The 72,089-nt window shown below is 45.8% G+C and overlaps 1 protein-coding gene across 1 annotated transcript; it reads right to left on the bottom strand.

The window, feature by feature from the left end:
• Positions 1 to 21,331: 21,331 nt before the first annotated feature.
• Positions 21,332 to 55,219, bottom strand: EMB (embigin). The gene is made up of 10 exons (XM_077347085.1): positions 54,999 to 55,219; positions 43,265 to 43,357; positions 39,437 to 39,517; positions 35,573 to 35,762; positions 33,898 to 33,986; positions 31,770 to 31,897; positions 29,774 to 30,056; positions 28,034 to 28,067; positions 27,106 to 27,181; positions 21,332 to 24,910 (listed from the first exon to the last, which is right to left on the bottom strand). Exons 1-9 carry the CDS (start codon positions 55,087 to 55,089, stop codon positions 27,124 to 27,126), a joined length of 1,047 nt encoding a protein of 348 aa, XP_077203200.1. The 5' UTR covers positions 55,090 to 55,219; the 3' UTR covers positions 21,332 to 24,910; positions 27,106 to 27,123.
• Between the last annotated feature and the right edge of the window lie 16,870 nt (positions 55,220 to 72,089).

Raw genomic sequence — 72,089 nt, forward strand, 5'->3', positions numbered from 1 at the left:
ATGGTCTTTCCCTAACACCAGCTAAGGGCATAACTTCTGGATTCCACTGACCTAACTTTGACTCCAGCAATCTCACTTCAGGTGAAAGGGAATTCATTTCCCAAGTGTGTGTGGACCTAATTTAGGTCAGGACAATCTTGCAGGGGACCTTAAGAATGCAAAGAATGAACCTTCTACCAGTGAGCTACAGCTAGGGTTGCCAGCCTCCGATAGCACCTGGAATTCAAGCTGATCTCCACATTTCCATTGCAGATTGGTGATATCTATCTGTACTATCCAGACCAAAGTTAGGTAATTCATATTTTATTTTAAAAATACAATGTATATGCATCATATTACACCGCACATCAGCAAATATATCAGTGGAACACACGGTGTTTTAAAACACGGATGCTCGGTTCAATGAGAGTGAACTCAAAGAATACTCTGCATACTGTCCAATCCAGGGGTATCCTGCATACTTACAGGGCAGTCCCAAACAGTACAATCCATTCTAAACCCATTTATTTCAAAGGACTTAGGTCCCTGTCACATGGGATCTTTAACCTGCTTTGGCTTCTGAAAGCAAACCTTTAATAAAATGGTTTCATGCACCTTAAGGATAAAACAGTTCAGCAGCCACTGCCAATGGGTAGGCATGAATGAACCATAACAGTTCTAACATGAAAGACAGAGCTTTTCTATAAACTGATGACATCTCAAGAGTAATGAGGGGTTCTTTTTGAAAGCAGAGCACAGTGCCTGCCATCAGGTGTTGACAAACCAAGTTATATTCATGCACGTGTGAGCATCAATCAGCCACGTTTCTAAATGTGGAGGGGGGCAGTCACTGTGTATTGAGCCCCATGCAACCCCCAAGATAGAAACAGAAGTAGGGCTAAGTGCATGGAATAAAAAAGAAGGCTCATACTAATACATTTTACCCCAATCGTATATGGACAAAAGACTTCACACATTATTATGTAAAATGGAATTAAAAAAGGGGGCTCATACTAGTAAATTTTACCCCAATCATGTATGGACAAAAGACTTCACACATTATTATGTAAAATATGAAAAATCCTTGGTTTTCATTATGTTGTTTCCTGCAGGGTCTCTCTCCTTCTCTCAGTCTCAACCAGGAACCCAACATTGGAAACTATCAGCAGTCAGCATGAAGGTATAATGAGGGCATTTCCATGTAAGTGGGGCTCATGAATAATTTCATTTCATTTCTGAGTGATTCAGGAGCAATGATTTTTCCAGTTCATAAGTGGGGAAATAAGGAACTTTTAGAAAACATAATGCTTTTATGATTCCTTCATAATCATAACTGCCCCTAGCTGCAGTTTCCAGCTGACAGACACTTCAAAATGAACTCCCCCAAAAGACAGGATGATTTTCAGTGTTGTGTTTGCATTACACAAACCATCTTGGTTGTTGCATATTTCATAATCAGGAGCATGATGGCATGCGCTGCAAACATCGAACATCCTGGAAATGGGTTCATCCGCATTCAGTTTGAAATTAACATGCTGTGGTTAGTGGTTTAGTATGGGGTTCGCCTCCACTGAAGCCTTACCTGTGTCATAAATTAAGACTATAAATAATGCCTGTTAAATTAGGCCACTGACCCATGTTAGCCCATCACAGTGATTAAGACAGCAGCCAACCAGTTGGCCTGGAAGGCTCAACAACAGGGCACAGAGACCAAGGCTCTCCCCTACTGCTGCCTCTCAGCGCTGGTCTTCAGAGGTTTGCTGCCTCTGTATATGGAGGCTCCTTTCAGTAATCATGGATCCCTCCTCCATGAACCTGCCTAACTCCCCTTTAAAGCTATTTACACTTGTAGCCATCCTTACCTCCATCCTTAAACCCACAGTTTAATTATTCACCAAGAAGCATTTCCTTTTATCTGACCTGAACCTGTTTCCCAGCAATTTCCCAGAGCTTTTGTATTATGGAATAAGAACAAGAAGCTCTGTTTGTTGTGTTGCAATGTATCGGGAAAGGTCACAACAAAGGCAGGTCCCACCTACACTGATACCATTTTCCCCACTTTTTTTTTGCAATCAGAAAGTGACATGTTGCCATATTGTTATAGCATTACAACAATGTTTCTGTCAGGTTCCCCGTATCCCCAGCTTTCATTTTCAAAAAGAAGAAGAGTTGGTTCTTATATGCCACTTTTCCCTACACAAAGGAGGCTCAAAGCAGCTTACAGTTGCCTTCCCTTCCTCTCCCCACAACAGACACCCTGTGGGGTGGGTGAGGCTGAGAGAGCCCTGATATTACTGCTTGGTCAGAACAGTTTTATCAGTGCTGTGGCGAGCCCAAGGTCACCCAGCTGGTTGTATCTGGGGGAGCGCAGAATCGAACCTGGCATGCCAGATTAGAAGTCCGCACTCCTAACCACTACACCAAACTGGCTCGTCCCTTTCATTGAGGTGATACAAAGGGAAAGATACCTCTCTGTAGGAAAAGGGACAAGAGAGTTGGTTTTAAACAACAAGAGTAGAGTTCAGGGAACTGCTGCTTTTTTTAAAAGGTCCTATGGTGGCAGGAAGGAGGGACAGAGGGGCGGGGAAAATGCAGGGAAACCTGCCAAATGTGGAATCTCCACTGCCATTATGCTGTGCATTGTTGTTTTTTCTTGACTGTGCAGAAAACATCCAGCTAGAGATGCCAAGGGCTCAAGTGATTTTCGGTTCCTAACAGTAAGCTTATTTTTTTTCTTCCCAAGGGGGAATTTTTTTTTCATATTACATTAGTAATTCTGGCATTTGGTTTCTCTATCAGTTTCTGTTTACTCACAGCACAAAGGCACAAATTGTCAAACAAATGATCTGCTGCTGGCTTCAAAATGCATTCCATTGGCTGTGATAGATTGGTAGCATTGTGTTGTTGACTCTTTATAAAAGACTGTATTTTCGCAATTCGACATTTGTTGAACAGATGGCTGATTTCTAGTGCTACCTTCTGACTGGCTCCTATTTTACCTGAGTCTCTTCAATTCCCTGAAACAGATGGCTGGACGGTTTAATTTATTCAACCTTTAAAAAAGAAGAACAGCTTATCTCCTGAGGTGGCAGTTTGGTGGGCTTTAAAAGAACTCAGAGTGTCGTGTTGCTTGGAGCATCTGCTCAAAGCCCAGTTGGTATCCTGCAGCACTGGGAACTTGTCTTGTCCCACCAACACGGAAAGCCACCTCAATGCCACAACCACTGTTAATATTGATGTGGCATCAGCTTTCCATTTGCCAGTGATCAGTAAATCAGTCAAGCTCCAAGGGCAACACTGGGGAGATGAAGGGGGGTGGGGAGACCCTCCCAAAGCATTCTAATGTTCCAGTCTAATAATTTCTTGTGGATGTAGAAGATCAACTATGTCCTCACAACATTCACTTCAACAGCAGAAGCATCACATGAATCTACTTAATCTATTAAACAGAATTTAAAGCTGGGAATTACAGAAGTGCCCAGATAAACTTTATTACATGTTCTGTTCATAGCAACGTTTGGCATGCAGCAAATATGGTAAGAACATGATACACCTCGGGTTAAAAATGGTTTACAAATGGCATCATCTTTGCAATGGTTAGCGATTGTGCAGGGCTGAAAACAGAGAGGCTCTTGTGGCGCAGAGTGGTAAGCGGCAGAAATGCTGTCTGAAGCTGTCTGTCCATGAGGTTGGGAGTTCTATCCCAGCAGCCGGCTCATGGTTGACTCAGCCTTCCATCCTTCCGAGGTCGGTAAAATGAGGACCCAGCTTGCTGGGGGGTAAAACGGTAATGACTGGGGAAGGCACTGGCAAACCACCCTGTATTGAGTCTGCCATGAAAACGCTGGAGGGCGTCACCCCAAGGGTTAGACATGACTCAGTGCTTGCACAGGGGATACCTTTACCTTTAGGGCTGAAAATTGGGTGACACTGAGGAATGAGCAAAACATTTCTGAAGCAGCAATGCAGCATTTCCCAGAATGAAATCCATTCCAAAACATTCCAACTTGGAAGCTTCAAATTAAACTTCTCACTCCTGTCAATGGCCTCTAAATGTCCCTCTTTGTGGCAGGTGCTGAGCATATGCAGATCCATTTGACTTGGACGGGAGTTGTAAGAGAAATCCCAGTTATTGTTATGTGATGTTTCAACATGAAATTAAGAACATCAGGTCAGTCACCTCAGTTAGCAAAGATAGAGCCTCAAAGCCTTCACAACTCGTATCTGTTATATAGTCTTAACATAGACCTAGCAATATCCCATTGCCTGTGTTTCAAGAGATGAAGATGTCAGGAAAATTATTTCAGCAGATAATGAAAGTGTAATTGTATTGAATCCTGACCTGGATGGCCCAGGCTAACCCATTGTAGTCAGATCCTTGAAGCTAAAGCAGGGTTGGCCCTCATTAGTACTTGGATGGGAAGCCAGGATCCCCACTACATAAAGGTAAAGGTAACCCCTGTGCAAGCACTGAGTCATGCCTGACCCTTGGGGTGACGCCCTCTAGTGTTTTCATGGCAGACTCAATATGGGGTGGTTTGCCAGTGCCTTCCCCAGTCATTACCATTTACCCCCCAGCAAGCTGGGTGCTCATTTTACCGACCTCGGAAGGATGGAAGGCTGAGTCAACCTTGAGCCAGCTGCTGGGATTGAACTCCCAGCCTCATGGGCAAAGCTTTCAGACAGCTGCCTTACCACTTTGCGCCACAAGAGGCTCTTCCCCACTACATAGAGGCACGCAATAGTCAAACCAACTACCTCTTGCCTTGGAAACCCTATGAGATAGCTATGTTGGTGTCAATCTGACAGCAGATCCCATGAACAATTGTATTGATTAGAGATGGCATGGTGCATAAAAACTGTTCAGAAGTATGTTTGTTTCTTGCCTTGATTACCTTGGGATGGAGACAAACCAGTTCTAGAATTAAGCTTCCTAAAATCTCAAGAGAAATAAAAAATATGGCAAAATCAGAAACCCGATTTCATTTATTATGTATATTTATTATGTATATTTTCCTATCCTTTTTGCCCATACTGAAAAACTACCATTCCGATTGTATTTTGAGCAATTGCTTCAAAATGGAGCTGAAAATATCCACCTGTTCAATGTCTTACCTGAATCTGACTTGGTCTTGTTTGCTCTGAATTTTATCACAGATGAAACAGAACTGATGATCTGCATAGGGATATGGTATTGCCCCATTTAGCATGTGATTCTCAATTGGCTGGGATTGCTCATGTGACCAGCTGAGGAAGATAAGCTGGGATTGCTCATGTGACCAGTTGAGGATTGCTCATGTGACCAGAAGAAGAGTTGGTCTTATATGGCTCTTTTCTCTCCCTGAAGGAGTCTCAAAGCAACTTACATTCACCTTCCCTTTCCTCTCCCCACAATAGACACTCTGTGAGGTAGGTGAGGCTGAGAGAGCCCTGATATTACTGCTTGGTCAGAACAGCTTTATCAGTGCTGTGGCGAGCCTAGCTGATTGCATGTGGGGGAGTGTGGAATCACACTCGACTTGCCAGATTAGATTTCTGTGCTCCTAACCACTACATCAAGCTGGCTACACACTTACAGAGCAGTAAGTGTATGTGAAGACAACAGCAAGTAGCTCCTTGGCTTCCTGTGGCTTCCAAGAGTCTACCTTGCAGAAGACATTCAACAATGCTACCTTCTAATGTCAGCCCATAGGTCAAGGGTGATTTCTGGAAATCCATCTTTTTTCTTAAATGTTATGTAATTTGAGGATTGTGTAGTGAAGTTCTGGGAAGAGCATTGCATGTTAAATGTTCTTCCCTCTATGATGGTGTAAAAATAGTATGCTTGATGAAAAGCTTGGTTTAAACTCCTCTCTACAACATTCTAGTTAGGCATGAGTTGATATACCAATTTTAACACTGTAGCACTCATTGGGTATCTTTCAGTACAATCTTATGCAGAATTACTGCAGACTAAAACTACAGAAATCACTGGTTTTCGAGTTCCTTGTGGCGTATAGATTGTATATTTCTTCGACGGGCACCTATTATGCAGAGCCTAAATGTTCTAAGTTCATATTTTCTAAAATGAACCTTTCTCCTCACGTAAGACAATTCATTATTATTTGTTCTTCTAGTCTGGAAACAATGGCCTTTAGGTGATTTCTAGACAGGCTTGTGGAGGGGTTGCTTGGCAACAGGACAGAAAAGGAGAGAGGGAACAAGGAGGTTTTCTTTCTTGAAAAAGTGGAGAATTTCTATGGAAGAAAGTCCTTCTATAGAAGACATCCCGTGGAGCAGTAAGAAGAGCAGTTGGCAAAAGAGCAGCCATCTTCTTGCATGGACTTTTTTTTTTGCTACAGTGTTTATGAATCTTCTGCTGTTTCTGTGAAGAAAAGTTGCTTAAGACCTGTGAAGAAGAGGGAACTAACTCACCAAGGATCCAGAAGTCGCTGGAGTTTTTGAAATATGGCTGAGACTTCACTTTCCCCCTCACTCTAAATTCCAAACTGCTCAATAATTTTTTTTTTGTTTGTACTGTTCTGTTCAAAATGCCCAGTCCTATCCTTTTTATTTCCTCCATCATTCAATTAAAACTGTGCTTGTATAAGCACCAGATCAGTGCTTGTATAAGCACCATTTTGAATGAGGCACCCACAGCTGTCGCCACTGACCAGGACCTTTTGAGGCTGAAAGCGTTGCACATGTATGTATGGGCTTCCTCACTGCCGGTCAGGATGACAGACTTGAAAACAAGCAGTTTCTTAATAAAGCTGACACCACCCCATCCCCCTTAAAGATAACAATACAAATTTTATTGATGCTGGTAGCGGCTGCTGATTATACATGCATATATAGGACAAGTTAGGCAATGAATTAAATATTGCAAAAGGCAGAGTATGTATTACCAGTTCTGTCCCCGATGAAGTTCAAGGTTTTGGTGTAAACCTTCAAGGCCATCTGCGGCTTGGGCCCTACCTATCTGGGGGACTGCTTGTTTCCTTATGCTCCCATGCAGGGATCTTTGCTCTGTGCACGCTAGCCTGCTGGAGGTCCTTAGCCCCAAGGTAATTTTCCTCACCTCGACCCGGGCCAGGGCCTTTTTAAAATCTGGCCCCTACCTGGTGGAATGAGCTCCCAGAAAAGCTCAGGGCCCTGTTGGAGTTTTTACAGTTCCTCAGGGCCTGCAAGTCGGAGCTCTTTCTCCAGGTTTTTAGGTGAGGCCCAGGTTTAAATTCAACCAGACCCCTCCATGGGATCAGGGCCTCTTCTGCATGATGGATGAGCTGATGAAAACTCACTAAATACATCGCTGTTTTCTGATCTCTGCACAGAAGAGTGAATTTACTCCGCAAAACTGATTTTGCTCTGCATGGTGAACTGCCTCTTCAGTGCTTTAAGCGTCTTTTAAGCATTGTTTCTGAAAGATGCTTTTCACCGATTCATTTCTCTCCTGCTGGACTATTAGTCATGCAGAGAAGCTCCTTAGTTATGCAGATTAGTGACTGCATTAGAGAACAAAGCGGAGTTGGCAAAACTGCAGGGGGCGGGGCTATGAATTGTTTCATGCAAAGAGCATTGCAGCATAGTTTTTCAACAGATTATAAACAATGCAGAACAACGATTGTAATATAATATAGCGGTCTAAACTGGTTGTTTTTTAAACTGTTTTATTTGGCTCCGTGCAGAATACATCCAGGTCTCCACCTTAACATCTGGGCACCCCTCCTAGGGTGTCTGTTTCGGATGGGGGAGAGAGTTTTCTGCCATTCTTGTTTTGCTGTTGCAGATATTGTTATTATGGGGTTTTATGGAGGAGGTATTGGTTTAAATCTGTAAGCCACCATGAGTCCTTGGAAAGGTGGCAGGATATAAATTTTAAAATAAATAAATAAATAATGTGTTGAGGCAAATTGGAAGATATAACTGTTAATGGTTACCCAAAGAGAGCCGTCCTAAAGGGAAAATACTGCAGATGTAAACTGTCAATGACAGGAAAAAAGTTTTATATTTAGCTTTTTCTGGAGAGAACTGTTCATCATTAACAGCAGCATTTGGTGCATACTGGTATAAACATTAATGAAAAATATTTAAGGCACAAACATCAGAAGTGTGGAGAAGCAGAAAACAAACAACATTTGCTCTTCAGTCATTTTGCAATATGATTTGCTGTGACAATGGAAACTGTGCAGAAACACAAACACAATATGTGTTAGCTGATGTTAGCAGGGAGATATGAATGTAAAAAGTCCTGCACTTGTGGTATATAAAATATTGTAATGACAAATTTCAGCATGTTGCTGAACTATTGAATCCGTTAGTTCTGATCAGAACCTATACAGTGTATGTTTTCTTTTCACTTGCCTCACAGGATGTCTGTTGGGGGAGAGGAAGGGAAAGTGATCGTAAACCACTTTGAGACTACTTTGGGCGGTGAAAAGTGGGGCATAAAAACTAACCATTTTGTTCTTTAATATTTCAAAAGCATGTGATAATATCACAGAACAAAATACAAGGATCTACAGAGAATACATAAAGGAAATTACCGATACCATACATCATGAACAGAGGCCACTGAAGCTAATTAAAAATTCCATAACATAGAAGCAACATAATTAGTAAAATGTTTCCTTTATTTGCTTTTCTGTCAACTTCATTTATACTCCCCTTTTTGCTTACACAGAAGGCTTATTGCATAATTCAAAACAATACAAGAACTGTACAAAAAACCAACAAGGATTCTCACCACTTACGTGGGACATCTACATAAGGGACAAGAATCCTTGTTCCCTGCCCACCCACTCCCTCCCCCCCCCACTTCCCACTCCCTTTCCCTCCTTACGTTTGGCCCTTGGAAGAAAATGCCTGAACAGCGAGCCCCAGAACTGAGCAGCCACTGAGGCCCACTAGTCTCTCAGGCACTGCTGCTTCTGCTGAGCATCTTCCAAGGCCACCCCTACTCTCCCAGGGGCAGGAGCAGCCTCAGAAGACAGGCGCCACCGCTAGAGCAATGAGTGCTGAGCATCGCTGCCGTGGCACCACCACCACAGCTGCGAGTCATCCACTGGCGCACTCCCTAAGGCAGGACAATGGACATCATGTCCGTTATCATTTCCATCATTGGGACCATGGCAGTAGATGTTCCTCATCAAAAACCCATAAGCAACAGTGAATAAAACTGGACTAGAAGATTAGACTATAATATCTTCTTTAAACCGCCCGTGGCGCCGCGGGCACCACGGACTAAATAAAAGGCTAAGGGGTTCTAGGGCGGGATGTGTCCGTGATGAGGAAGGGTCTGGATTCGACCCTTCCTCCGAACAGACAATTGGAGGGACCAATCGGCAGGCGCGCAGTACCTGCCGATTGGTCCCTCCGATTCCCAGCCCAAGCAACTGTGAGCCGCGCGCAGTGCGGCTCGCAGTTGCTCCCTTAGCCACTGGCCTGGTGCATTGGAGGCGCTTCGTGATACGTCAGGCCGCCCGCAAGGGAACCCTCGGCAGCCGCACGAAGCGCGGCTGCCGGGGGCTCCCTGCCCGGCCCGGTGGCCTGACGCAGCGAGAGGCGCAAAGCGCCTCTCGCCATGTCAGACCGCCGCCCGAGGGAGCCCCCGGCAGTCGCGCGCAGCACAGCTGCCGGGGACTCCCTGCCCGGCCCGGCGGCCTGACGCCCCAACGAGCCCCTGGCAGTCGCACGGAGCACGGCTGCCGGGGCCTCCCCGCTATAAGCCTGCCCGACTGCCCGACAGAGCGGGCTGCGCACCTGGCCAACGGCCCGCCGGACAAACAGGTAAGCTGCCGCGGCCCTCCTCTCTCCTTTTCCCTTCCTCCTTATCGCCTTTCAAGGCCCATTTTTAGAAATGGGCTTTGAAACTAGTATATAATATAATGGTATAATACATATAAACAGGGCAACAGCATTGTAAAATGGAGGGCAATGCAATAAAAACATTGTAGTGCAAGGAAGAAAGTATTGACAACCATCTAACACATTCAGGCCACCAGCAGGAGCTATAGCAAGAGGCCTTGTAGCCCAAGGTCACTATCCAAAGTGACTAAAAAGCCTGCCTTTGTAATTTGGTGTGTGGCTGCCTGAGCTTTAATGTCTAAACTCTCCTGAGTCATTAATCTTCACTTTCTAAATGCCAAGGATTTCTGGCTTTTACCAACACTTTAAATGGTAAAAGGGAGTCTTATACACATAAAGCTTAACTTATTTGCTATATATGCATTAAATACTTCAGTGTTCTGACCTTCAGTACACGACTGATACTTTGTTTTGCTTAAGCCCACTTAAGCCTGAAATCATATTTGTACTTTTTGCAAATATTATACTAGTTGCAGTGCCAAAATACGCACACGTCTTTCTGTCTCAAATAAGGATTTTGCAGTTCAAATATCCCTTTCAAGTGTCAACGGACCATATAAAATGTTGGCAAGAAAAGCCAATGGAATATAGGATTTAAATTCCTAACCTCAGTTTTATACCCATGCATTGCTCATGGTTTCTACCTTTAGTCTGAGTAGGCAATGTTTTGTAATGGGGCCATTTTTTTTCTGTCTGGCCTCTTTGACATTCAACAACTGGCTGATATTACAGAAATGTAGATAGCGGCATCTGTTCTGGCTTGGCTATGAAGTGATGAGAACCAGTTCAGTCACTTACAGTGCAATCCTAAACCGAGTCATACTTGCCTAATCTTTAGCTGTTTTCACTGTTGAGGATTGTGCTGTTTTAATCTCAACAGCTTCAGGGTCAGGAGCCCCACCAGAAAAAAAAGCTAGCAAGCCAAGGGTCATCGTGGCTAAGCTGTGATGCTGCATTGGCTCATCACATCGAGAAACCTGCCTGAGTTACAGCTGAGGACTTTTTCTGCACCCCTGAAGATAACGGAACCAGAGGCAGGTGATAATTTATATCCCAAACCTGTCCAAATTGAAGTTTCTTTCCATTTCAGTATTGCCAAGGGAACATCTGAAAGGGGGGGGGGGGGAGCTGTGTTGTGTTCTATATGAGAAATGAGTGATAATAACAACATGTCATCTTCCTTAAGCAAGGCCAACATATTTCTTCGAAAGGCATAAGGGACGTGCCGCAGCTGCAGTAAGGAAAAACTACAATCTCCTGCCCTTGGGTGGCTTCCAAAGGATTTATAGCAGGAGGAAAGGGGAGCTTTGTCAGCTGCTGGGGACGGCAACGCAACCTGTTGTCTGTTTTCATTTGGAAGCCATCAGTTGCTATCGGGCTTTTTGGAGTCCTGACGGATTAAACATTTTCTGATGGAGGTGGCAGGGAGGAGATGGAGGAGATGGATTCCCAGCTTTTGGAGGTGTCCTGCTGGAGATAAAAGAGCTACCCACATATTTCTAGTTAAGCTCTTCTGGACTTAGCAAAGAAGGACGCTGCTGGGCGAATGAGTTGGTAGTTGCAGGTGACCAGATAGAAAGGCAGGACCCCTGTGCTATGGCTGGCTGTGTAGAAGCTGAAACAGGAAAGTGCTCACCCGGAAAGACAGATAGCCCTGCAGGCCTAACAGGGTCCTTTGCCTGGCATGGCATAGCCCAAAGAAAATTGTTTTTATACTTTTATTTAGCTACAGCAAAATAACTAGCACAGGGGATGAGAGTCCAGGGGACTAGAGTCCAGAAGGGACCTGTGCCCAGAAAGGGTTGCATGGAGTTATATCCCATCAATCCCCTCCCTCTTAGTTCTCCAGGCCAATCTCCAAAGTCTCCAGGCTAGTCCTGGAGTCCTGATGTCATCCTCTGATGTGGCAAGGGTCACTCAGTCAGAAGCCAGCCTTCAGGCTTTCATTAAACTATGTTCACTGGCCATTTAGCTACTCAGTGACTAAAGGAGTCTCTTCCTCTGGACTCCATGTCTGGTTTTGTGTCTTTTTCTTCCCAACACACCCTCCTTGCTCTGTCAGTGCTGCCATCCATCAGCACTTGTCCTCTGTTGTCCTTCCAACGCTCCATTCTGTCTGTAGGCTTACCCCCCTTGCAGCCCTCTGCCCTTCCTTTCTCTTCTTTGGCTCTGCTGCTGTCCTTTCCTATCCCATGCTGCTGCAGCTGTTGCCTTCCTATCATCCATTATGCTTGAACTCCATGGCAATAGAATCACTTTACAGGGTTGCCAACCTCCAGGTGCGCCTTAAGTTCCTTGGGATTGATCACCAGGACACCAAAATCAGTCCCCCTGAAGAAAATTGCAACTTTGTGTGCCTTACATCTCTGCTGAGCTCCTTTCCATTCTCAGACTGCTCCCTACTCATGTACTCCCCCCAAATCTCCAGGAATTTCCCAATCCAGGACCGACAGCCCTACCAACTCCCATTCCCCTAGTTATTGACCTAATGGGTCATTTTAGATGCAGGTGAGACAAGCATGTAGTTATCTGCAACCAGTTGGAAAGTGCCCTGAGCCACAATGGGAAGACAGTAGATGGATGGATGGATGGATGGATGGATCCAAACTGAGCCTGGTCAGGGCCTTAATTCAGGGGGGAAAGGACCAACATTCTTCCATTGTTGGTTTTTGGGACAGACAGATGTTCTCTTGAAATGGATTGAATATTAAATATAATTAGGATTTCCAGGTTGTATGAGAAACTGGAGGGGACATGTTAATAGGGGGGAAGCACTGGCAACATCACACCTTTCTAGGAATCACTAGAAACTCTATGGTTAGACCACAGAGTTTCCATCATTTGCTAGACAGGACTAACAGCACTTCTGGGATTTCTTTGGAAGTGAAATCATGCTATTGGCCCAGTAGCCATTAAAAAATTCTGCTGCTGTCACTTGGAGCAATGGTGGGAAACTAAAACTGGGGAAGGTACCCAGAAACCCTGCAAATAATAGATATTTAGAAATTGATCCCAAGAAGCTACAGGCAAGGATTTCAAATTAATTTCAGTGTTTATCAAATTACTATTTTCAGTTCTAAATGTAGCTTCCTCTCTCAAAGCTGTTCTAGTACAAAGGAGCCCCATGCATAAATAAGAAACATTTATGTAAATACTAAAGACGAATGACAGATAACAGGGCAATTGGGTCTAATTTAGCAGTGATTGAAACCCTGCAGTGTTTTATCTGAAGCAGAAATATTTTTTTTCCCACTGTCCCTTGTGTTGCTGCGATGTCGCCTCTGCTTTCAGAGAGTCCACCACCAGGAATAAGAGTTGCAGAGAGAGATTTACTGCCCCCCAGTGTCCATGCACGAAGATATCAGATTAGAGGAGAGAGAACGTTCTTGTTGTCTGCCCAAGGCAAGAAGAAAAAAAATTCCCCTTAGAAAACCCTTGCTTTTTATTCATTCTGCCACTCAATTCAGCACTTGCTTCTGTTCAAATCATGCAAAGCTTTTTGCATTTGTTATTTTAAACACACAGTGGCACACAGACACAGGGGGAAAAACACATAATTAAGGATCACTGACATGTCCCTGAACACGGAAATGAATTTTCCCTTCAAATTGGATTAAAAGTGGCGGTGGTGGTAGGGCAATTAATGGTAGTCAGAGGGGACTTGCAAGAGAGCAGGCCAAATAACAATTTAAGAAGATCAGATGAGCCCAGAAATCCATCTAGTTCAGCATCTTGTTTCCTGAATAGTCAGATGCCCCCGATGACCAGCAAGCAAGGGCACAGAGGCCAAACCTTCTGACTGTGCTTCATCCTCCAGCAAAGTGCATTTCCTCTGCACTATCCCTCCTTCCATGAATCTGTCCAATCAACTACTAAAGCCTTCTAAGCTAGTAACCATCAAGGCCTCCTGGGGCTTGTTGCTTCCAATTTCTCAGCCTTAACATCAACATTCTAGTTGATCGCATTGTTTACTATGGTTGCAACCCTGGCTTGGAAAGGCCCTAGGGGTTGGGGGGCAATGACTATGGAAAGCCAAGTTTGAGAAGGGGAAGGAGCACAACAGGTCTGTGATGCCATAAAGTCCTCCACAGCTGTCATGTCTTCTCTAGTCTGGAAACGAGGTGTAATTCTGAGAGAATGGCAATCTTCACATGGTGGTTGGTAACCCAGTTTTCATTCCCAACTTCTACTGTTGTAATCCATTTACTGCATTGTGTGTGGTATATTAAGCCTTAGAATGCTTTTTGAATGTGTATAGAGGCTGCCGGGAAGAGCCTCTTGTGGCACAGAGTGGTAAGGCAGCAGACATGCAGTCTGAAAGCTCTGCCCATGAGGCTGGGAGTTCAATCCCAGCAGCCGGCTCAAGGTTGACTCAGCCTTCCATCCTTCTGAGGTCGGTAAAATGAGTACCTATCTTGCTGGGGGGGGGGTAAACGGTAATGACTGGGGAAGGCACTGGCAAACCACCCCGCATTGAGTCTGCCATGAAACCGCTGGAGGGCGTCACCCCAAGGGTCAGTCATGACCTGGTGCTTGCACAGGGGATACCTTTATCTTTACCTTTATAGAGGCCGCCATCCACATACTCATTCCTTCCATGGGAATGGATTTATGGAGTCTGGAAGGCAATTGTAATTCTGAGAGAACTCCAAGCTGACCACCATCACCAGGACTAACAGGTTGGTAAATGCTGAGAATGTTGCAATTTGAGTCCAGTCCTTTTGGGGAAATGCACAACATTTCAGCCTTGGTGGTGAATTTTCCACAATGGGGTTCAAAGTAAGAGACAAAGGAGAAATGGTGGTACGGAAAATGGCAGCAAATGACCACAAGTAAGACGAAGCCAGATGGCTCACCTCACAAATACATTGCTGTGCTGAGCTCATACTAGGAGCCTTTTTTCATCCAAAAAGGTTGTCACCCATGATTGCTATTATTCAAACAATGGCAGGCCAACAAGGAGAGCAATAGCTAGGAATAGAGAACTTACAGTTTCAGCACTTTGCATTTGACACGCCAGCTTATTCTGCTGCCCTGAGAGATGCATACAAAGTTTTAGCACAAGAGCGGAACTTGAGAGGGTCCTAAATGTTTCTTCATCTGGCAGGATCAAAGATCCGGGTTGCTCTGGCTGGCAAACCAAATGGGCCGAGCAATCTGGTGGGGCACCTGTGACATTTTGTCCATACGGCTTTTGTTGTATCTTTAGCTGCCTTGGTTTATCGAAGGTAAGGGAGTACCTCGTTTGGAATAAACACATTAAAATCTTTACAGGCAGCATGGAACTACCAGCTAGATATCAGGGAAGGGGAGGGGGGAATTTCACAGTCACTTCTGAATGTGTGAAAACAAGACGTGGTCACCATAAGTCGGCTGCAACTTAACAGCAAAAAAAAAAAAAAGCGTTGTACTATCTATGTACTTCTAGCTGCAGCTGGTAGAATTTCTTTTGGCTGAACAATGACCCTGGAACATCTGAAGACTTGAATCTCATTGTGTTGCATTAAGAAACCAACCTGCCAAGAACCATGGTTTGCAGAGATAGATCTGATCACTTTTGTGGGATCTGCTGATCTACTGTTGCCAGTTCACAACCAAGAATGGGTACCTCCGCCTTTAACAGATGATTCCTCCAGTACTGGCCTCTGCCAAGGTCCATTGCTTGGATGGGAGACCACCAAGGAAGTCCAGGGCCACTGTGGATCAAACAGTACCTCCATTTGGCAAGGGCACACCCCATTTGGCACTTACTACATCTTAATGGACTGATATTTGCATGCATTACACTGTTCTGAGAGATGGACAGACAAAAGACTTCATTTAAATGCTGCCCTGCCTGCCCTTTCAGGAATACAACCCGCAGAGAAAAGGGAAAACAATTTAAAAAGCAGATTTAGTTCTCCACAGTGGTATGAAGGCGACATCTTCTGGTCAAGTAAGAGGTTGCAAGACTCCCTGAGCTTTCTCCATAGCTGCAGCGATGAATACATAAACAGAAGGCCTCTTCCTTGTGCAATAGTCAGATCCCGCAGTTATCCCATTTCCTTTTATAAAGCTGACAAGAGTCTGTTCCTGATTCATTACTGTCACTCACTTGCAGTTCTTTGGCTCGCAGTTACAACAGGAATTAATTGTGGTGGTGGGAAATTCAAGTCGAGTCACAGCCGACGTATGGCGACCCCCAAGAGATGTTTGGGGTGGTTTGCCACTGTCTGCCACTGAGTTGTGACTCTGGACATTTTCAGTGGTCTTCCATACAAATATTGACCAGTGTTGACCCTGCTTGGCTGCTGAGATCACATGAGATTGAGCTAGCCTGGGTTAGCATTTCTTTGCCCTCTTATTATATCCATACACCTAGAATCATAGCATCATAGAATAATTGAGTTGGAAGGGACATCATGGGTCATCTAGTCCAACCCCCTGATGTATGCAAGACACTCACAACCCTATCGCTGATACTGTAACCTGCCACCCCCTTGGGCCTTCACAGAATCAGCCTTACCGTCAGAAGGCTATCCAGCCTCTGTTTTAAAATCTCCAAGTATGGAGAACCCACCACCTCCCGTGGAAGCCTGCTCCACTGAGAAACCGCTCTAACTGTCAGGATCTTCTTCCAGGTGTTTAGACAGAATTTCTTTTGAATTAATTTCATCCCATTTGTTCTGGTCTGTCCCTCTGGGGCAAGAGAGAACAATTCTGCTCTGTCCTACATATGGCACCCTTTTAAATACTTGAAGATGGCTATCTGATCCCCTCTCAGTCGTCTCCTCTCCAGGCTAAACAGACCATGTTCCCCCAGCCTTTCTTCATATGTCTTGGTCTCCAAACCCCTCACCATACAGTGCTTGCCCCCCCCCCCAAAAAAAAAGCAGGGAGGGGAAGCAGGTTGTCCTAACTTCCACTCAACCTCCTGACTTGTTGGGAAACAAAAACCCGGGAGAAGATCCCCATCAGGAAGACAGAAACCGTGCGATAAGTGGACACGGGTCTGTATCCAGGAGCTCTTCCACAAGGCATTTGGTTGAGGCCAGGGCATGGAAGATCTGGCCCCTCTCAGAAGATCAGGCTTCTCTTGAGATGGTCCCGCTGAGGTATTGGTATTTGTATCAGTAGTCTGTTGAGCCTGGGAAGGGGGAGACAGTTATTGCCAGCATGGGGTGACTTAAGTGTAGTTTTAATGACTGTTTTATGGAGTTTTATGGCAAGGAGACTTTTTGTAAACAGACATGAGCCATTTGGGAGTGGTGGTATATGTGTGTGTGTGTGTGTGTGTGTGTGTATGTATATGTATATAGATATATATAAAAGGTAAAGGTATCCCCTGTGCAAGCACCGGGTCATGTCTGACCCTTGGTGTGACGTCCTCCAGCGTTTTCATGGCATACTCAATACGGGGTGGTTTGCCAGTGCCTTCCCCAGTCATTACCATTTACCCCCCAGCAAGCTGGGTACTCATTTTACCAACCTCAGAAGGATGGGAGGCTGAGTCAACCTTGAGCTGGCTGCAGGGAGTGAACTCCCAGCCTCATGGGCAGAGATTTCAGACTGTATGTCTGCTGTCTTACCACTACTCTGCGCCACAAGAGGCTCATATATATAAAAACCATGCAATATATATATTGTATATATATATACAGAGAGAGAGAGAGAGAAAGAGAGCCATCTGGATCCAACCCATTCCCAACTGCTCATGAAGTTCAGCTCTTGTATCTAATCCCCATGTCACACTCTTTAATGACAAACACCCTCCCACTTGAGAAACCCTTCCAGGGCCATCAGGAAATCCCAGGGTTTTGCAATACCTGGTTGAGAAAGGCTGTCCTAGACCCACATTCTTAACCCCTACACCACACTAGCTCTCTAAGCTAGGAGGTCTTCCACCCACACAAGATAGGAGGTCTAATGAATCCCTCTGCGAAATCACTGGTTGCAAGTCAGTCAAGGAGTCCTAGCTGTTAAATGGCTGAGATGTTTGCCCTCCTCTCAGTGGCACAGCCCATTATCCTGAGCGCAGCAAGGTGCTTTTAAACATTCTTCCCACTCTCCAAGAACCAATTAACCCTGATCAGCCCCTGGGTAGCTGGGAACATTGCTCAGTGATTCAAAGGCATGGGAGGCAGGCAATCCTATGAACTTTTTGCATGAAATTAACACCATGCTGGGAGGGGGGAAGCCATTCAAAGGCAAAATCCCATCTAATTAGCCTGGCCACTGAAATGCTGTGGCATTGGTCAAGAGCTGATCCCTGATGGCTGGTAAACATCTCAGGGGCACCTGAAAGTGGCGATGATTAAAGACTGTCTGGTTGCATAAGCTGCTGCCAGCAGGAGACAAATTTGTGTTTCAGGTATTATTTTAAATCTGATTTCTGTATGCAATCAGCAGCTTCCCGGCTACTTTAGAAATGCAACTGTGTGAAAAGGATATACCATATGATAAAATGTATGAAGCGACCCTTATTATCTTGCATCAGACCAATGCAAACCTGGAGATCCTTTAATTGGCTTTCATATGTGAGATTTTCTATGGATATGTACAACTGCTGCCACATCATGGATCACGTCTGAACCAGGGTCAACCTTTATCTGGTATCGGAGTTGATGGCTGGGACTTCAGTATGGGTTGCCAGCTCTGGGTCTAGAAATCCCTGGAAACTGTTGAGAGTGGAGTCGGCAGGATTTGGGCCAGGAAGGGTCCACGGTGGCCTATCATGGTTCATATCCTGAAATCTACATTTACAAGAATTTATCTAGGCGAAGATATCCATGAGCTTTTAAAAAACATTTTTTTAAAAAATTCCTTGTATGCCAAGAATGCTCTGGGCTGCATCCTAGCAGCTTTCCGGCTTGATCTCACCCACGCCCATTTCTCACTGCAACCCAAGACCAGCTTGACTTTTATATACAAAGCTTTAGTGATCCCCAGCACAGCCTTGAGTGATTCAATTGGGACCCTCTTCCTCCTGTTGACAGTGAAATGCTGGCTGGATCCAACCTTTTTTTTTGGGGGGGGGGGAGTGTATTTAGAAACATGCTCATGATTCTCCACAATGTGGTTTCTATTTGGTTTTCTGTGAAAGAAATGGTATGTGTTTTTTTCCCCTCGAGCCTGTGGCCCTTGTACAGGGAGAATGCTGTCACAAGCATCCCTTCAGCCCAGAAAATGTGTATAAGTTAATATCTGGAGAGCTGCCCCAATATTTCATCCACCTTTCCAATATGGCTGTTTTCCTTCTACAAGCTCTAAACCTGGCCCTATTAACCGTAAATCATTAAACCCATTTCCTTCTGCATTATTAAAAACCGGAGACAGGTGTATTGATTTCCCCCCTGCCTACAACCCAATCAGCAGCTTGCCGGTCCAGAATGCAAATGGATTGCCAAGTTTTATGCCTTTCCTTTCGTTGGTCTTCATTTTCTTCTCCAAGGCCATCCTGGCAATTTTCACTTCATTAGAGGCTGCCCAGCTTGCAAAGATTGCTTTGGCTCCCCTTATGTCTTGTGCAGCTGGAATTCTAATGCACCGAGGGCAGAACTGTGCATAGCTTTGGAAGATTTTATGCTGAAATGCTCCTGTGGCCAAATGATTTTACATGCAAGTTCACTCGATATCAGAGTATTGATTTTATAAAGAAAAAAAACAACTGTTGCTTTGGGATTTTGTTCACCTGGAGCAGTATCTCAGACAACAATCCCTATATCTCAGACAAAAATCCCTATATGACTCTCATCCTAGGATACAGTCTTTATAAAGAACTGTCCTGCCAGTTGTGTGTCCTGTAGGAAAGTACGAGGAAACTAACCCTTGTCCTCCCCCCACCATCTTAAAGCAGCTGCTAATAATTGCCCAACAGGGCTATATTTTCAGCTGTCCCCAAAAGCTGTAAGAGAACATAACCTAAAGGCAAGTCTTGACTGCTGTTTCTCATCCTCCTCCTATCACTGTAGATTCCATCCTTTGGGATCAGTAGAGCAGGGGTAGTCAACCTGTGGTCCTCCAGATGTCCATGGACTACGTTTCCTATGAGGCTCATGGGAATTGTAGTCCATGGACATCTGGAGGACCACAGGTTGACTACCCCTGCAGTAGAGCAGTGAGACTTGGGAGGGAAGGGATCCCATATTCCGACCATGGCAGAGTCTGGCAGGTCTCCAGGTCCCACCACTAACTTCAGCTGTGCCCGCAAGAGCTGCCAGCCTCCACTGTCCCTACTGCTGTATCCTTCTCTGCTGTGTCTGCAGCAGGTACCAGCATTCTGCTCCATCTCACCCAGGCCCATAGCAACTAATGGCAGTCTCTACCTCCTGCCCTGGAGCAGCTCCAACTTAAAGCTGCAGCTGGCGGGAGCCACTGTTGAACTGCGCATTCCATTATCTGTGCATGCGATTCTAGCGAATGCAATTCTATTTGGTGGTGCTGCAAGCTCTTTTTTTTTTAAGTTCGATTTCACACTTTTCCGCAGACAGGGGTGACTCCAAAATCTAAATCTATATATTATTAGTGATCTGTGGTCCCCATCTGTGAGTAGCTAAATCCACTGATTGAGGCCACATGGATGCTAAACAGATCTTCATTAAAACTTGGGGGACTTCCAAAATTTGAAGAAAGATCAGTTCATCGTCCATGTGGCTGCGATCCATGGATTCACAGGTGGGGGCCCACAGCTACTACTACTCTATAGCTTTAAGTCAATCCCCAATCCAAGCCCTGCCCTCTTCAGGCTCCACCTTCACAATCTCCAGATATTTCCCAATCTGGAGATGGCAAGCCTAGAGCCCACCTGCCAAACTGCTATTTTTCCAGGGCAATAGATTTCTATACAGTCTTGGGACCTAGTTGCAATTCCCAGCTGCAATGTATTGCTGTGAAATTTGGACCATAAGGAAGGCCGAGCGTCAAAGAATTGAGGCTTTTGAACTCTGGTGCTGGAGAAGATTCTTGCGAGTCCCTTGGACTGCAAGGCGAACAAACCGGTCAGTCCTAGAGGAGATCAGCCCTGCCTGCTCCTTAGAAGGCCAGATCCTGAAGATGAAACTCAAATACTTTGGCCACCTCATGAGAAGGAAGGACTCCCTGGAGAAGAGCCTAATGCTGGGAGTGATCGAGGGCAAAAGAAGAAGGGGACGACACAGAATGAGGTGGCTGGATGGAGTCACTGAAGCAGTAGGTGCAAACTTAAATGGACTCCGGGGAATGGTAGAGGACAGGAAGGCCTGGAGGATCATTGTCCATGGATGGTTGGACACGACTTCGCACCTAACAACAACAACAGTCTGGAGACCTGTTGTAATTCTAAGAGATCTCCAGGTTCTACCTGGAGTTTGCAAACCCTACTAGGGGGGGTATCAAGAGACATTCCTGCCACCTTCTTCCAATGATTGTGCCAATGGCAAGGTCAGATCCATCATATTTTAATAAAAAGCTATGAGCCATTTCAAGAGCCCCAGGTTGGAGGTCGGTTATGAATACACGAATGTTTCATTTAAATAAACAAACTGAGTAGTGAATGTTTACAAATGGCTTTATTTTTCAGGTGATTACATCTTCTATCAAATCATCTACAGTACATTTCCTGTTTAACTCTTTCTCACACACACACACTTTGATGCACAGAAATCACAAACATTTTGCATAGCCTTCCTATCTTGAGTTTTAAGGCATCAAATATACTGAACTTTTCAGAGCTGAGCAATTATCTTTGGTCAGCAAATCCATTCTTTGTTGTGCACAAGGTCATAAGACGCCGTAACAGCTGGGATGATATTGCACGACTTAGTAAAAAGAATTGGCTTATTAGCATGGTATTTGTTCAGAAGATTTTGTTCTTCTGGCTTCATCTTTGCATGATCTAAGATTGCAATAGTATAAGGTTTTAGACAATGAATTCTTTGGCTCTCTGTTCACATAAATCTCCAGGCTTTTTCTACCTCTAAAAGGATATGGGAAAGGGTGAGTTTGAATGAAAAGTTGTGGATTAATTCCAGAATTGCCTCTGATTTAAAACGGGACATTCTAACCCAAATGAAATGTGTCTTTCATTTCACTGGAAGAGAATTATATTACAGTCTTTAGTTGTATTGTCTCATGGTGTGTTGGATCTCCAGTTAAATCCCTTACCTTGATATATCTTCAAAATCCATCACGGCAGTCGAATTATAGTGAGTGATGTAGCATTAATAATACAGTGGTCAAAAATTTCTGCTGTTGCTACCACATTGGGGTAAGGCCAAAAACTGGAAGGTGCTGGGGTCACTGGTAGTGGTGGGGATTTATTTGGGACTCTGAGGACCTCAGACCAGGGTTCCCCCTTGATATCAGCATGACTGACAAAACAGCTAACCTAAGAGGCAAAACTCCTATTGAGCTCAATGGAAAAATTCCCATTTCATCTCTGCAGCTGTCAGAAACCACAGAATTCTTAACTACCTCTACTGCCAATCCCAGCACATCTGCAGCACAAGAAGGATTTGAATTCTGTCCCTTATTCACTGGCCTGTTCATTGAACTAAGGATGCTGGACTAGGTGAACCGCTGGTCAGATCCATCAGGGCTCTTCTGATGTCCTTAAATAGCCTAGTCTGATAACAGTAAAGAGTGCATTGTGAAAATGTGTTATTTTTCAGATCCCTTGCATATGTCTTACCTCAAGGCAACAGCTGCAAAACCCTAACAGGAATGGCCACTGCATTCCTGCAGTTGGAGACAGAAGAACACTCCTTAGTGCACATGTGAGCAAGGGGAGGGAACATATCCCATATTGAAGGACCTCTATACATGTCTTCTATGGTCTTTTCCCCTTGCAGTACATGGCTTAGCGATCCTCCTCCCTAAGGTGCTCCAACAATACCGCATGCCTTTTGAAGAGTGTGGCGTGGAAGGCTGTTGGCTTTGAACAACTACATACAAGCAAGGTCTCACCAGAGTTAATGGAGGCAACACGCAGGATGTGTATGTTGGCAAATTCTAGTCACTTTCTCCCATCCTCTGCTACTGCTGGCCAAATATAAAAAAGGTAAAGGTATCCCCTGTGCAAGCACCGAGTCATGTCTGACCCTTGGGGTGACGCCCTCCAGCGTTTTCTTGGCAGACTCAATACGGGGTGGTTTGCCAGTGCCTTCCCCAGTCATTACCGTTTACCCCCCAGCAGCAAGCTGGGTACTCATTTTACCGACCTCGGAAGGATGGAAGGCTGAGTCAACCTTGAGCCGGCTGCTGGGATTGAACTCCCAGCCTCATGGGCAAAGCTTTCAGATGGCTGCCTTACCACTCTGCGCCACAAGAGACTCTGGCCAAATATACATGACCCCTAATTGCCTTGCAGGACCTCTGCCTGGTTGCCTGGATCAACACAAACTACTGACATGGTTCTATGGTAACTTGCTGTAGGGGAGAGGGATGTAATCTCAGGGGTTATATTTTCATTCTTAATCAGTGAATCTTGGACTGTGGATAGCACCAAGGAGGGAAGGGAATTAGCACTTTTGTGCTACATTCTCCGTTATTCACTAGTACTGCAAAATGAACTTGGCTATCTAAAGTGGATTTTTTAAAGATTCAATATCCAGACTGTACACAGAGAGGATATTTTCAGAACAAATTGGGGAAAAGTTGATGTCAGTGCTTGGGTATCTGTAATCTGTGGACCCAAGAAAAGGAGATAATGTTAACGTATGTAAGATTCTAAAAATTATTTAGCTTAAAATATAAACATTTGTTACACAGATCTTTTACATTCTCTAACATTTTACCTATCCAGAGAACACTAGAGGGGAAATCTATTTATATGAACGGTTTAAACATCTCTGTGATAAATAATGTATACATAATAAACATGGCTTGTTGTCTTTAAATGTCATGCTACCCATGATCCTTAGTATTGCTACATGTCAGAACTGATATGACTGGTTTATCAGATGTGATGATTCCAAAAAGATGGAACTCTTGTTTGTTTTCTGTTACAGCTACATATTAATGAAGGCTAGTGACTTAGGGAGCACCTGTTTAAGATGCAGGTCATTGGGTCTCCCAGTGTCTTCATTTCTATTTAAAAACAGCCATAGCTAGGGGCTGGGATCGCAACCATGATACAGGGTCAGTAAAGGGGAACAATCTTCCCTGCTATTCAACGGACAACCCACCAGGCTTAAAGTAATATTGGAGGGGATATTTATCGTGCAAAGTAGTACAGGGAGAATGGTTTATCCACTCTTCTGAACCAATATCAGAGCTTTAGGCTAAGTCTTCACCACCTGATCATAAATCTCCAATACCTTATCTAGCTGCACTCTATTCATATAAAAAGACAGAGGAGATTCTTGAGAGTCTAAGAGAAGTTCATGATCAATACAACAATGGATGAATACGGCCCACCAGCCATTTCTTGTACAGATTCGGCTTAGCTTGTTGGGAATGAAAAGCCAGAAATACAAATTCCCAACCAAGTAGCAGTGTTTCTTTTGCTTGTGAGTCATGGCTGGTATGGATTCACGTACTGTGAACCTTACATGACAGAAACTGGGATTTGAGTACTCTTCATTTATTGCCATTCGCATATAAAAAAATCACAAATATTACACATAGATTCAGGTGGGTAGCCAGGTTGGTCTGAAGTAGCAGAGCAAAATTTGAGTCTAATGGCACCTTTAAGACGCACCAAGTTTTATCCTAGGTGTGAGCTTTCATGTTCATGAGCCCTTCCGCAGACAATTGTGCATGCATAGGAAACCTCACACCTTGAATAAAACTCTGTTGCTCTTAGTGGTGCCATTGGACTCAAATTTTGTTCGGTTAATATGCATATCAGACTAATTTTGTCCAGTTGTTATACAAATGACTGAAGGTTGAGGCTGACAATAGCCCAGAAAGCTCAGTTTGGTGTCACTGAGAATGACAAAGAGAAGCAAACTGTACTTGTGTGCATGTTAGCATCATCTTAATACATTTATTACTGAAAAGGCATTTTCTAAACAATATTATTCTACCCAACACATCTAAAAGGCAATCACCAGATGCCAACTGTCAATGGCTTTGCTGGATATCGTTCCCCTTCATTTTCTTGCATGATGAATCTGTCTCCTTTGTCCTTCCAGAATTAAATGAACAGATAAATTGCATTTTAGAGGTACAAACAGATCTGTATTTTTTTTTACTTTGATTAACATATACACCTAACTTTTAAAACAAAAATACCGAGGACAAAAAATTCAGATTATTTTGTCAGACTATGGCTTCACATATTTGGCGGGTAGGGGGAGCTCTGATGCTTTAAGACAAGCCTGCCCAACTTTAGACTAGTCTGTTCATATTGTGAGGGCTGTCATATGGGACCGTAACAGGTGTCATGTACACTGACAATGTTGGATATTTAAATCAATCAATCAAGATGATGCCTTGTGAAGTAGAATGCAGTCCACTAGCTGGGTACTGTGACCCACGTGACATCCTCACAGTACACTTTATATATTTTTTAATATTTTATATATCTTTAACACCTGCATATATTTTTACCATCTTCATCCACCCTCTAGGCCAGCTCATCCAGAGATATGGGCTGGGATGTTACCAATATGTGGATGACACCCAGGTCTACCTGGGCGGTCAGGTTTCTGGGAGATGCGGCAGACTGGTTCCAGCAAAGCTGCCTAAAGCTCAACCCCCTGAATACAGAGATCCGGTGGCTGGGCAGAAATGGACCAGATGATAAAGGGCATCTCCTTACTCTTGATAGGGTGCAGCTTCAGGAATATTTATTGGTCTAAAGGCCAGATCTACCACCCACTGAATTCAACATAGTCTTCAGAAGCCTTGTCTACTACCCATTGAAAACTGTGGTAATGCTGGCATCCTATTTTCAGCAGGCAATTCTCTATCCCTGTCTATGCTAACTTCCATTGCATTCATGGGTATTCAAACGCTGGGTCTACTGCTTATTCAAAAAAGTGATCCAAATAATGTGAAAAAGCGCCCCAGAATTTCAGGAGATAACTTTCAGGAATTCCTTGCATCATTTCAGGTATTTCTGATCTGAAAAGTACAGGAAGTTTTGGACACAGTTTCTGATTGCTTCTATTCCCTGAAGTTCAGTCAAAATCCATACTGATCCCCTAACACCCAGTCTATGCATAGTCCTATCAATGCGGAATTTTCCCTCCCCAATACCACCATATTCCACTTCCAAAACAGGACATACTTTCCCTGTATGTTAGTTTTAAAAAGTAGTAGAATCTCTCCTGTTACACTAAAATTTGGGAAACATGGAGAGAAAGGTGGAGGAAACTATCATCTTCCTTCTGACCCTTCCTCCAATCAATTTTTTTTCTTAGTCTCTGTTTGTGATTGAATAATTTGGATATCACAGTGGTATCTCAAAGTCCATAACTGTATTCTAAGGCAGAATCCTGTTCCTGTTTCAATCCAGTTGCATAAACACTTACTGTGCTACAATTATTATATCAAACTAGCTTCAAAGCCAGTTCCTAAGAAGGGGGGTTGAAAGGGTTCCCTCCCCTGGCCAAGCAGCTTAAGGTGGCTTTGGGCCACAGCTCGCAGCCGGATCAAGTGGGGCGGGTGGGGGCTGGGCAGCTCGTTAGCAGGCCCAGGACAAAGCTCCTTAGCAGGCAGTCAGCAGGCCAGAAGGCCCTCGCTAGCAGGCCCAGCCTAGCAGGCCGGAAGGCCCTCCTTAGCAGGCCCAGCCTAGCAGGCCAAGAGGCCTCCGTTAGTAGGTCCTCCACCACAGCCCTTTGCCCAGGGCCCTCTCTCCTTACCTGCTGCTGGCTCCAGGTACTATGGTGCATCTGAGAGCAAAGGGGCTAGAATCCAGGGACAGAGGGTGGGAGCTGCAGGGGCAGGGCCAAAGCTGGCTGCACCCTGATTGACTCTATTCCAACTTGGACAGCTGGACACATTCCATGCCCAGGCTATTTCACAAATATAGAGAGCAGTGGTTCCCAAACTTATCTGGCCTACCACCCCCTTTCCAGAAAAAAATATTACTCAGCGCCCTGGAAATTAATTTTTTTAAAATAGTTATTCATCGCCCCCAAATGCACCTGTGGCCCATCGCCGCCCCCCTGGATCGCTGCAGCACCCACCAGGGGGCGGTAGCGCCCACTTTGGGAATCACTGATATAGAGGAACCATGGATAAGGATAAGCTAACTTTGTGCATGTTTTTTTAATATGTGTCTAGCCCTGGAGGTTTCGAAACTACAGTGAAAGCAAATGATCCTGATGCAGTACAAGACTTGTTTCCATGTTCTCAAACATACATTGGACTTACCAGCTTCTCACAAGGCACTTAAACTTTCCTGTGTCTAGTAGTACTGTTTTCCACACCATTACTGTCCTCTAGTTTTCTGTAAGGAGAAAGTGTTATAGTCAACACTTCATATCATGACTTAATACTATTCATTATGCATTTATATCACCTTATTTCTCTATACTTGACTGCTTCGTACCAACAGAAGCATGTGCAACCTAACTTCATGGGAAAGTATTGTATCTGATGTTATATGACCTATACATTCTCTCTATGTGATCTCATAGTTTATTCTGACATGCAGTTTGTCACTTAATCCCATTATCTTGTGTTAAACAAGCATGTCTCTTCAGATTACCAATATCTTCTATCTGAGAACCATGGTCATAAGAAAAAAAAACATTTTATTTAGTTATTTTTACACTTATACCCTGCCCTTCCCCCTAGTCTCAGGGCAGTTTACAGAGTTTAAATAATCTGGAAATCATACTTAGCAATGGCACATATGAAGAACAGAGCATCCCTCCTCCCATTAGCTAGAGTTAATAGCTGCAAACCAATGGCGGGTGAATGTAATAGCAAAAAAATGCATGAAGGAGGCCCTGAAATAATTTTGCAGGCTTTTGAGGAGCCCTGGAAGTGATGTCAGATGGCCATGTCTCCCTGCCACATCTCCCAGAAGTGACATGACACCATCCATGTTGAAGAGGACTGAGGGGAGGGAGAGACAGGTGGGAGAAAACTCATGCTTTGGGGGGAACAATGGAAGTGGCTGTTCCCTAGCTTGTGGCCAAGTCCATTAAGGCAGGAGTAGAAAGGCTGTGGACCACCTCCAGAGCTCCTGTGGACACCCAGGGGTCCATGGACCCCTGGTTAGGAATTCCTACCCTGTATCATTAAAGCATCACAACACTTTCTGCAACAAACACAAAACAAAATCAGGACTTACAGTTGTTCTATTTGTTCAAATTCTTTTTCACCTTCTGTGAAACAAACAAAATCCTGTGCTTAGTTTGCTATTTCCTTTAATATGATGATACTGTCTCAATAATAGCATTGATATTACTCTAAGAAATGCTGCAACCAGGATCCAGCCTGAAGCCCAGGAAGCTCTGTGGTTTCTACTCAGGCAAACTGAGCATAGTTGAGAAGTGCAGAACTTACTGGTCATTGGCTAGCTGGAAATTTGGTCTACTTTGAGGAATCCAAATTTAGCCATCCAGAATTTGACCTACAGCCTGAGGATGGGGTTCTGTCTGAAGGGAAAATAAAATATGTCTTTCCTCCAATTTGCCACCATTGATTCTGGACCTAGTGTATCATCTAAAATTAATCTCTTGTTTTGTCAAGGCAAAGATAACCCCTTTTCTTTGCCTCTGCCTTACATGGGATCCATCAATGGGGAAAGAGTCAGATAACCCTTGGACTGCATTTATTCAAAAAGAGAGCAGCCATTGTTTCTTTGTACCAGCATATTTTGGTTTCACTTGCAACCTTTAGTGCTAGGCATATTCTAACCTAATTAATCTACAAAGAACTTCCTAAACCACCATGTTAAGACTGTAACATATTATACGTGGGATTATAACATATCATGGCTTCTACCAACAACATTTTTTTTCTTTCCCTAACCTCCCGCAACTTTGTCTTTTTCCTTCCTTCCTTCCTTCCTTCCTTCCTTCCTTCCTTCCTTCCTTCCTTCCTTCCTTCCTTCCTTCCTTCCTTCCTTCCTTCCTTCCTTCCTTCCTTCCTTCCTTCCTTCCTTCCTTCCTTCCCTCCCTCCCTCCCTCCCTCCCTCCCTCTGTCTTTTGCTGTTTATTTAAGACTGAGCCTAAGGAAGAGAGCTTGAAAATTAGTTTACTGCTTGACAGCTTTTGGCTAATCCCCACTGGAACAACACAGTGGCCTATGTTATGTGTCTACAAAGGGAAGAGTTTCTAAGAACAAAAAATAATTTCCCATAAATCTAATCTAGAGTGGCCAGGTTGCCTGATTTGGGGGGCACCATCCCACTCTGGACCTTGTTTCTTCACCACTCCTTAAGAGACCATTGAGGGAAAAATGTGAGAGGGATTTTGACATATAAAGAGATGCTCTAAAATGAATCCTAGACTTTCCTGTGGGAAGAAGACATCACTTCTTATCAAACAGGGAGGAGAGGGGAAGGGAAGAAACAGAGATCCCCTTATTCTGTTCACTCAGACGTCTCCCCCCCCCCCCCCCACTTATCCTGTTGTTTTTGTAGCATTTCTACAGTATTCCAAGATGCTTTGAATCCTCATTGGGGCAAAAAAACAGGACATAATTAAACAAATACAATTTCAAAACAGACTGAGCAGCAGCTGGCCGGCCAACTAAGTGCAGCTCCTCACAAACAAGATACAAACATCGTTCAAAGTCCTGTCTGAATAACCTGGCCACGGACAGCCATTGGAAATGGATACATCGCACCACCCACAATGTAGGAATCATAAGTAGAAAAGCCCAGGGTCAGGATAAACCTCCCCGAAGGGTCAAGGAGCAAAATGCAGTTGCCATTCTGGGAGCCCTGCAAACAGGCAAGTCTTCGGTCCTGAAGGGCTTTATGTGTGAGGAGCCGCTTTGTGAACTGAACCCAGGCCCTAACATGGAATGAGTGTTTTAAAAACCAAGCAAGTGTACTGCAAAATAGATTTCCTCTGTATCTTACCAGCAACAGTTTTTTTCTTCGTGGTGTATATTTCATAGATGAAAATAAGAGCCACTAAAACAATGACTTCAGCGACTATTACAAGGAACGGTTTGAGAGGTGCCATGTAGGTCAGAACTTTAAGGGATGCGTTTCTTCTGCTTTCGCCCAGTTGCGAAAATACGGCTTCACACCAGTAAAAACCTGCATCCTTCTCTGCGAGGCTCTCCACCTTCAGTTTGGTTACATTTTGATGACTTGTGACTTCATATTTTTCTGGCCTCAGAGTATCATTAATAACAGCCTGGCGGGGGGGGGGGAGGAAACAAGTTTGAAACTTTATCGAGGATGAAACAAAATCAGTTTTAACAAACTCATGCACCATTAGAAACTCAGCATCTGTCTAAAATGTCTAAATGTCCTCCATGTTTATGGAGGACATTTATTCTCCCGTCTTGATGTACGAAAAACATGGTAGGACAGCAGGACATTTTAAAAATAAAGGTAAAGGTATCCCCCGTGCAAGCACCGGGTCATAGAATCATAGAGTTGGAAGGGGCCATACAGGCCCATCTAGTCCAACCCCCTGCTCAATGCAGGATCAGCCCTAAGCATCCTAAAGCATCCAAGAAAAGTGTGTATCTAACCTTTGCTTGAAGACTGCCAGTGAGGAGGAGCTCACCACCTCCTTAGGCAGCCTATTCCACTGCTGAACTACTCTGACTGTGAAAATTTTTTTCCTGATATCTAGCCAATATCGTTGTACTTGTAGTTTAAACCCATTACTGCATGTCCTTTCCTCTGCAGCCAATGGGAACAGCATCCTGCCCTCCTCCAAATGACAACCTTTCAAATACTTAAAGAGGGCTATCATGTCCCCTCTCAACCTCCTTTTCTCCAGGCTGAACATTCCCAAGTCCCTCAACCTATCTTCATAGGGCTTGGTCCCTTGGCCCCAGATCATCTTCGTTGCTCTCCTCTGTACCCTTTCAATTTTATCTACATCCTTCTTGAAGTGTGGCCTCCAGAACTGCACACAGTACTCCAGGTGTGGTCTGACCAGTGCCGTATACCAGTGGTCCCCAACCTTTATTAGGCTGGGGACCGGCAGGGCATCTGGCCGCGCCCGCAGGGACCGCGCGGGCCACGCCCACGAGCCGCGCCCCGCCGCGCCCGCGGATCGGGCCGCGCCCGCGAGCCGCGCCCGGTCGCGCCCGCGGGCCGCACCCGTGAATCGGGCCGCGCCCGCGAGCCACGCCCGGCCACGCCCGCGGGCCTCACCCGTGGATCGGGCCGCACCCGCGGGCCGCGCGGGCGCGGCCCGGCCCTGATTCCCTCTCCCCGCCCTCCCCGCAGTAAGAAGTTTCCCGGGCCGCAAGATTGCGGCCTGGGAAGTTTTTTACTGCGGGGGGGGGGCAGGGAGAGGGAGCCGCGGCCCGGCGCCATGGCCTTTGCGGCCCGGCTCCGGGCCGCGGCCCGCAGGTTGGGGACCACTGCCGTATACAATGGGACTATGACATCTTGTGATTTTGATGTGATGCCCCTGTTGATACAGCCCAAAATGGCATTCACCTTTTTTACCGCTGCATCACACTGCCTGCTCATGTTTAGTTTACAATCCACAAGTACCCTAAGGTCATGTCTGACCCTTGGGGTGATGCCCTCTAGCGTTTTCATGGCAGACTTAATACGGGGCGGTTTGCCATTCCCTTCCCCAGTCCTTACCATTTTACCCCCCAGCAAGCTGGATACACATTTTACCGAGATTGGAAGGATGGAAGGCTGAGTCAACATTGAGCCGGCTGCTGGGATCGAACTCCTAGCCTCATGGGCAGAGCTTTCAGACTGCATGTCTGCTACCTTACCACCCTGAGCCACAAGAGGCTCATTTTAAAAATACAGGAAGACAAAACTTGTTCTGGTTGATTTTATAGTCTCATTACTAGAACCTTACTGTTTCCAGTATGTTTTTAGAGACCACGATTTTCCCCTTTCAGCATAGATGCAAAACTTTTACCTCTTCACTTCCATTCATTGTATACCAGACCCAGTTTGCTGGAGAATGTTTGCCACTGTTACATGACATGACCACGGAATCTCCTTCATAACTAATTATGCTCTTGGATTTTCCTTCTATTTCAGGCACTAAGATAAAACACAGAAAACCTCCATGAAGTGACGCAGCCAAAGGCCTGCAAGGTGTATATTCAGCCTCTATCATACATATTCAGCTATTTAGATTTCAGAATTAACAAGCCTGTTATCTCAACCCTGTCTTGCAACTAGACATTGGATTTCTTATGTCTTTATCAAATTGCAGCTATTTCTAGCTAGGCTGATACACAGGGAATTAGCTTCACAGGAGACGCTAGGGATTAAAGCTGGGATGTTCTGCATGCAAAAGAGAGCCTCTACAGCTGATCCACAGTCCCTTCTCTGTCGCTTTTCAGAAAGTCAATTTTTCTTTTGCCTTCCACAAACATCTGCATAACTACTCCTGTGGCAAGTGAATGCATTTACAGCTCGAGAGCAAGCTTTCCCAAAGATCCTTGCACAACTCTGTGACCGTGACTGTGCATCTAAGGTAACGCATCATTAATATATGAGTGGCATTCATCAAGGGGCATGACTGTTTTATAATTAGTCGCATGTTAATAATTCAGCAACTTGCATCTTCAGTCGAATACCTTCTTTCATCAGGCTGCCCTTTATACACTACCCCCATTTCAGTAAAAAGGGCGAGCAGCAGTAAAAAACTGTTGCCAATCCTGTGCCCATGGGAAGAAGTGAGCAGAAACAAAACAGGAGATAATGTCAGAAAATTAATCAGGACTTGAGGAATCACAATGAGATTTTTAAAAAGCAAAATATTTTTTTAAATGCGGGGAGTCCTGCATCCTGTACTGCGGTGGTCCCCAACCACCGGGCTGTGGCCCGGTGCCGGGCCTTGGCGGCCTTGGCACTGGGCCGTGGCTCCCTGCCTCCGCAGGGCCGTGCCGTGCCGCGCATGGGCACATGCACGGAGTGCCGCGCATGCGTGGCATGAGCGGCCGGGCAATTGCCCTCCCCGCTGCCGCCGGTCCGCAGCCTAGAAAAGGCTGCAGACCACTGCTGTACTGCACACTTCCGCACAAATCTTTGTGAGAAGTGAGTGTTATTCTTGCATTCGGTTTTTCTCTGTCAGGCATGTTTTTGGAACTTCTGTTAGTCTGGATCGCTCCTGGACCCTGCTAGAGCACATCTTCATATCATTTTCATTTGGAACAGAAACAACATCACGCTGATGAGCTGTGTCTACCTAATGGCACAGCTAAACATTTACCTTGCTGGTTCACAGCACCAGCACCTTTCGGTAAGCAAAATCTGTACATCTCTCATGCAATCAACTTTGTATCCAGGCCGAATGGCAATCAGTGACCTCAAGAAACCGAGTTCTGTCCTTGAGTTCAGTCCACTGAGCCGGGCAACCTAGCCAAAAGTCAATATTGCTCTGCCTAATCTACCTTGCAAAATCATCACAAGCCAATAGGAAAAATGCATACGTCTACTTTGGCCATAAGAGAAAAGCACAAAGGACAGGAGGTAACATCCTAGGGCAGGGGTAGTCAACCTGTGGTCCTCCAGATGTTCACGGACTACAATTCCCACGAGCCCCTGTCAGAACATGCTGGCAGGGCCCATGGGAATTGTAGTCCGTGAACATCTGGAGGACCACAGGTTGACTACCCCTGTCCTAGGGCACCACCATATAACATTGTGTGTGTGTGTGTGTGTGTGTGTGTGTGTGTAAGTTACAAGTAAATAAAATATTTCCCATTGCACTACAGAAAATGCAATGCAAAAATCTTCATTTCAGCCCCAATTCTGCACCAGGAAAGTTGCCATCATAGTACAACTGGATTGTGGATCAGACCTTGAATTTTCTTATTTATTCTTTCAATTGATTTTTTTTTGGGGGGGGGAATAGCAAAAGTACTCTGCCTTCTTTTGTTTGCCAGATTCAGTCTCTAGATTTTATTTATCTTCATGAGTGCCATTAAAACAGCAAATGCCCACTGGCATCTCTAGTCCAGCAAAAAATCAAATCATATGGCATTAATATGAATAAACAATAGCATCAAGGAAGCAATGTTGTGAGCTCTTACCTCGCACATTGAATCTGCCTTCAGCTTCGTGCTTAGTTTTGAAGACACAGGCGTAATTTCCCAACTGGGTTCTGTTTTTGATCTCTGCCCTGAAAAGAATAATACATTGTTCTATTATAACTGGTTAAGGGAGGAATATACAAGGCAAGCTTGTACTACAAAAGTAAAATCTGAAAATCTAAACACTCTCCAGAGGCTTAGGTGGATGTCTTTCACATCTCCTACCCAGCTCTTCCAACTAGAGACGCCAAGGATTCAACGGGTATCTTCTGCATACCAAACAGAAGCTCTACCAATGAGCCATGGCCCTTCCCAGCAGTTCCTGCAACCCCTGATCAGAGGTTGCTAAAAAAGAAATGCTTGGAGGGAGGTGGGCACTGGGTTTGGCCAAGGTCTGGTTGACTCAGTGCCTCCAGTGAGAAACAGAATTCCCAAGACAGACAAGTACACCAGAATGCATGCAGAGCTAGGTATCCCACCATTACTGATAGCTGGGAGGTGATGGATGGGAAGGGCACCTGGCTACCCTCTATATACTGTGGGAGAGGAAGTTCACAAGACAAAGAAGAACAATGAGCTAGAACCCTCTTCTATTCATACTGCCAAGGGCAGTAGATTATGCCTTGGCCAGCACTGGTAGAGTAATGGTAGGGTTGCCAATTCTGGGTCAGCAAATTCCTGGAGATTTTAAGGGTGGAGTCTGTGGAAAGCAGGTTTGGTGAAAGAGGGAGCTCAGCAGGGTATAATGCCATAGAGTTCACCCCCTAAAGCAGCCATTTGCTCCAGAGGAACTGTTCTCTATGGTCTGGAGATCAGTTGTAATTTTGGGACATCTCCAGCCCTCACTTGAAAGTTGGCAAGCCTACCCAACGGTATGACAGGCTGTGATCCCTGCACTATTACACAGGTACTAGTTCTGCACTGTACTAAATGAGTCATAAAATGCCTTGGATACGATGTTAGAAGAAGAAGAAGAAGACGAAGAAGAAGAAGACGAAGAAGAAGAAGAAGAAGAAGAAGAAGAAGAAGAGTTGGTTCTTATATGCAGCTTTTCCCTACCCGAAGGAGGCTCAAAGCGGCTTACAGTCGCCTTCCCTTTCCTCTCCCAACAACAGACACCCTGTGGGGTGGGTGAGGCTGAGAGAGCCCTGATATCACTGCTCAGTCAGAACAGTTTTATCAGTGCCGTGGCGAGCCCAAGGTCACCCAGCTGGTTGCATGTGGAGGAGCGCAGAATCAAACCCGGCATGCCAGATTAGAAGTCCGCACTCCTAACCGCTACACCATACTGGCGCCATACTAGAAAGTATGGGCTATACTACCGTGTAGTACGTAAAAATGCCTCAGGGGGTTCATAGGGGGTAGCCAGATCTACTTAGTCAAGAGGGAGGAGCCCAGATCTTAACAGCCCTGGCCTCAACCCTAGACCTGGCAGAAGAGTTCCATCATGCAGGCCCTGCAGAACTGCAAGAGCTCCTTCAGGGCCCTTAGCTCTCCTAGGAGCTCATTCCACCAGGCTGGGGCCAGGACCAAAAAGGCCTTGGCCTGGGTCGAGAGAATAATCCACATATATAAGAAATAAAGTGATTCAGAGGGACATGTTTACGATACTTCATTCTCATATGTAGACAAATAGCCTTTAAAATATGCCAGCCAAATCATAACAGCCGCTCACTTATACTCAGTGCTCCAAATATTTTGAAGTTCATCCTTGGTGGCACTGTCCTTTCTGACCATTGTGTTACCCATCCTCCACGTGACCTCAACTGTTTCTTTGTCCAGCGAAGGATTAATTTCTAAGGTGCATATGAGTCCGAGGACAGTTGGTTGCATTAATGTGATATTTTTCACCACCGTCGAAAGTTCTGTTGGGAAAAGAAAGGCACAAATATAAAGTTGTAAAAAGTTTCCAACATTTTTGCAACTCCTCCTTTCAAATTGGCATGTAGTCTGCTGACCTGAATGGGGAAGATGGCTTCAGTCCATCCCTCTTTTGCTGGAAAGAATTTAGAGTGAATTGAGCAGGACGCACACCATGTCAGAGCATGGATCTCTGAAGGTCAGTATTGGGTAAGTGTGAACAGGATGTTAGGCAACACAAAGAAAGCAAAAAAAGTTGAAGATGATTTCAATTGTTCAGAAGCCAGTTTTCCCATTGCACCACTACTAACATGACTGGGACTGGGGAATGCAGGCTGTATTTAAGTGGGTGGGGCCTGATAGCTGGGTGTAGCGTCAGCAGAACTTGGAGCACCCCTTTTCTGAAAGGCCCCAGCTACCACTGGAATCGAGTATTTACTAACATGTTACATGAGAAAACTCTAAATCAGTCTGTCAAACTTACCTCCAATGAGTTGGAGCAACATTTTAAACAGATGTTAACATCATTTTGCAGACTGACACAGTCAGGTGTTAAAAACCTTCAATACCCTCCATGGAAACTCCATGTCTTAAAAAAACAAACCTACCCCGAAGTTTTCCCATTACTATTCTTGCAGTCTTCTGTAGGTGCTCTTGGTCATTTGCTTCAGCTATCCTATAGCTGTATGCTGTACAGCAGGGGTAATTAAGCTGTGGTCCTCCAGATGTCCCTGGACTACAATTCCCATGAGCCCCTGCCAGCACATGCTGGCAGGGGCTCATGGGAATTGTAGTCCATCAACATCTGGAGGACCACAGGTTGACTACCCCTGCTGTACAGTGCAATATTTTATTTTTATTTATTCTTCTGTTTCTATAACCAGCCCTCTCTGCATAGCTGTCTTGGGGTGGTGTGCAGCAGTTCAATAAAATAATCCACTTCAATAATAACAGTAAATCTACTGTTTAAAAGTTTTAAAAGTTTTAAAATTTAAAAGTTTTAAAAATAACATCCTTTAATATGATTCTGTTCACTGAAGCTGCCAAATGTAGTCATCTGTCAGTCTGCTCACTAATCAGTTCTGGATGGGAGAAGAGTACAGAGAAGGGCCCCTATGAATGATTCTCAGTAGATTCACTGGCCTTGACCAAACACCTAGCAGAAGAGCACTGCACTACAAGCCCTTTGGAACAGTGTCAGTTCCTGCCTCCAGGAGCTCATTTTGCCAGGTTGGGGCCAGGTCTTCTCAAACCCTGGCCCTGGTTGACACCAAGCATACATCTCATGGCTAGTCTGTTCACATCAGCAGACTGAAGCACTCTTTGGAGGGTATAGTCAGTTGTAGAACAGCATAGGAATAAACATAACAAATAACAGACACGCCTTTTTATGTCACTGGTTAAGATTCTGATCAGAAAAGGAAAACAAACACTCTTAAGTCCTTTGGAGTAAGCAGGAACCCAAATTAGTAATTTCATCCTCTCTTTCACTGTAAGTGCAGCACCTGCCCGGTTGGAATCTGATACAAGTCCCTCCCTCGTGCGCTGCCAAAGGTAGTTTCCAGCCTGGCAGGCATTTGTGCATGAGAGGCCACCTGTACTGGGAAGGCTGCCTGCCATGGGAGAAGTGGCTACTTCCCACATGGTGTGAAGAAGGGCAAAGGGCCATGAGGGTTGCTGTTTTGCAATAGCATCCAGACTTCATTCCTGGTGTCTCTAATAGCGGTAGGGTTGATATTTCTCCTTATTGTGTACATTGCAATGGGATGGTCTGCTTTCCCTCTGCTATTTGTCTGAATTGGTTTAGTCTTTTGTTAGTTCTGCTCGTTAGCTAGATGTTCTGAAACTTGTTGCCCTTGTACCCCCTTGTTAATACATGGAAGTTGTTTTGGTCTAGGATGGCCAATTTCACCTCCAAAACTTGGCTCCTAGACTCTAGCATCATGCAATGGGGCAGCATGGGATAATGAGAGGAGGGGTCCAAACAGCATCCTATGATGTCACTTCCAGCTGTGGAACCAGAAATAACTGCATCATAGGATGTACAAGGATTCATGGATGATTTAGGCTCATTTTTCATTGAGTAGGGGGTTGTTCTAGTTATGTTCTAGTTATGATTCTGAGATCACGGGTACATGCAGAAAGACCTTTGGCCTTCTTTCCCTAATGTTATTATCCTGAACAAAAGCAATCCAAGAGGAGAGATGTTTGGCACATTGCAGAAGAGCACATGGATGAGGTCCCCATTCTGTGGACATCCCTCTCCAATGAAAATCAGCCCTCAGCTTTCTTCCAGCCTGTTTTCCTAGTTAGTAAAGCAATGGATTGCAGTTGGATCTGGAGGAGAAAGGGGCCCTGATCTTGAAGCCCAATTTCCTTTTATAAATACCTCTGGTGGTGGAAGAAAGTGCCGCAAATGATGACCCCATAGGGGTTTCAAGGCAAGAGATCCTCAGAGGTAATTAACTGCTGCCTGTCATGGTGTAACAACCCTGAACTTCCTTGGTGGTCTCCCATCCAAGTAACCAACCAGGGCAGACCCTGCTTAGCTTCTGAGATCTAACAAGAGCAGGCTAGCCTACATTATTTAGGTCAGGGCATACATAGCTATCTCTTGAACCTACCAAGCTGGCCCCTAATTCATTCCTTTTGTCTGAGAAATGCCTCTGCAAGGACTGAATAGGACAAAAAGGAGAATGAAACTGCCTTTGTGTTCATCTTGGCAGAAGGAGGGAACAAGACAAACTAGTTTCACAGAAACTCCTATGGAAAGGGTTAGAGGAAAACAAAGGGCTTATCTGAAACAAAGGGGGCTAACAGAGAAGGCCCAACTCCTGGGAGCCGTCAAAGAAAATCTCAGCTACAGGTAAGCTATAAGTTTGTGCTGCAGGCAGGAATGAAAACAGCAGCAAAACCAAGTTTAGTTCTCGTGTACTTTGCATTTCTATTTCACAAAAAAACCCTCCTCTCATTAAAAAAAATGCAAACTCCAACGTGAAAATCTTGACTTGCAAAAAATAAATCGATTTATCCTTAAAGGTGAGCATGTCCCGTCCCCCCCAAGTTTGTCTAGGGTGGTCATCAGGCAGCAGGACAAGGACTTCCTTACCCTGGAGAGCTCTTTACATCCACATTGCTATAGGTGACTCTGGGAGAAACTGACATATGAATTCGGGTTGCCAGCTATGGATTGAGAAATATCTGGACATTTTGGGGGTGGATCCTAGAGTGGGTGGGGTTTGGGGAGAGAAGGGACCTCTGTAAGATACTATACCATAAAACTCATCCTCCAAGGCAGTCATTTTCTCCCGGGGAACTGATTTTGGCCATCTGGAGATCAACTGTAATAGAAGTTCTCCACTCTAGGTATGAATGTAAAAGAGGGACAGGCCCCACTGAATAATATGAGATTTATTTATGAGTAAACCTGGTTAGCTTAGCATTACTCCCTGAGTGGTCTAAGTTTACCCAAATCTTCTCATTTTAAGATGTCACTTTGTTCTATGACATTTGTGGAGCTCGAGGAGACTTTGATCAGATGTTTTGACACTTACCTCCGTAGCCAGGAGAACTAGAAACTTCTGTGTGAAAAGTCAAAGGACAGAACAAACCGCATGGCTGAATCAAAAGCCCTCATGAGGCCATAGCTGTAGACAACTGATAGTGATGAAAAACATACCCTTTACAGTGATATTGTGCCTCTCTTCTGAAACAGGGATTGTTGTCGTTTCCTTAGCATATTCCGCAGTAGTAGATGGACCTGACAAAAAGAGATCTTGAGAATGAATTTTATCATCCTGCATACAGGATTCAGAAAAGCATTATTTCTGTTCTTTTAAGTATTCTTTAAGTTGTAAAACAATAAAAGGACACTGGAAGAGGCAGCTACACATTGGAAAGATCAAGGAGCTACCACTGAAAATAGAAATTCTGAGTTAAATTGCTACACGTAGTTTCTGACTACACGTTTCCTGTCCTACATACTCCCTGGCTGATGCTGGACAGGGACAGGTGTATTCATAGAATCATAGAATCATAGTATCATAGAGTTGGAAGGGGCCATACAGGCCATCTAGTCCAACCCCCTGCTCTATGCAGGATCAGCCCAAAGCATCCTAAAGCATCCAAGAAAAGTGTGTATCCAACCTTTGCTTGAAGACTGCCAGTGAGGGGGAGTTCACCACCTCCTTAGGCAGCCTATTCCACTGCTGAACTACTCTGACTGTGAAAATTTTTTTCCTGATATCTAGCCTATATCGTTGTACTTGTAGTTTAAACCAATTACTGCGTATTTGTGGTATAATCACATCAGGACTCAGTGCAGGTTGTACTATTAAAGCAGAATTAAGCTTTAAGCATTAAACGTCTAGAACAGGGGTAGTCAACCTGTGGTCCTCCAGATGTCCATGGACTACAATCACATGAGCCCCTGCCAGCATTTGCTGGCAGAGGCTCATGGGAATTTTATTATTATTATTATTATATTTATATACCGCCCTCCCCGATGGACATCTGGAGGGCCATAGGTTGACTACCTCTTGTCTGGAACACATTCTGAGAGACCACCTGAATGTATTGCTAGAAGGGTTCTGTAAATACATGAGATAGTTGTGTACCTTGGATGAAAAAAGGTTTATGCTGGATCTACCCCTTAGCTCTGCTCCTGGATACACGAACTCAACCTCTGGGTCAGGTTCACCTATTGCCCATTTTTTGCTTCTAGGAGTTTGTCTGACGGTTTCCGAGTAAAGCTAATTGCCACTCAGAAAAAGCAGATAGGTCCAAGCCAGAAAAACATTTTGATAACCTTGCAGCATTCCTCCATAAACACTTCAGAGATCTATCCATGGATTTGCCAGTGTCTTGTCAAGCTTAGCTCTGATTTCAGTTCAGTGCCTCTGACAAAGCATAAGTGCTGATTCGTGGATTTTGAAAGCAGCAGTGGCCCGGGGCTGGAATTTGACCTGCAGTTTAACTTCAGAACACTTCCCTCTAACTGTGTAGCTCTTCTGAAGATGTTCATGAAACTGCACATAGCTATGGAGAATATGAGTCACTCTTGTTTAGAAAAAGACAACTTGGGGCAATTTGTCTCTAATGGCTTCTTGCTCTGCAGGCAGTCCTTTCCAACCAAGATGATGATAATATTTAGATTACAGTTGAAGGCTATTCTTTTCCATAGTTGAGTTGGAATGTTAGGAGACCAAAAGTCTGGGTCTTCTCTTTGGAGAATTTTGAATGGAAACTATTCAGGCACCTTGACAAACACTTCCACATGGAGTGAGAAACCTCCTGGGTTGTAGAATCCAGTTTAAGAACTTAAGAAGAACCCTGCTGGATTAGAACAAAGGTCCATCTAGTCCAACATCCTGTTTCCACACAGTGGTTAACCAGATGTTTCCAGGATGCCCACCAGCAGGGCAAGAAGTTAACAACCCTTCCCTGCTACAGGAAATTTCTACAGTAAACCTTCCCTCTGAGAAACAAGCTGCCTGAAATTCTCTAAATATAACTCAAGGAAAGTGTATACAATAAGGGCAAGTTGTAAACATTTGCATTGACTGTACCACTTTAAGATGTAGATGAAGCAGGGCCCATCTGAAGGCTTGCCAACCTTCAGGAGGGGGCTGGAGTTCTCAGTATTACACCTGATCACCAGACTTCAGAGATTAGTTCTACTGGAATGGCAATATCAGAGGGTGGACTCTGTGACATAGGGTTCCCAGTCAATAACACCTGAAGAAAGATGGGGGTGGGGACCTGAGGGGCACCATCATTGTGCATGATGCAACATCATTTCCAGAGAAAACCCTGAAGTGACATCACGTCACATGAAATGATGGTTTTCTTTTAAAAATCCCATCCAGTATTCAAGAGAATTGTTGTGGCAAGCATAGGATGCTGACTGAAAGTCTGTAACTCTACTTTCAAATGTCTCGTGCTGAAATTGGCAAATATACAGGCCCTGGATCATATTTAATAAAGTCCCCAAAGTCCACTGTGGACAACCCAGTTAGGGTTGCCAGCCTCCAGGAAAGGAGGATACCCAAAAGAGGATACCCTGGAATTACAGCGGAGCTCGAAATGACAGAGATCAGATTTTCTACAGACAATGGATGCTTTGCAGGGTGGAATCTATGGTATTGTAGCCCCCCCCCCCCGAGTTCCCTAGATCAGCCCTATCCCACAACCCCTGCCAGTGGCCTAGGGAGATTTGGCAAGCCTAAACTCAGCAGATGTCCAAGTAATAAATGGTGCCTTTCGAAATTCACTAAGAAAGGGGGGACTTGACCAGAGCTGGGTGAGGAATGTGCCCATCCCCAATTTGGGAGTGTATGAAATACAGTCTGAAAAATGTTGGTACGTGCAGTTTCAGCTCACTGAGACCTCCATCTATTTTATTATTTCTACACAAGAGTGAACAATGGAGCCAGTGCACCTGGATTAAAACATGCTTCTGCTTCAACATGCTCAAGGCAGGCAGGCACTATTTATTTGTTTGTTTGTTTATTTCTCTTGGTTATGTGTATTAATACTCTTAGAGGGAAGTCAGCCATTAAAGAGCATTTCCTGAGCATTTTAGCTTCACTTTGTGAAGGATGGGAAGGGAAATATTGTAAAATGATGGTTTTGGCATGACTGAGACAAAAACCTTTGATTTAATTACCAGTGATTCCCGGGACATTAAGGTAACTGGTAATGGTTTCAGATGGACTATGATGAGTTTCCCAGGGAAGGCAAATAAATTCCATTTTATTTGAACAGTATCCAGAATGTAGTTGGCAATAATGTCAATAATGTCAAAAGGGAGTTTGCCGATCCCGTGATTAAGGACGGAAATGGCTGAGGTGGGGTAAGCAAATTAATTAGAGTCAATCAGGGCTACAGTTGTGGTGAAAAGAAGAAAGCCTTTTAGAAAATCAAGAAATTAATAAAGCCGTGAGTGCCATTTGGCGTTAAGTGAAGTACTGTTACCAATTCGGGGGGAAGAGAAGTCAGTCACAAGCCACCGTCAAGGGTCTAAAAAGGTCACCTACAAGATCCAGGTACCTCCCAGAAGGAGTGTGGCATACAGCTAGACAGAGCATGGAACTTTTGGGTTGCAGGGTGAAACTGACTTGTATTTGTACATTTCTAGCTAAGCAATGCTGTGTTCCTGAGAGGAAGAGTTGGTTCTTCGCCTTCCCTTTCCTCTCCCCACAACAGACACCCTGTGAGGTGGGTGAGGCTGAGAGAGCCCTGATATCACTGCCCGGTCAGAACAGCTTTATCAGTGCTGTGGCAATCCCAAGGTCACCCAGCTGGCTGCATGTGGGGGAGTGCAGAATTGAACCCTGCTCGCCAGATTAGAAGCCTGGACTTCTAACCACTACACCAAACTGGCAACATTACCCAAAAGGGAATTTGTGAAAAAACTCCCACTTTGACTGAGGAGGGAGTTTGGCCACTAACAGCATCAAAATTTGTTATAACACCCACTGAAGGAAAAACAACAACAAATCATTACCTGAGCTATATGATGTAGATGCTGGTCTTATGCTTCCTGGAGTGCTCACTGGTGCTTGATGGCTGGTCGTCTCCGCTGCGGTGGTAGGAACTACTGCATTAAAAAAAGAGAATACTTTAGTGATAACAGCGGGATCGTATTTTCCCTACAGTAGAGCTTTAAAAATTCTTCTGGAAGCTATGGTTGCCAACCTCCAGGTGGGTTCTGGGGATGGCCTGGAATTACAACCTCCAGACTACAGAGATCTGTCCCCTGCAGAAAAATGATTGCTTTGGCTTGATACCACTCTGAGATGCCAATGTCATTTCTGGGTAGAGAAGCCCTTGGTCATGTAATGGTCTAGAGCAGGCGTTTGCTGGCAGGGACTCATGGGAATTGTAGTCCATGGACATCTGGAGGACCACAGGTTGACTACCCCTGCTCTAGAGATCCTCCCCATCTTTACCACGGAAATCAGGGAAATTCCCAGAACATCACCGGAAGCGGCACTGTTAGCAGTGTCTTAAAATATGTGACAGCCTTGGTCGAGTAGTGAATGTATCTAACAGTACGGAAAATGTGGCATTGAAGCTGTGACTAGCTGTAATGACCGGAGTCTGCATGAACTCAGTTTTTCCCATCTGTCAAAATCGCCCAAAACAAAAAGGAGTGGAACAAGCTATTTTTGGACTTTCCTACCAGTCGTGATCACTATGCACAGAAATGAGTCAATGCATACTCTACATTCCTCCCAAAGAAGACACATTCTAAAGTTCACTTGATTCTTTTAAACATGTTTTCTCCCCAGTTCCCAGGGAAGCTAACTAAGGCATTAAGCAGGCCACATGCCATTGATAGGCCAATCCTGGCCATGCCCCATCAGTTGATACCAACCCCAAGATCAATCATTGCCGGCAAATGGCTTTGTGTGAACAGGAAGAAATTTTTAATGCAATACATTCTCCGATGACTATTTATAGCTCCTATTTTTCTACGCTCATCATAAGCACTGTGTTAAAATGATACTAAGAGTGCAATTGAATGCATTTTACCCTTCACCCGACCCACTTTGGAAGCGACTGTCCTGTAAATGTCCCAGTTGTAAAGCATCCATTCCACACATAGGTACCTACACCAGCTAAAGCAGAAGCCAAAAATTAAGTGCTCCAATAAACCTTTCCTACAAAGGTCTCAACATGGGCCTGATTTTTGATGTTACAAAAGTTACAATGACATAATAATTTATATATGGTGTTTAAAAAGTTATGGTGACCTATAATTTTTGGATTGCATCATTATCTAATGCTGCAATCCTAAATTGCTTTCCATTTTTGGAAAATAATTTATTTTATAATACATCTTTTTTGTGGAGTGCTCCGTATAAAGCAGTGGTCCCCAACCTGTGGTCTGCGGCCCAGTGCCGGGCCACGAAGGCCAGGGCGCCGGGCCGCGGTTCCCTCTCCCCGCAAGCTTGCAGCCCGGGAAGCTTCTTACTGCGGGAGGGGGGGAGAGGGAATCAGGGCCGCACCGCGCATGTGTGCATGTGTGCTCTGCGGCCGAAATCGCACATGCGCAATTTCGGCCGTGCAGCGCGCATGCATGCTGCGCGGGCGGAGCAGTTGCCCTGCCGGTCCCCAGCCGAAAAAAGGTTGGGGACCGCTGGTATAAAGGAAAAATTGCACAAAGAGAACCAACAAGAAGTGGAATTCTCTCCCACACATACATACCTGGGAAAGACTGTAGTACTTCAAAACTTTGCCTAAGTCTCTACATGGAGACATCCCGAGAGAAAGATACTCCATGTATGTTTCAGAAGAAGAAGAAGAAGAGTTGGTTCTTATATGCCGCTTTTCTCTACCAGAAGGAATCTTAAATTGGCTTTCAATCGTCTTCCCTTTCCTCTCCCCACAACAGACACCCTGTGAGGTTGGTGGGGCTGAGAGAAATTATGGCAGCACTGCTGGATTAGAACAGCACTATCAGGGCTGTGACTAGCCCGAAGTCACCCAGCTGGCTGCATGTGGGGGAGCGGGGAATCAAACCTGGCTCGCCAGATTAGAATGCTGAACATGCTGAACATGGAGAACTCATTCATATGTTTACAAATCATCCATGTATAGATCCTGAGCTTTCATTGCATTGGAATTGAATTGGATGCCTATAAACTCTTTTGAACCCCTGGGTACTTCTGGAATTCTGACACAGTGTGATGGGCACAGTCACAAAATGACTTCCATAAAATGGCTCCCACAGGATGCAGAACCATCCACAAAATGTCTGACACTCAGACTTTCAAGTCACATAGTGAAGGCCCTTGAGGTGTGGTGACAGCGGGTGCCAAAACATTTTTTTTAAATCTACAAAGCTAATCAAATCTCCAGTGGTCCATTAGAATCATTGCTGGGTAGAAGAGTTGGTTTTTATACCCTGCTTTTCACTACCCGAAGGAGTCTTACGATTGTCTTGCCTTCCTTTCCCCACAACAGACTCCCTGTGAGGAAGTTGGAGCTGAGAGAGAACTGATCTGTGGGAATACCACTATAAGGACTGTGACTAGCCCAGGGTGACCCAGCTGGCTGCAGGTGGACAAGGAGTGGGGAATCAAACCCAGCTCACCAGTTCAAAAGCCCCCACTCTTAACCACACCACCAAACTGGCATAGCCGCACCTGGCATTGCCTACTTAGGAGATGCCAGGAAATATTTCATTGGGTGTCATGGCACCCGTGGACCCCGCTTTAGAGACCCCTGCTCTAAGGAACAGCTGTCATGCAGGAATGGGGGGAGTTAGCATGCTCCAGTCCCTCTCTGAATCTATCCTCACTGCCCTTGTCTTGAGCCGATATTGTTTGTACTTAATGTATTCAAGCAATTATTCCCCTGGCCTGCTCTTCTGTTTTGTGGCTGCTTCCCGAAATGCCACCAGAAGACATTTACATAAACCAGGAACAGGGTAACACTGACACGTGCAATTTCAAAAGGGAAAGCTGGCTTCACTTTCTCTGCTGGAAGGAAACCTGCTCACACGGCAAGCAAGCAAGCAAGCAAGCAAGCCATCTCCTTTTCGTATTGCATTTGCAAGGGGCAGACCACACACTCACAGGGTTCAGATACCGGCAGTGTGTTGCAGTGAGGTAGGAGGTGAGATGATTACTCTCTTGTCAGATGGAGTCTCTCTCGTCTCCCGCTGAGGCCAGAGAGCCTGCTTTTCTCTTTCTCTGCTTGCGCTCTGCCGTCCACAAAGAACATCCTGTGCCAGCACCAGCCTGATGAGATCATCTCAGTTAGGTCTCCGGGGTGGACGGGAAGACAGAGTGTCTTATCTGAGAGCATCATCGCCAATGATGGCTTTGTCAATAACCGGCTAGGAAATCAATCACTCTGGTGCTCTGCTATGAACAGATTTGGCCATCCTTGCATAGCCTCTAAGGCAGGGGTAATCAAACTGCGGCCCTCCAGATGTCCATGGACTACAATTCCCATGAGCCCCTGCCAGCGTTTGCTGGCAGGGGCTCATGGGAATTGTAGTCCATGGACATCTGGAGGGCCGCAGTTTGACTACCCCTGCTCTAAGGAAATGTGTAGCCAGCTATTTACAGATCAGTTTGAGTATTGTTATTCTTGATGAAAAAGAATCAGTCCAGCAGAAACAAAGGTGCAAAACGCCCAACAGTGGGAATTGGAAACACAGCCAGGAAAGCCCCAAAGGGTTCAGAATTTTACCTAAGATCTGCTTGGGGAGTGGCTGTGACTCAGTGAGAAAAAAAATCTGCTTTGTGTGCAGAAAGTCCCAGGATCAATCCCCAGCATCTCCAATTTAAAGGATCGGATAGAAGGTGACATGGAAAACCTCTGTTTGATCTCCTGGAGAGCCACTGCCAGAGAAGTTTCTCGGGACATTTCAGTCATTTCCTCATTTGGGGAAATATGCCCAAACGGGGTGTAATGAGCTCAAAGAAGGCAATGAGGCAAATAGGTCCAGAGTCTAACATAGGGGTCCCAAATGCGGTGCCCATGGCCACCGCTTTCCTGACAGGAAGTGGATGAGGCCCATTGAGGCTTTTGCCCGTAAAGGCTTGTTTGTTTTTAAATATTTTTTTAAAGCATTGCTTTGGCAGCAGCTAGGATCTTCACTGTATGATTGAACCCATGGCAGCCATTTTTTTGACAGGCCCTGTCTCCTGAGGCAGCCATTTTGTGTCCACCATACTGTATCAGAATTCCAAAGGCGTCCAAAGGCTCAGAAAGGTCGGGGAAGATCTGGCTCTGGTCTTCTCTCCTCGAAGCATAAATATCAAACGTATTTCGGGCAACATGCCTGTTTCAGAACTATCTTTGCTGCAAACATACTAGTCTATCAATGATTGTAGATTAGAAAAGGGGCTGTGGCTCAGGGTCCAAGCATTTGTTTTGTATGAAGCAGGTCCCTGGTTGAATCTCGAGCATCTCCAGTTAAACAAACAAAAAAAAACACGCAGTAGGTGGTGTGAAAGATTTTTGCCTTAGACTTTGGACAGCTGCTGCCAGTCTAGTAGACAATACTGGCCTTGATAATGCAAGGGTCTAATCGACAGCGAAATACAAATTTGAATATTCAATTGAAGGGGTCTAAATAAATACGCACTAGTCAGTAGAAGCAAGTTCTTTATCCGTTGATCATGATCAAGGAAAACAGCTATCCACACATGAGTTCAAGATGCTGACTCCGTTACATTGTTCACCTTTGGTACCAATAGCAAAGTTTACGTCACTATAGTGCAATAACATAGCCCATAACTGCATGCCCACTCAAGACTGCATCAAATTTCAGCCAATAAGCACGCAACCTACACTTAGCATATTTTCTGGAAGACTGCTACCTTATCTATCTAATGCTACTAGCGTAAGAAGAATTGCTGACTACCATGTCTAAGAAAAGAGGACATAGGTTAAGGCCTACTAGGCCCACATAAAGCAAAGAATGCAGATTCTGCTGAAGGCACAGATAACACAGCAGGTTCGATGTTTCAAGCAGTTCTTTACTTGGCCTTCATACACATGGCTAGGGCCTCTTGTGGCACAGGGTGGTAAGGCAGCCAACATGCTGTCTGAAGCTCTGACCTGGGAGTTCAATTCCAGCAGCCGGCTCAAGGTTGACTCAGCCTTCCATTCTTCCGAGGTTGGTAAAATGAGTACCCAGCTTGCTGGGGGGGGGGGGGAGGTAAACAGTAATGACTGGGGAAGGCACTGGCAAGACCACCCTGTACTGAGTCTGCCAATAAAACGCTAGAGGGCATCACCTCAAGGTTCAGACATGATTCGGTGCTTGCACAGGGGATACCTTTACCTTTACACATAGCTATTTAACGATCTGTTCACCTTTCACCTTTCTTCCCTTTCATAACTCAGGCAACTTTACGTGAATTTTGCAATTGAAGCTGGCTAGGCACCATACTGATTGATAATATGTTCTAAAAATGCACTGAAATAAAATAAACCAATGAGTGAAGGGGTTTTTTTGTTGGCATTATACGTTATACTACCACACTACATCAAAGTTCTGAGATCAAACGTTTGTGTATTGTTAAAGACTAACAAAACATTCAGCATTGTGCTGGGGAGGTGGGGGGCAAGGAGCAGTGCAGGGGGTGGCCCAGTGATGAAGCACGTACCCTGCATATGGTACCCTGCATATGGACACGGAGAAGCACATGCTGGGAGACGCCCCGGAAAACCAACAAACCAACTGGGTGAACCTACATCTGTGGCCATCAGAATTTTGATTGGGTTACCCAGTCTTTTAATTGATTTTTTGAAACTATTTTAGGTTATTAATATTGTACTGTAATGTAATTTTATGCTGTATTTAACCATGTTGTTTGCAGCCTTGAGACACTGGTGAGGGGCCGGATACAAATATTATTGTTATTACTAATAATACCTAGATATTGATTGATTATTAGGAAAGGGGTTGATAATAAAACAGCCAGTATTGGCATGCCTTCATGAAATATATGGTGTTTTTACACTGAGAATACTTTGTACGGTCTGGCTCACCTCATCTTAATGGATATTGCGGGAAAGGTTCAGAGGAGGGCAGCACAAATGACTGAGGGCTTGGAGCACCTTCTGAGTAAGAAAAAGCTACAGACAGTTTGGAGAGTTGGGGTTTAAAAATATAGCTAAAAGGGGATAGAGAATTTTTAAGTTATACATTGAGGGAAAGACAGACAGTGGAGAGAACTGTTTCTCTTTGTCCTATAATACAAGAACTTGGCATCACCCAATGAAATTGGTGGACATAGCCTTGAGAAAAAAAAGAGATAAGTACTTCTTTACAAGAGGCATAATTCCAGCGAGCGGTGGCATTTATCACTGTGGGATATGGGGATGTCTGTTACCTTAGATCAGGGGTAGTCAAACTGCGGCCCTCCAGATATCCACGGACTACAATTCCCACGAGCCCCTGCCAGCGAATGCTGGCAGGGGCTTGTGGGAATTGCAGTCCGTGGACATCTGGAGGGCCGCAGTTTGACTATCCCTGCCTTACATGGTCCTTTGACATGCCTAATACTTGCCATGACAGTAGATTCCAGTGGGCCGCCATGTTAGTCTGAAGCAGCAGAACAAATTTAGAGTCCAGTGGCACCATTAAGACCAACAAAGTTTTATTCAAGGTATGAGCTTTCATGTGCACCCACACAAAGGTCTGTGGCATTAAGAAGAAGAAGAGTTTGTTCTTATATGCCGCTTTTCTCTACCTGAAGGAGTCTCAAAGCGGCTTACAATCCCTTTCCCTTTCCTATCCCCACAACAGACACCCTATGAGGTAGGGAAGGCTGAGAGAGAAGAAGAAATGGTTCTTATATTCTGCTTTTCTCTATCCTAAGGAGTCTCAAAGCGGCTTACAGTCGCCTCCCCTTTCCTCTCCCTACAACAGACACCCTGTGAGGGAGGTGAGACTGAGAGAGCCCTGATATCAATGCTCGGTCAGAACAGCTTTATCAGTGCTGTGGTGAGCCCAGCTGGTTGCATGTGGGGGAGCAGGGAATCAAACCCGGCTTTCCAGATTAGAAGTCGGCACTCCTAACCACTACACCACCAAGTATCAGTTGCTGGGGGAAATGATTGTGGAGAAGAACAACGGCCTTCATGCCCTGCTGTGACGGCTTCCTGGAAACAACAGGAAACAGATGCTGGCCTCGATAGACCTCCGATCAAGCCAGCCGTCTTATGTTCATAAATATTTTTAATAACAACATCCTCTAGAAAACTGATGGTTTATCAGTCTTCAAAGCCATTCAGCTCACAGTGTAAAATATCACGCCTATCCATAACACTAGAGGTACTTTATGTACTTAGGGACAAAGCTCTTTGTATACTGTTGCCTTAATCATAGAATCATAGAATCATAGAGTTGGAAGGGGCCATACAGGCCATCTAGTCCAACCCCCTGCTCAACTCAGGATCAGTCCAAAGCATCCTAAAGCCTTATGCTGTGGTCTTGAGCCTATGTGCTGGGGGTGGGACCCCTCATACAGGCTCGGTTACGAAACCCTCTAGAGCTGCCCCTTGGGTTTTTAGGCTGGGTTTCAGAAAGACCCACTACTAGAGAGCCCCGGCCTTTCTCTGCGTTCATGCTGAGAAGTGCAGCAAGATAGTTAGGTAGGATCACTCAGCAGTGGAGCTGGAGAAGATTCCTCCAGGGCTGTAACCACTGGCTTCTTCCTACCGATGATACATGGTTTGGTTTGCGGCTTGGGCCTTAGAACTGGTGAGCTTCCAATTCTGTCTCCCTGGGACGTAACTGTACTTGCAGCTGAATGGTTTCCCTGTTGCGATTTCAAATTGGCCCCATACTCTAGAACAGGGGTAGTCAAACTGCGGCCCTCCAGATGTCCATGGACTACAATTCCCAGGAGCCCCCTGCCAGCATTCGCTGGCAGGGGACTCCTGGGAATTGTAGTCCATGGACATCTGGAGGGCCGCAGTTTGACTACCCCTGCTCTAGAAACACAGGGGTCCCCAAACTTTTTGACACCGTAGGCAACCTGGGGTTTGTGATATAGAGTGGTGGGCGCTAGTACAATATGGCTGCCAGAAGAGGTAGAGCCAACCATAAAACTGCATGCTTACTTAATTTCCAAGCTTTTATTTCACCCTATCTCAACAGACATAGGGTGAGTCACTAATCATTGACATTAGAATTTAAAACATAATATAAGAATAAAATACTAATAACGCAGGGAGTAGGGTTCATAATAGCACAGCTCTTACAGGCCACTGGCTGGGTGGGAGGGCTTCCCTCCCCCCTTTTCTTCAAACCAGTTCGTCTCCTTTCGGCATTGCTGCCTGGGAGGAAAAGAAGGTGACTGGCTGGGTGGGAAGGGTGGGGAGAATGATATTACTGTCCCCCTCTCCAACCCAGCCAGACTCCTTTTGTCCTCAGCAGAGCCACCACGTTTGAGTGGGAGAAGCTTTCCAGGTGCAGAGCTCTGTGTGCAGCCCAGCCCACCCTGAGAGCCTCCTCCATCCCCTCTCTGACCTGTGTACTCAGTGTGGCCAGGAGAGGGCAGCACAAGAGTCCTGTCTCACACCTGCACAGCAGGAAACAAAAGTGTGGGAAGTAACAGAAGGACAAAGGGGGAAGACATCTCCTCATTGCTGTATCAAACAGAGTATCATGCCCAGTTCACGGGAGGTGATGGTACCGCTTTACTCTGCTCTGGTTTGGACTCACTTGGAGTATTGTGTTCAGTTTTGGGCACCCCAGTTGAAGAGGGATGTAGACAAACTAGAACATGTCCAGAGGAGGGCAACAAAGATGGTGAGGGGTTTGGAGACCAAGACATATGAGGAAAGGTTGGGGGAGCTTAGTCTGTTTAGCCTGGAGAGAAGACGGCTGAGAGAGTATCTGATAACCATCTTCAAGCATTTAAAAGGGTGTCATATGGAGGATGGAACAGAGTTGTTCTCTCTTGCCCCAGAGGGACGGACCAGAACCAAAGGGATTAAATTAATACGAAAGAAATTCCACCTAAACATCCGGAAAAAGTTTTGACAGTTAGAGCGGTTTCTCAGTGGAACAGGTTTCCTCGGGAGGTGGTGGGTTCTCCATCAAAACAGAGGCTAGATAGCCATCTGACGGAGAGGCTGATTCTGTGAAGGCTCATGGGGGTGGCAGGTTACAGTGGATGAGCGATTGGGATGTGAGTGTCCTGCATAGTGCAGGGGGTTGGACTAGATCAGGGGTAGTCAAACTGCGGCCCTCCAGATGTCCATGGACTACAATTCCCAGGAGCCCCTGCCAGCATTCGCTAGTCCAACCCCCTGCTCAACTCAGGATCAGTCCAAAGCATCCTAAAGCCTTATGCTGTGGTCTTGAGCCTATGTGCTGGGGGTGGGACCCCTCATACAGGCTCGGTTACGAAACCCTCTAGAGCTGGAAGGGACCTCATGGATCATCTAGTCCAGGGGTAGTCAAACTGCGGCCCTCCAGATGTCCATGGACTACACCGTCACATAGCACCTTCGTTATGAGTCCCTCCCCGCCCCCCGCCCGCCCCCAAAATAGTACCAAACAGCGAGTGAGGGGCTGAGTTTCCCAGAAGGAGTATTTGAAAATTTGGTCCCTGTTTTGTGAGATTTTTTATTGGTCCTAACAAAAAAAGTGCCTTGAACACAGGGGGGCCTGTTGATCCATGTAGCACATGTAGCCAGGAGTGGTTTAAGGATTTGTGGAGCCCATAGCTGCATGTGCTACATGAATAAACCAGTCCTGCAGGTAGCAAGTGATATGGGCTCCATGCTTCTAGGGGCCGTGCTTGATGTCTCCCACAGACACACACACACACACACATGCATGAGGGCTGTATCCTCTCCCCCCCCCTCTTAAGAAAATGTGGAGTGACACCCCTTTCCATTGTGGGGGGGCCCTCTGCCCCAATCTGGCTGCCCCCACCGCAATTGCTCTCTGCCAAGCACCCCATCAATCCTTAAACTGGCTCTGTTGCTATGGTCCCCGTGAATCTTTAAACCACTCCTGCCTGACCTGGATAGCCCGGGCCAGCCTGAGCTCGTCAGAACACATGAAGCTAACCCAGGTCTGTTGTGTTCAGCATTTGGATGGGAGACCACCAAAGAACATCAGGGTCACTACCTTGAACCAGACATTGGCAAGCCACCTCTGAAGGTCTCTTGCCTTGAAAAGCCTATGGGCTGGCCCAAAATCAGCTGCAACTTGGCAGCAATTTTTCTAAAATGAAAATATGCTACGTCTGATTGTGTGTGTGAGAGAGAGAGAGAGAGAGAGAGAGAAAGCCATCTTGCAGCAATGTAGAAGCATGTGACCACTATTTTGGTAGCCCAGGGCCTGCTTCACCAGGTGCCTGAATGGTGTCCCTTGTTTCCGTACCCATTTTCGGAAGCAGAGGGGAAAATGGCTCTGATTGGGTCTGTACACTCCAGAGAGAGACCCACATTGGGTCTACATCAGTGGTTCTCAGCCTGGGGGTCAGGACCCCTTTTGGGGTCCAACAACCCTTTCACAGGGGTCGCAGCAGGGCCAGCAGCTTGGCTGTGGGGGGGGGTCACCACTGTTGCCGCTCCTTCTGAAGGTGCCCGCCAATTTACATACAATTTGTAACCAATCCATATACAATCATGAGCAATGGATCTTCACAGCATGGGTCAGTTGCGGTTTAATTTCGGTGAAAGAACCCTTGCATAATGTTATGGTCGGGGGTCACCACCACATGAGGAACTGCATTAGGAAGGTTGAGAACCACTGGTCTACATTGTATCACGATGAAACCCAAGTGGAGTGGCACCCTAGGGCAGAGGTAGCCAACCTGTGGTCCTCCAGATGTCCATGGACTACAATTCCCATGAGCCCCTGCCAGCGTTTGCTGGCAGGGGCTCATGGGAATTGTAGTCCATGGACATCTGGAGGACCACAGGTTGGCTACCCCTGCCCTAGGGAGTACCCCGTGTCGCAGCCCGGAGGAGCTTTTGTGAGTCAGAGGTCCCACCGACAGACGGTCACAAACTTCTGTGGGCTGCGGGGAAGAAACGCTCAGGCGGGGTGGGGGGGGGACTTCGTGCCCCCCGCCCCACCCCCGCTCTTATCTTCTGGTGCGCAGCCTGTCAACATTTCCAGGCCCAGCTCAGAGACGTCCCAGATAAGCCCAGGGCCCTGTTAGAGGAGTGCGGGCCAGCGGAGAAGAGGGAGGCGAGGCGATGCGGCCTCTGCCCGATGCCATCTTTCGTCCCCTTGCAAACTACCCAGCGTCTCCCAGCCACGCAGATCGCCCTTGGGCTGATTTCCCTGCCACCTCCCCCCCCCCCCCCCAAATCCAGGCAACTGTTTAGAAGACAAGGAGAGGACTTTTCAGGAGTCCTAAGCAAAGAGAACATGGGTGCTTTTTGTGTTTTTTAAATTAATAAGCCGGGGAATAATTTGCAGGCAGATCCGTCCCGGCGATGCGCCTCCCTCCCCCCCCCCCGCCCCCCGGCCCGTGCGCTTCAGATATCTGCACGCCCCATCCGTTTGTCTCGCTCGGGGTAGGGGGGCGCGGGACCCCGGGGTCCCGCCAGGCAGCTAGACCCGCTGGATCGGAAGCCTAAGCGTCCCTTCCCCCCAGAGGATCCCCAACGCCACTTTCCCCTTGAGAAGAGAGCAGCCCAAGGTGACTCTTCGGGAGTCCTTGGCACGGATCCCCCTCCCTCCTCCCTAGGAGCTGCCCGCGGAGCTGGCCCGGGGCAGAGAGGCGCGTTACCTGGCGGGTCCGCGGCAGCCGAGAGGCAGGCAGCGGCCAGGGCGAGCAGGAGCGCGACGGAGCCGGAGGGGCGCGCCTCGGAGAAGCCCATGTTGCTGCCGCCGACCCAGCCGCACCAGCTCCGCAATGAGCTCCGGCGGACTCCGCCGCGCCCCTAGCGGCCGACGGCAGCGAAAGCAACAGGCGCCTCTTCCCCGCCGAGCGAGCGAGCGAGCCCTTCAGACGAGCCTCCTCCGGGCCCCCGGGCGCTGGTTGTAGACCCGTGGCCTTGTGCGGAAGTCAAAGGGAGGGGGGACAAGCCGTGCACAAAACAGCGGCAGGCATGGAGGCAATCGCGGCAGACGTCAGTAAGGATAAACAGTATTTGTTAGGGGCGATCCAGGATGGAAGCCCCCTCCTCAGCACCGTAGGAATCCACCCCCCTCTCTTCTCGCCCCTCCACGGATGTGTCTAAGAGACGCTCTCCAAAGCCCTCCACTGGAGAACTTCTCTCTCTCTCTCCCTCTCTCCCTCTCTCTTTCCCACATACTAGTTAGTCAGTCTCAAGGACAATCGTGGAGGTTGAGTGGGCTGGTCAAAAAGCAGTATTTCTTGGCCCAAGAAGTCATTAAGTTGAGGGGGTTTGCTGCTGTTTGAATGTACTCTCCCCCCCCCCCCCCACTAGCATGGATGGCTTTAAAGGGGGATTAGAGGGATTCCTGGCAGAAGAACCCCCGAAGTCTAGACTCTCTGGCCAACTGGTGCCTCTGGAGGGCCAGCAACAGGGTGTGGGCACCAAGGCCTACCCCTAATGAAATGTCCTGATATTCAGGGGGTTATTGCCTCTGACCAGGGAGGTTCCCTTCAGTCGCCATGATCAGTAGCCACTGATAGACCTGTCCTCCACGAGTCTGTCTAAGCCCCTTTTAAAATCACATGTGTGTGCCTGTGGCCAGGGGTAGTCAACCTGTGGTCCTCCAGAAGTCCACTCAAGCAGTTTTCCAAGGCAAAGTAGGGTTCAAACCTGGGTCCACAAACCCTAGCCCAACACTGGAATCACTAGACCACCATATGAGAGGAAGGATTAACATTTTCTCTACCCACTCTTCCCTCAGAGTCCTGGATTTCAGCCAAAAAGATTGCACAGAAGGATTGGCTCAGCATTCCCCATAGCATGGACTGGATCCAAAGGGAACTCACCCCCTGGCTGTCTGCCCCACCCAGTTAAATCATTAGAAGACCTGTTTCCTTGGATCATGCTTTTCATTACCTGAGGGAGCCCCAAATTGGCTTACAAACAACTTCCCCTTCCTCTCTCCACAACAGACACCCTGTGAGATAGGTGGGGCCGAGAGACCTCTAGAAGAACTGCTCTGTAAGAACAGCTCTAAGGGAACTGTGACTTGCATGTGCAGGAGGAGTGGGGAAATCAAACCTAGCCTGTTTCTCTTTAACCACTGTGCCACACTGACTCTCGAATATCTTAGGGAATATTAGGGAATATTGCTTGTTTCCAATTTGCCCAGGATCAGGACAGCATATGCAAATGCACTCCTTTTATGTCCTGTGGAGCTTTTCAGGAGCACCACAAAGACATCACAAATGTGCCACTAAAAATGCAAAGTGCCAATGCTGATGCTTCAGATTTTATGCATCCTACATGCAGATTTGGGATCAGTTAAGGTTTTCTTTTGAATGAAAGCATTGGGTACAATAATGACCTTGGGAGAGTGAGGGAAACCCATCGGAAGTGCCTGAGACTGGGTTTTGGGTCCTGTGAAGGTACCTGACAGCCCTCAGTCATAGCAAGCTTGCAAAGTTTTGCAATGGCCACTGGAATCTGCAGAAGTGATGTGGCCGGAAGCTCTGGGGAGGCTCATTCCAATGCTGAGCATGGTTGGCGCACGAGATCCACTTCTGCCGATGATGTGAGAGGCGAATGAGGGATCCTATCAATAATGCAACAAGGGCATTCTCTTCTCCTCCATTTGCATAATAATGCAACAAGGGCATTGCAGAGCAAGCCTTGGTGTCCCCGCAGCTCTCGGCAAGAGCCAACTGAGCAGAAGCCACCGGCCTCTCTCCACCTCTTGTGTCGCCCACAGCCCTGAACTGACAGAAAACAGAGGCCTGAGGTTGGAGCATTCAGGAAGTCCCCAGCTTGCTTGAGCAACAGACGCTGGAGGCTTCGGCATCATTAGTCACCACCCCCCTGCTGCCTCATCCTTCCTCGTTGTGACTCAACAGCAGTGCTTTGTTTACAGGGACAAGAGACAAGATGGAGCCTTAAACTGCTCCTGCACGTAGCTTCTTCCCAGCATGGGGCTCAGGGGACAGTGCATGGGAGGCTACTGGCATCCGCTGCTGGGCCCTGCTGAATGGGACTGGGATCCTCCCTAGAGGGCACCTGGAAGTGGTGATGGAGGCTGGATGGCTGCGCTGTGTTGGAGTGGATGGCGACATTAGGTGCTGCTGTCCACTCACTCACTCCAGGGCCTTTATCGCCACCTACTGGCAGCCTCCAAGAGGTAACTAGATGCCGCTTCCCCATCACTGGTGGTCCAAAGGAATCTTGAGAAACCCCTGAAACATTCTTCAGGCTTCGAAAAAACTCAGAAGTGGCAAGATCCTGCAGAATATGGTTGAGAAGCACAGTTGTGTACATGTCCACCCAGGGCCCCTCCCTTCCCAACCTCCTCCAGGCCTATCATTAGCCATTTGGGAGAGGGGTCAGCATGATCACATATATGGTCATATCACCCAATAAATGTTAAACATATGTAAATATAGATATACAAAATTAATTAACTCCTACCCATTCAGGAAACCCCCCAGGCTCCTCAAGAAACCCCAGGGTTTTACAACACTCTGCTTGAGAAAGCCTGATCTAGTTCAATAAGTTAAGTGCAGTGCACATGGTTCTCTGTTTTATACTTACAACAACACTATGAGTTAGGGTTGACCAAGAAAGTGTGTCTGACCTGAAGTTATCCAGCAAGCTTCTATGGTAGAACAGGAATTTGAATCCAACAATGTAATCATTCTGGAGTCCTCCCCAAAATTACTGCTCAAGGTGCTGCCACTTCTTCAGAGGGTGAAAGAGGGGGTTTACCTAGCCTAAATTGTTCAGGACCAGATTACTTAAAAGGAATCTCTGTTGCCGCTTGGATCTGCCCATCAGCCAACATTTTCAACAGAGGCTTTTCATGAGATATCTCCATCTTCAGGGATTACATGGGTAACTACTACAGACAGGGTAGTAGTTACCCAGTGCTACCCAGTGGTAGCAATTCGTCCTTAAATTTCCCTCCTGGAAAATATTTTAATGGCTTTATTTATTTTAGTTACTTAGCGATTTATATACCACTCCTATCAAACATGCTGTCTCAGAGCGTTTTACACAATTTGAGTAAAGCAAATCAATAAAATTTACTTGTGAAAAAAAATCACTGACAGCATCAAGAATAATTACTGGGACAGAGAGTTTCAGCCAGCAAGATGTTAAATATTAGGAGGAATTGGAGGACAAAGGGAGGGCGGAGGGGTGGGAGGGAGAGCCAGGAGGAAGAGATCCATTGTGTAGGATCTGAGGAACAGAGCAAGCTCAAACAGCCCCCCCCCCTCTCTCTTGGAGCTCATTTTACCAAGCAGTAGCCAAGGCTGTGGTTAGCACCAGCAGATGTATTTCCTTAGGGCCAGGGATCCTGAACTGACTGGTATTACTAGGCCAAAGGGCTCTCTCATATGGTTCCTCAGATACGCACGGCCCAGACCTTTAGCTACCAAATGAACATTTTTAATTCACCCAGGATTTGAGTTAAGCCGGTGGTATTTTGATTTGTTTAAAATTATCACTGGTCCCTGGTTTCTCACATTTCTAATTGCTTTCATGACTGGCTGTATTTTAATGTATTGTTACTCTGTGTATGTGTGGTGATGTGTATTAACCAAACCTCACACAGGGACGAACGGAATCAGATTTTTAAAAAGAATTCCATTATATATAACAAGTAAAATCCAGTTTGTTATAAATATGTTTGATGTTATCTTATTTCTCTTCCTTAATAAGTTAATTAGAAGAGCCTTGATGACTGAGGGTAGATTTTTTGAGTTCCCAGTTTTTGAGTTCCCATCAAATGCACAATTTTAAAGTAATTATCCAAGCAGTGGCTTATTCTATATCATCAACTCCACTAGAACTCTTTAAAAGAATCCAAGCAAAAGTAATTTGGCTTCCACTGGAAAATCATGGTTGATTGTATTAATGTTTGTAAGCCACCTTGAAACTTGCAGTAGAGAGCATTTGAGATACAATTTTAAAAAATTAAACAAAATAATTGAATTTACTCCCTTGGAGGGGGCAAGAAGGAAACCAACACCACACACAGGAATCTCATATTCCAGAGAGCAAACAGGAGGGTTTGCTCCAGTTGAGTTTTTCATACCGTCTTCTCTAATTCTCCTTACAATTTAGTCCAGTCAGGTCCCATGATCTCATATGCAGCAATTTTGGGTGGTAAAAGGGATCAGCTCTTCCCTTTTCCACCAAACAAAAAAACTGGCTGGATCCAGCCCCATGGCTAGAAATCTTCTCCATGACATTTAGTGTTTTGTGTTCAGGGAATTATTCTTACTACGATAGACTCTTTTATTCTGCATATCCCCACTGGCCAGTCTGCATGGCTCACAATATTTTAACCCCTGTCATGATGAGCCTGTAAGAATATGGATCTGACCTTGTGTGATTCATATTGTATTTGGTCTTTAAAAGTTTTGATCTGATTGTCCTAAATCTGACCTAAAGGCAGATTCCTCCCCTCCCCCCTTGTTTGAAAAATAAAAGGCTTACCGGAGGCTGAATTATCTGTCAAGCATTTAGAGTCTATTGTTTGCATCATGAAAGATCCATTTAGCTGGCCACACTGTGTGTAAAGGAGAGGCGATTCTATGCAAAGAGGCCATTGTTTTGGAGATTCCTGGATCAGGCACTTATCATTTGTGTTTGGGGAAAGATACACAAACAGCTTCAGTTCATTAAAGTCCTGAAGAGTCCGCCAGCCTGTTTTCGGGTTAATATGTAAAGTTGGTGAGCAGCTGAAAGGATTGTCTGGGCTTCTTGCTCCTTATTTGTTTTCTGGTTTAGCTTTTCTTTCTTTTTCTTTTTGCAGGAAAACACCTCCAAAAGGATGGTTGGTTTAGGCTTGGCCACTTTAAGTAGCTGAACACTGATGGAGCACGCTCTGTTCATTAGTGAGTCATCAGTTTGTTGCAAGCCGAGGTTTGGAATGCTAATGTGCCTTTTGTACAATCCATGTTATGATTTTATTAATCCACTTTTCTTTTCTTTTTTTCTTTTTGCCTATTTAAGGTATTTTGCAAGTGAGGGACCTGCAAGGACTTGAAGGGGGCATTTCCTTTAGTGCTTCCTCAATGCTTTCCTGGCAGTCTCTTCCCTTTTGGAGAAGAAGTTCTCCCGGTATCCTTTTTTTAGATTTGAGATTTTTCAGTAAACCTGGGGCTTTCCTCAGGTTTGTAAAAAGATCTGTCCTATCAGTTCATGGCCAAATATCTGGATTTCGTAACCACAGATCAAGCCCTGCTGAGAATCAGATATAATCCAGGGGTAGTCAAACTGCGGCCCTCCAGATATCCATGGACTACAATTCCCATGAGAATTCATGGGTATTGTCATCCATGGACATCTGGAGGGCCGCAGTTTGACTACCCCTGAGATATACTGACGATGATGAGATGCAATGCTCTGTATCCTTGGTGCTTGGGGGGCAACAGTGGGAGGGCTTCTGGGGTTCTGGCTCTGCTGGTGGACCTCCTGATGGCCCCTGGATTATGGCCACTGTGTGATGGAGACTGCTGGACCGGATGGGCCATTTGCCTGATCCCACGTGGCTTCTCTTATGTTCTTTACTTTTTCATCAACAGAATTCCATGAATGTTAAAAAGACATAAAACAATAACAAGCAAAAAAAATAGTCAAAACAGCAAATATCAGGGCACTGTCAAAATATTTTGGTAGCAAAAACAAAACATGGGCGTAGTCAATGAAAGATCTGCTTTGCATGTGTAACATCTTGCTTTCGATCCCCGGCATCTATATTTTAAATGCTCCAGGAAATCAACAATGTGAGAAATGTGAACAGCTTCTGCTGAGGGATCACTCGATCACTGGGTCATTGTCTGCTATTTATAACGAGAGAACCCACCTTGTAGAGAGCCAGCAGGGTGTGGTAGCTGAGCAGGGGCCTCTCATCTGGAGAAGCGGATTTGATTCCCCATTCCTCCACCTGCAGGAAGCTGGGTGACTTTGGAGTAGTCATAGTTCTCTTAGGGTTGGGTGACCTTGGGCTCCTCATGGCTGTGATAAAGCCGAGCAGTAATATCAGGGCTCTCTCAGCCTCACCTTCCTAACAGGGTGTCTGTTGAGGGGAGAGGAAAGGGAAGGCGATTGTAAGCTGCTTTGAGACTCCTGGTAGAGAAAAGCGGCATATAAGAGCCAACTCTTCTTCTTCTTCCTTCTTCCTTCTTCCTTCTTCCTTCTTCCTTCTTCCTTCTTCCTTCTTCCTTCTTCCTTCTTCCTTCTTCTTCGGTTCTCACTGAGCAATTTTGTAGTTCTCGGACTGATGGTCAAAACTGGGGTCAAACTTCCTGGTAGGAACAGGTATGTTCTAACTGAAATCATACAGATCTCTCTCATAACTATTTCCATGTTTATAATCTCCACCATCCATGATAAAGTTGGCAAGCATTTCTATTACTAAACACGTAGCATTAAATGACACAAAAGTCAAATGTCATCTCTATGCATACGTTTTGGGAGTGCTCATGCACACCCATGTTGTTGTTGTTGTTGTTGTTGTTATTGTTGTTAGGTGCGAAGTCGTGTCCGACCCATCGCGACCCCATGGACAATGATGCTCCAGGCCTTCCTGTCTTCTACCATTCCTCAAAGTCCATTTAAGTGCTCAATGCACACCCATACCGTTATGCATTTTAATTCCTTCTGTAGTCAGTTTCAATAGACAATTATTGTCCTATGGGTGATTTTGTTTACTGACAACCAGCTGCTAAGTCCCATTGGCCCACTGCTTTCTACATAAATTGCAAAGACAACATGGCATCTTTCAAGTTTTATTTATAAACGCAATCCATAAAGCCCCTCATTTAGGCATCCATAGGAGTCAGTCTCTTGGGACATCAAACACACGAGCGAGCGAAAGAAGAGGGAACGTAAAGCACAGCAAACTGGAAAGGATTACTGAGAAAAGACAAGCAATTAAAAACTTCTAAACTAGGGATTTCAAATGGCTTGGGTCCAGATTGAAAGGCTTGTTAATTTGTCCAGGAAGGTTTCCTATGCCTTCCTAAGGATTTGACACATCAATAAGGGCTTTTAAAGGAAGAAGTTTGGTTATAAACAAATACATGCTAAATAAAAGAGGAAGGCAGACAGAGACAAGACGACTTAATCAGGATGGATGAGACAGGGGTAAGAGCCGTGTTTGCCTCCATCCTTCACGACAGCACCAGCTTGACTTTCAGTGGATCTTCAGAGTCTGCTGAATTTTGCATCACATCATGACATTCGGGTCAAGGACTCCGCTTTGCACTCTTTGTCTTGTCACAGCAGTGGGAAAAGCAAGTAAGGTGACTGCACCATGCCCAGGACTTCATCAATAGTCATCATGCTCTCAATATTATATTTATGTTGCCACCTAGTGGTCAGATGACAAAAATGCTCATCTAGCTCATGGACTAAACATGTTTCGGGGATGGAAGTTCTTTGTTCAAGAAGAGCTGGCTTTTCATACCTCACTTTTCACTACCTGAATGAGTCTCAAAGCAGGTTACAATCACCTTCTCTTTCCTGCCTCACTACAGACACCCTGTGAGGTAGGTGGGGCTAAGAGAGCTTTAAGAGAACTGCTATGTGACAGCAGCTGTAAGAGAACTGTGACTGACCCAAGGTCACCCAGCAGTCTGCATGTGGAGGAATGTGGAATTTGAGGCTGTGCTCTTAACCTTTATAATGCCAAGCTGGATGCCAAATCGGGGTCTTGGTAAAACTCCTATTAAAGTAAAACCCAGTGGGTTGCCTACCAATTCTAGTACAGCCTCTATGGTTTGTAAACATACAAATGTCATTCTCAGGCAAGGTCAGCTGGATGGGTTGGGGGGCTCTAAGCAAGCTCCTCCAACCATGCATTTGCACATGCACATCCGCTATTGGCAGAGTGAGCAGAACCTATGCTTTCTATGCTCCTTTGCAAGGCTCAAAAGAGAGAGAGTGTGGTGTAGTGGTTAGAGTGCCTGACTAGGATCTGGGAGATGCACAGTCTCCTATTCATGGGGGCAACAGGGGATCCCAGCATCATTTGGGATCTGACCTCATCTGGTTCCACACATTGAACAACAACCCTCTTGGCCACCAGCCTGGTCAGCTCCGTGCTGAGGGGTTCTGACTGCTCTCCTGGCCCTTGCCTCCCTCCTGGGCCCACTCCTCACACACAGGATAATGCACTTTCAGTGCTTTGGCTGCTGGATTTTCCTGTGCAGAACAGGAAAATCTGCTTCTAAATTGCATTGAAAGTGCATTACCTAGCATGTGCAGAATAGGCCCTGGTATCTCTTTCTGGTTGCTGCTCCTTTTCCTGCCTTTGCCTGCAGCCCCAGCTCTGCTTTGGCTGCCTGCCTGTCCATCCAGGACCCTTGCATCTGCACTAGCCAGGTGTAAAAAGGGAACTGTCAGGAAGGCTGGACTTGGTTGGCAGACTATCCCCTCCCCTTACATGTTAGGAAGGTGACCATAAACAGTTGGACTGAAAAGCCATGAAATGCAAGAAATCCAGGGCTTATCAACATGTGCAGGCAAAAATTCAAATGTAATCAAGGGCAGCAGAGGACCCATTCAGGGGAGCAGTAGCTGGAGACAGCCCCATTTCCCTAATTTTGCTAGGCTGATTAATGCCGGTAATGAATGAGGAAGCCCTGGTCTTTGTCCGCACCTGGGAGGAATTGCAATCAAAGGCCCCAATCAACTCTAATTCCATGGGTTTGTGCTGGAACCTGCAGCCTTAATATAGTCAAGTCTAAGAGGGCAGAAAGCTCAAACCACCTCAAGATGGGTTCAAGCAGCCTGAGCTCTCTGGGAGGTCTCTGCGGAAGCCTAAATGGTGAAGATTTACTTGGATCTCTCTTAATACTGCAAGGAAAAGCCAAGCCGAATGGAAATACTCCCAGCAGCTCAATGGGACAGCAACTGTGCAATCCTAAACAGAATTATGCCCTTCTAAGTCCACTGACTTCAACTGTCTCAGAAGAGTTTGCCTCTGCATAGGACTGCGCTGTTACTGTCAGTGAAATCCAGGGGGTTAGATCTAGCCAGCTTTTCCACCTCAGTCTTACCTTGTCCTCCTCCCCTATTACAGCCCTCTTTCCATGAGAAGAAGGGGTTTTAGACTCCGCTTTTCACTACCCAAAGGAGTCTCAAAATGAGTTACGATATTCTTCCCTTCCTCTCCCCACAACAGATAACCTCTGAGGAAGGTGAGGCTGAGAGAGTTCTGAACAAGTTTGCTCTGTGAGAACAGCGCTGTCAGGACTGTGACTAGCCCAACGTCACCCAGTTGTCTGTATGTGGAGGAGAGGGGAATCAAACCCAGTTCTCCAGATTAGAGGCTGCAGCTCTTAACCACTCATGATTCCTAACACAGCCTTTTGGGTGGATAAGAAGTACCCCCTTCTTTTAGCACTGGAAAAGCTGGTTAGCTCGATCCCCTGGGATTCAGGTGACTGAAACAGACATGCCGCAGGCTTTATCCTAAGCTGAAAGTGAATGAAAGGCGTATCTAAAATTTAAAGTACCTTTTGGATCAACAGAGTTTTCACAGTGTAATTTTAATTCATGTTTGAACCATGCAGAAATCAACCCACACTATATATATGGCAATAAATAGACAGTATTGACCAAATCTTGTCAAAGTGTTAATATCACTTTGTGGGGTCCAGTTCTGTTAGGAAGTGGAAGACCTTGTGGAGAGAGCATCTATCTGGAGGTTACTGGAGTCTTTGGACTGAGATGGGGAAAAGGAGTTACCTTCTTTTTGGCACTGTGCATGCATTAGATGCCATCAAGTAACTTCCCTCAAAATGAATGGCCTCCAAAACATACTCTTTGTTAACAGCCTGAGGAGCGCAGCTTCCTTGACTGAGTCGATTCATCTCATCTTGGGCCGTCCTCTTTTCCTACTGCAGGGGTGGGCAAACTGTGGCCCTCCAGATGCCCATGGACTACAATTCCCATGAGCCCCTGCCAGCAAATGCTCATGGGAATTGTCCTACTGCCTTCAACTCCTATTAGCATTACTGTCTTGTCCCGTGACTCGCCTTCTCAGGATGAGACCAAAGTACAATAGCTTCAGCTGGCTCATTTTGGCCTCTCAGGAGAGTTCAGGCCGAGATTGATCTAGAACCCACTTATTTGTCTTTTGGGCAGTCCGTGGGATCTGTAAAACCCTCCTCCGACAGCATGTTTCAAATGAATCAACTTTTCCCATCAACTTTCCTTATGGTCCAGCGTTTACACCCATATATATTAATGGGAGCTAGTACATTATGAATTCTCTTGATCTTGCTGTGGTCAGCTTCCAGGAGAGGGAGCCACTTGCCCATTCTCTGCTGCACTCCAGCACAACAAAGGCAGGTGCCTGAGAACTAGAAACTCAGCAGAGACCAGGTAACAACAGGGGCCAACAGAGACCCACCAAGGGCTAGGAGGGTTCCAGCTTGGCTCTGCAGAAGAGTCCTAAAGAGGGCAGCTGGTGCTATAGGGAAATTGCCGGCACCCCCTTTAGGAAGCATCCAGAGCTACAGGGTAGCCATCACAGAGGAACCGGGCAGGGACTTTAGGCATGTGGTGCTATCTTCAAAAATCTTCTCCCAGTCCTGGGCAGTGGGAGGAAGCTGGAAAAAGAGAAGGGACTGGAAGGGAAGAAATTATAGCCGGCATTAGGGGCTTTTGGACACTTTGAACTGAATGGCATGGAAAATAGAACAAGAGTTGGTATTTTTATCCTGCTTTTCTCTACCTGAAGGAGTCTCAAAGCAGCTTACAATCACCTTCCCTTCCTCTCCCCACAACAGACACCCTGTGTGGTAGGTGAAACTGAGGCATCCCTGATGTTACTGCTCTTAAGAACAGTACTATCAGGGCTGTGACTAGCCCAAGGTCACCCAGTTGGCTGCATATGGGGGAGCAGGGAATCACACCTGGTTCACCAGATTAGAAGCTGCTGCTCTAACCAATACACCAAGCCACTCCCAACCATTATGCCACTACACCAAGCGATTCGAATATATAAAGATAATGGGGTGTTGTGAAAAGGATGGGCTGAAGCCCTCTGCTGCACCATTCAACCCAACCCCAAACTGGCAGGGTTACCAACCTCCAGGTGGCACCTGGGGATTACTAGCTATTACCACTGATCAGCTGGACAAAATGGCTGCTTGGGGGGATGGATGCAACGGCATTATAGCCTGCTGGGGCTCCACCCACAACACCTCCAGGGATTTCCCAACCTAGAGCTGGTAATCCTTATGTGAAGCATATTTAATACATAATACTTTGCAATTTCATGTCACGTGGAAGTGATTGCCTATCTGACAGCTTCCAAACATCTTTGAAAGAAATAAGGACCCCTAAACATTATGCCCCTATTTCTGGCCATCACTACACATTTGACTGGTTGCCTCAGGAATCCTATAACTCCACGCATTACGGACAGAACTTCCTGATCCAGCAGGTTTGTTTGAGAAAACAAAATGGAGGATGGGAGGACCACGTAATCTACTCTGAGCCCCTTGGAAGAAGGGCATGGTAACCTGAGCCTCAGGGGAGGGCGGTACAAAAATAAACGAATAAATAAATAAAATAGAGGCATTCAGTTAATAAATATCACCCTACTGCGGGCTGCTGAATTCATAAAGGGCCATCTGAAGGAGCGTTCAGTGCCAAAGAGCTGGTTGAGAATAAACTATTTATATCTGTCCAATTAGGCAGTGTGCTTTTGAGATGATAAATCCCCCCCAATGAATCAGTGGTGTGGTTTACGAAGAGGAACAACAACAACAACAAAAAGAAACCCTTGGATATCTTCATTTATGTATTCACGCAATATCCTTTACACAGGCATATTGTGATATTTATAACTGTAATATTTATTGTAATTAGCTAATTCATCAACACGTAGATTAAAAACAAGAGCATTCCTCGACTATACATTTTAATTGGACTCTCCTCCTAACAAATGAGCCTGTGGCGTGAGCTTAAACATTCCATTTAGGGGAGGGAATGCCAACAGAAAACAGGGATTCAAGAGCTGTATCCGAGCCAGTGGAAAGCTGGACGCATCGCAGACATATGTTTCCCATGTGTTTATTGGGCTGAAAATTCTTTCCGGCACTAAGGTAGATTTAGGACTAGCAGCTTTTTATAAAGGGAATTTCGGCGCCTTTAACGGCCACGTTGATAGAAAGCAATCAAGTGGTGATGCTGATAAAGTTTGGGGATAATACTAACATATAACAGACCTATCATGAGGTACTCTAACCACAGCTAGAATCATAGATTCCTAGAGTTGGAAGGGTCCATGCAGGCCATCTAGTCAACCCCCTGTTCAAGTCAGGATCAGCCTAAAGCATTCAGGATAAGTACAAATATTACCTTGGCAAGTGATGCTGAAAACTATTTCCTGGGGCCTCCTATAATTATTTGCTTGTACATTTTAGGGTCATCGCATGTCTTAATTCAGTTCTGGGGTGGGGAGGGGGATGCACACATAGAAAATGATGATGATGATGTCATCTGTTCAGTCGTGTCCGACCCTCGGCGATTCTAAAGGAAGGTCTTCGCCATGCGTCCCTGTCTCTGACTGCTTCCATTCAAATCTGATCCTTGAATGGGCAAGGGAGGGCTAGGAGACATGAGCCATCCCCACAGTGAATTCAGTTGTACAGAGATGAACCTTTAACAGCGTGTTGAGTCATCAACCAAACCAGCGAACAAGTGGCACGCAGCATGAGTAAACCAGCTCGATCTCGTGTGGTACTTAATCAAATCACCCCCCAGACTGTTTTAGAGCATGACATTCAAAACAGCTGCATTCTCTATAAAATATTCCATTATTATTTACTAACAACATAATGAATTCTTGTACTCCCCTAGGTCTTACCATGTTCTTAATAGCTGTATCTGATTGTGCCCATGGGTACCTAAAAAGAGGGAGAGATCTTAGCAAAGCAGATTCGTTCTAAATTACTCTAAGCATTCTTAGTTGGGCAATTCAAATATGACATACAACCCGAAAGCTTTATGTGGCTTGGGACCATCATATCTTAAGGACAACCTACTCACATGCACACCTGTTCATCATGGTATTCATTTACTAAGGCCCTTCTTCAGGTGCTTCTGCCATCTGAGGTTTAGTGTGTGATGACCCAAGAGGGGATTATCTTGCTCATGACACTACCATTATGAAAATCCATTCCTAGAGATATTTATCTGTCTCCTGACTTCAAAGCAGCAAGGAGTACAGTTAAATAGCTCCATTTAACCCTCCAATTCTACTTTCCCCTTCCAAAGTGGGGCGGGAGAGGGGGTAGATCCAGAAGTTTTCAATGACTCTAACCCAGGAAAAATCTGGGAGTGATTTTTTTAATTTGTTTGTTCATTTGACTAGATTTGTTTCCAACCACTCCCACAAGCCAAGTGGCTCATGACAGGTTACATAAGAAAACCCCACAGTAAAAATCCCAATTAAAAATGCCTCCCAGGGGGCACTTCACTCCCTCCTGTCTGCTGGCTGCAGCTTTCCACAGCCAGCAGAAATCTGGGGGAGAAATGCCTCTGAGCCGTTTAAACCCCTGCTTTCTGCTCCCCACTACTATACAAACCAGCCGTTTTCTCAAAGGAACTGATCTCTGTAGTCTGGAGATCAATTGCAATAGCAGGACAGCCCTACTCATAGTAATGGGCTTCCCATCCTCCCCCACCAGATTCTGCTCAAGCTTGGGCCATTCTCCTCAAGCTTGGACCATTTGCATAAGGTTTTCTCCATAAAGCAATATTAAAAAAAATAATATTTTAAAGGTGAACATTTCACATTGAGATCTACCAGAGATCCCATCCAGCTCTCCATTTTACAGCTCCTTTCAACGAATGGAAATAAGGCCCAGTTAACACTTAGCTCTGGTTTTCTTCCTCTCCTCACTCCCCAAAGCACAGGGTAGCCATCTGGTTAGGCGGCTAAGCAGCTGCAATCCCATTCAGTGGGTAATTTTGCATCCAATAGAATAAAGGCAGGGAAAACAAAAGGCAAATTCTCCGCTCTTTGCCGAGAAAGGTCAGACTTTTCAACTGGCAGCCTGAGTCAACAAAATACGGGGCTTTCCGATACGTGTCTCTCAGCCAGCTGCATGGCTTTGGGTAATGCCACTGACTCATTGCATTTCTCCTCTGATTTTAAAATCCAGAGATGCAGGACTTTCAGAAGGAAATCCATGGTATTTCGATGAACGTAAATCTGGCCTGATTCACATGGAGTGGGCAGATATCGATGGCCGACTGCTGTGAATTCTGCTTGAATGTTCCCATTCCCTCTCAGTGACAACAGCTCTCCGGAGTCTCAAAAGGAGGCCCTTTCCATCAGTGCTGCGGCAGACTCTTTCTGGGCAGGTAGTTGTGAATGTCCTGCATTCTGCAGGGGGTTGGACTAGATGACCCTGGGGGTCCCTTCCAACTCTATGATTCTCTGATAGGAGATGCTAAGGACTGAACCACAAAACCTATCTATATAGCATGTAACATCAGGCTGCTTTGGTTCCCCCCCCCCTCTGTTAGCTCTCGAAAGAGGAAATGACATCCCAGTAGTCTCTATCTCCCCCCAGTGATTCCAAGTCTGGCTATGACAAGGTCTGGTAGCCCTTCAACATGGGACCATTCGCTGGCAGGGGCTCCTGGGAATTGTAGTCCATGGACATCTGGAGGGCCGCAGTTTGACTACCCCTGCTCTAGAGTCTGGGGCAAAATTCAAGGATAGGGGCTCCACTACTCCAGGAACAAGAATAAAGGGAATGATCTCCCCAGAGCAATGGTGAACCATGGAGGGTGGTCTCCAGCACAACTTTCCTACTCCCCTCATCAGCTTCTTTTGCCCACTTCATCCCAAAATGAGAGTGGAAGAAAGAGACCATGGTGTTGGAACATGCAAGATCTGTAGTGTGCATGAGTCAGCAGCACACAGGGGGCATCAAAGAAGATGTGTATTTAGCATAGATTAGGAGCGACATCTGGGCTAGGCCCAAGTATGATGAACTGCTGTGAGAACTTCCTTGTTAAAGCCCTGAGTGAAGTCTTGCATTAGAGTGAGCAGAACAGGACTAGATTGAACTTTTGCCTTTCGTTCACCGGTCTTAGCATTCCACCCCCATCTCGTGAACCGGCTTCTTGCAAAGGCAGAAGGTTCGAAACGATCATCAATTTGGACGGGAGGCAGAGATGACATGTAAAAGCTAATGCACAATAAACCCAATTGTGCATGTGATGCACAACAATTATTCGGATCGGCATTACACTGTTGCCTAGAGAACCGTCTGTGTTCCAGAAATGGAAAGCATAATGTGCAGTGAAGCCAGCTGTGAGTAGGAATATGCGCATGGGAATGCAACAGCGATTGGAATCTGCATTGGGACAGTGGCATAGACACTTCTACCAATAAGCGACTTGGACAGACGACAGAAATACCTGTGGGAATAAAGTAATGGGTATTCTGCCTTGCTACTCATGATTGAGCCTCTTCTGAAATCACCAGTGAGGCCAGTTTGGAGAGCCAGTTTGGTGTAGTGGTTAGGAGTGCGGACTTCTAATCTGGCATGCCAGGTTCAATTCTGCACTCCCCCACATGCAACCAGCTGGGTGACCTTGGGCTCGCCAGGCACTGATAAAACTGTTCTGACCGGGCAGTGATATCAGGGCTCTCTCAGCCTCACCCACCCTGCAGGGTGTCTGTTGTGGGGAGAGGAAAGGGAAGGCGACTGTAAGCTGCTTTGAGCCTCCTTCGGGTAGGGAAAAGCAGCATATAAGAACCAACTCTTCTTCTTCTTGAGGCATGACAATTCATTGATCCATGTAGATATCTGTACCTTGCTCTTGGCCCTGGTGGAGGCCTCAAAGCGAACTTATGAGGTAAATTAAGCTGACAGACAAAGAGCGGCCAGGCCCAAAGTAATCCAGGAGGCTTCCAAGCGGAGCAGGGCATTAACCATGTATCTGCCAGATCTTAGCTCAGCAGTTTAACCACCACAATGGTGTGCTAGGACAGCAAATCCACCAGGGGAGGTTTCTCTCTTTTCTAAGTGTGCAGCTTGATGAGCAGGAAAAAATCATTGATCAAATTCTAGATGTCTTTCTTTAAAAGCAGGTAACAGGGATAGAGTGGGGAGAGTGGCTTTGGGGGAACATTTGCATACCCCTTCTGTACACATATAGTCCTAATGGGGCAAAAAACAGGCCCCTGAGGCTAAGACTGTGGAAATGGCAGAGGGGGGAGCCTTGTCCTTTCTCCCTTTTGTGTCATGGTCCAGTCTGAAACAGGCCCCTCGTGCCTAACTTGAGTTCCCAACAAGCAAGTTGCGAGAGTGTGTTTGATCCCATGGGGTGGCGGGGGGGGGGATGTAACAGTTTGACTCTTGGGGCCCCTATGTCTATGTCTCTACTTGCCATAGTTGCCAACTTCCAGGTGGGGTCTGGGGGCAGGGATGCCAGTCCTCAGGTAGGGCTTGGGGATCCCATGGAATTATAGCTCCTCTCTAGATTAGGAAACAGTTCCCCTGGAGAAAATGGCTGCTTCAGAGGGTGGATGACATAGCATTGTACTCCACTGGGGTCCCTCCCTGTTCCAAATCCTGCCCACTTCTGACTCTACTCCTGAAGTCTCCAGATATTTTCCAATCCAGAGCAGGAAACCCTATCTGGGGGTCTTCTAGAATTGCACCTGATCTCCAGAGAACAGCAATCATTTCCCCTGGAGGAAAATGGCTGTT

Source organism: Paroedura picta, chromosome 7 (genome assembly GCF_049243985.1).
Source record: "Paroedura picta isolate Pp20150507F chromosome 7, Ppicta_v3.0, whole genome shotgun sequence".
Classification (NCBI taxonomy): domain Eukaryota; kingdom Metazoa; phylum Chordata; class Lepidosauria; order Squamata; family Gekkonidae; genus Paroedura; species Paroedura picta.

Coding starts and splice junctions, on each gene's coding strand:
- EMB (XM_077347085.1), bottom strand. CDS start 55,089: ATGGGCTTCTCCGAGGCGCGCCCCTCCGGCTCCGTCGCGCTCCTGCTC. Junction 39,518..43,264: donor ATCTACATCATATAGCTCAG/GTAATGATTTGT, acceptor TCTTTTTGTCAG/GTCCATCTACTACTGCGGAA. Junction 27,182..28,033: donor TTTGAACAAATAGAACAACT/GTAAGTCCTGAT, acceptor TTCTCCTTACAG/AAAACTAGAGGACAGTAATG.